Below are 72,089 nucleotides of genomic sequence, written 5' to 3' on the forward strand. Positions count from 1 at the left end.
CTAAAGGATTATCTCTCCTGAGCCAGAGGCTGGGTTCGGTACCTCAGGCCTGCACAGATCAGACAACGAGACGCACCCATTGAGGACACACACTGAGGAGGACAGTCTACATGACAAATGGGATAAATACTCTGTTCCTCTCATGCTGGAAAGCCTCAGCTGTAATCTCCTGCTTTTTTTTTTTTCACCATTTTTTTTCCCCTCTACTTCCTACTTCTTTTCTCCATCTACATACTTAACTTTGATGTGAGCTAGAGTAGGTATTTGGAAAATCTAGCTTGGGATTCCAGATACCTCTCACCTCAAGACCATCACATGCAAAATAAATTGGTCTTTTGCAGCTAAAATCCTGTGATACAGTCCTCATCTGAAATGGTCTAGCTTTAGCTTCCAAATATTAGATCCTACATATCATCCTCTGCTAAACTGAGAGCTACCAGAAATATTTTCCCCAATTATATATTTGTTAGTAGAAAGCAAGTTCTCTCTAAACCAAGACTTAAATGAAGTAAGTCTTAAATCCCTCACCCAAAAGTCCTTCCTAGCTCTCAAATAATTTTTCCTTTCTACATGTATTCCAAGTGTCCAACAGACTTTTTAATGCATGGACGTCAAAGACCCAGACAAGTTATTTGTGGAATGATTTTGCTAATGCTGCTTGTAACTTTAATGTCTCTTCCCTACACCCACATGACGTTCCTTGCTTAAATGTACAACAATCACTCTACTTCACCAAGCTGCAGAATCACAGTGGAAATGCATACGCAATTGCTCATTTAGACTGCCCCTCAGTCCCTTCCAGTGTTACTTCACACAGCACTCTATCTGGGAATTTTGACCAACATACAGACCCTGCATTTCACTGTGTTATCTCCTCCGCCCTAAGTAAACTCTATAGGACAGGATGACACCTGTCCAGTACCATCTTGATCCTTGTCAAATGCAAGCAAACTTAACTGAATAAAAATATTCTAGAGAGGTATTTTTCAAAAACTTCCTATTGTCACCTTTGACTATAACAGGTAAGTTTTGAGACAGAAGAATGACTTAAGTCCTTCATTGCAACGCTTACACATGTAACTGAAAAGCTCTAGTCCAACATTCAGAAGACCACAAAACACAACTAGCTCTTTTTTGTCAAGCCATTGTGAGTGGAACATGCAGCTGCTTAGTACACAGGAAAACTCTCCAGATCTTGCAGCAGAGGTGTAGCACACCTTTGTTTTGTGTAGATACAATTAAACTGGTCGCAAAATCCTACTGCCAATGCAATAAAACAAAGCGCAAAAGCAGGATTTGTTACCTCTGTGCTGAGATTATCTAGTCCAACCTCCTGTGGTCTCTGTGAAGGTACTTGTCAGGGGCCGGTGCTAATCAGCGCCTTATTTGCTCAACCAGTTTCACCTTCCATTGTAAATGTACAGGTTTCAGGCAGCTGTTCCATCATTTGCACCACAAATATCTGGTATCACCCACAACACTCCCATCACAACTACAGTCTACTCCCACTGGCTACCAAGTTGCTGATGAGAAGGTGAGACATAAAAGTAAATTAGGACATCCACTTGCAGATATCCTTACAGACTGCGCAGCCTCTATTGCACAGTGTCAAAGATAGTCTCCTCCTCTTTTCCTACCTAGGATTTTTTTCCTAACCAGGTGCCCAAAGAGCCCATCTTGGCCTTCACGCCAGGCACGTCCTGCTCTGTGTGCACTGTACCAGCTCTGGGCAGGTTCAGTAAGGTCTGGGCAGATGCTCAAGCAGTGAAGATCCTTGTGTGTCTTCAGGTCTCAGCACCTTGATGTCAGAAATTCCTTATCATGAACCAGCTCGTAGAAAAAACATGGACAACACAGATGTTCCACCTCAGCACTGGAAAAAGAGCATTTCAGCCCCAGCTCTTCCTGAAGGGCTCTCCAGAGCCAGCCCTCTGGGAGTGCTCAGTAAAAGCCTGCCCGCAAACCATACGAACCGCTTTCATTTCTCATTTTGAACTGCCACAGGTGTTTTTTTCCTCAAGTTAAGATATGGAGGGTCCAAGACGCTCTGGTACCACTGTATCTAACTACCTTTACCTCAGATTTCACTGGGCCATATATATAGACAAGGCCAAAGTGCCTCCTGTCTTCCAGAAATAATTCAGTTATTTCATACTGAGTCAGATGACACAGTAATGGGCTCAGAGACAGTAAGTATTAAGTCTCATGTTTGCACACAGAGGTGTCCTTTGGGGATACATTTCTGCTCATACGCAAAAAGCAGAAACCTGGTGCTTCACCTCCATGGGAACCAGCAGGCTACCTTCGGATGGCTCCATCAACTTATTCCTACGTCTTGCTCCCAGTCTAGCTTCCAGGGTTCCTTCTGCATTGCTCTAAATGTATGTAATGAGCTGAGGTTTTAAATATCTCAACGCCTTTTCTTTTCCCACCCCCTTCCCAAAATTTCAGAGAACTCATTCCCACCTGCCCCATCACAGAGCTTTTTGCTTCTTGATGTAGAAGCTGTGCATCTCAAGAGGGTCAACACAAGATCTGCAGACCTAACACAACTTGTACTTCATTTCAGCATTCAGTCACCTTCATACCTTTATCTGTGCTAGCAAAGATGGGTGAACTCTCAAGGTTTACCCAGGGAGCCGGAGGCAGGCAGGAAAGCAGGACCCTCCACCCCTTTCTAGGGGCTGCAGAAACTAGTCCAGAAACAGTCACACCACCACAATACCTACCTGTTGTTATACAAAAAAATAAAAGGACAGAAGCTTTCCACATGGAAAAATGAGAGCTGGGATTCACTTAGAAAGATGTAAATAAAAAGCACTAACAGAAAACCCACATGCTGCCTGCTGCTAACACCTGTCAGCACCACTGTGATAACATTTGTTTCACACGTGTCCTGGCTTGGCAGGCACCCGATTTACATTTTCACACTTCGTATCCGCTTTCTACACACTTGTTCTCTAGCATATTGTTCATACATCAGATACCACTGTCATCTTATTTTTCAGCGCTAAGTGACATAACTAGGTTATTGCACAGGACAAAACTCTTGCTCTGAAGTATACCTGCATCAAAACACAATAACCTTGAGGTAACATGAATTAATGACATGGCAATTTTATTTTTAAAAGCCATTAACCTGTTAATAACTATGAGCCTATTTAATTTCCAGATTTCTCCCTACTGCACTGTAATAATGAACTCTGCCTGTTTAATTAAAAATGGTAACAAGTAACTATGACTCCACTTGTCTCAACAGAATTGCACTCATTTCTAGCAGTCCTAGATTTGGCCCAGAAGCCACCAAACTCACTTGTCCCATTTTCTGAGGTGCCAAGGTAGGACAGACCTGTTCCAGAACCCTCTCTTTTAATACATTTTAATACATTAATACATTTAATACAGCTCCTTACAGTGAGCTGGCCTCCAATTACAAGAAGTGGGCAAAAACTATTCTTCCAAGGCATGCGTTTACTCACCCTGAAGGATGCAGTGGTAATAAGAATGCTTTGCATCATTTGCAGCTACATAGGCAAGAATGATGGACTGAGGAGCAGGCAGTGATGATTCTGGCTAGTCTCTTAACTGAAGTTAACCTTGCTTTTCTGTAACCACAATAGATTTATTGCTAAAGGAGTGCTGATAAACATTAAATGGACTTTGGCTTAATTGCAGACACCAAAAAGAATTATTTAATTGCATTACAGCAGAGTCATTAAGCCAGATAATAACATATATAATACAGGACCACACTCCTCAGAAATAATGATCTAAACAGACAAAAGGTAAAGGGAAACAGAGCGTCTGAGAAGCAAAATGATCTATCCATGGTAAGTCCATTGCAGAGTTTGTAACAGCACCTACGTATTTTGGCTTTCAGTTCCTGTTCTACCATGTGAGTTCATGCTTTTCTCCAGAACTTTACTCCAGAACTGTATGTTCTACACTACAGACAGGTAGGGATGTGAACATTTTCCAGAGGCATCTGTCCAGTATTGAAAAAAGGGCATTCCCAGGTAACATTTAAGCCATACGTACAAACTAAGTTACTATGATTGATAAGCAAGACAGGAAGCATTAGCAACTGTTTATTACTCAACAGTCCCTTTCTTAACAAGTAGCTTTTAACAAAGAAGGCTCCATATCTGCATACAGGGTAGTCAGCCGAGCAGCGCAGAGACACAGCGGATCACAACAGCAGCAGCTATACACCTGGAGTGTAAGAACCCTGACAATCCCCATACATAAGAGATGCGGAAAAGATTATTGACTAACATCCAGATGGACTCCCAAAGAATGATGTACGCGGGCAACTTGGAAAGGTCTTCAATTGCACGAGTTTCTGCAAATCAGCTAGTTACTGGGCACTCGGATGCATCAGCAGGCAGAAAACAACTCCTTGGCTCCACAGTGTAGCCTGATCTGAGCTTTAGAGAAGGTTACAAGCCACCAGCTCTGGGGAGAGGTTATCACTAACCACTGAAAACAATGCGCATGCACCAGCAGGACGGACCTTCCTGTCAGGGCTAGCAGGGAAATTTTTCTTGTGTGTTTCTGCCCTGTGAATCAGGTTATTCTCATATGAAACAAGTCTGGAAGTTCAGAGAGCTGGCACCCCTACGAACTCACATCTCCAGCATGGGGAACAGCACAGAAGGTTTAGACTTTTGTCTGGAGTGTGTCGTAGCTGTTTATAAGAGATAGTTACTCTTTCAGCTTTCCTGTCTGAGGTCATAGCTGAGGCATTTTTGTAGAGCAAGAAGAATAACCTCATCTATGAGAGAAACCATTGTGCCATTTTCACAAGTGATTGTCTGTGCTTGCTGCAGGTATCTTTAAGAGTGTGCAGTTACACCTCAATCATTAGCCCACTTGTTTTGTTACAGCAACAGAGCTGTAGGAATGAAAGCGTTGGTATGGCCAAGAGAAAGAGAAGGTGACAAGCACATAGCGGGACACACAAGAGGGAAAAGAGGATTCACCTCGATTGAGAAGCGCGCAGAAAGCCTGGGTCCATCAGAGCCTGTTCCCCTCTAGAGGCACAGAACCAGGCGCGCAGAACAGAAATGGGATGATACTTCACAGGCCTCGCTATAGGGAAGAAATCTTACATGTGCCCTGCTAGGATGGTGCCTATTAGCAGGTTAAACACAGCTGGTAAGTTAGTACCTTACTTCTTCCTCTATGACGCTGAGACCCACAGACACTCACTTGGATATAACTGATAGTAAAGCTTGCAACTTTCAAAAGTCTGTTAATTATTAGCAAAATCCTCTGGTAACACTAGGGAAGTTCTGAAAATATCTTGCCTGGAGAGATAATGGAGTTATTTGAGAATACAAAAGGCAAATGACTACAAAGCATGATATAACCATGTATCAGCCCACCATAAGGTGGGAAGGATGGCCTGTCAGACTCCAAAATTCTCTTGGAGCCCTGTTTTCCAATGAGTCTGTGTTATAGGATACGGACCTCTTTCCACAACAAACACACAGGTCTTTTCTACACACCACCACGCATATCTCACAACCCAGCCTTCAGACAAACAAAAAGATTGTCCTGACTCAGTCACTGAGTTGGCATGACAGAGCACTTATTTGCCAAGCCATGTGACAAAGTTTAGCCCTCGGTTACAAAGCATCTCCTGACAACTCAAGAAGTTCTCTGTTTTGGGTTAATCAGCTAATTCCCAAAGGAAATGGGACTGCAACAGTCACAACGTAGGAGTAATTTTTTGTGCATGTAGGCTCACGTCCTGTGTAACTTACAAATTTATTAGCAGATTTCAAACAAAGTTGACAGAGGAATGGGCAATTCAAAAATAATTAAGATAAAACAGGCAGCTGTATAGAGGACACTATCTTCAGCATCTGGCTGAGGGAACGGCTTTTGTCAGATATCAAAGAACATAGTTGGAAGACTACTCTTATAAATTTTGCAACTGTAAAAAAGTCAAAGTTGCATAAATCATGAAGCAGAAATCTATAGAAACACATTTGTTACTTCAGTTGCTCATTTTGTCCTGAAGGAAGAGAGAAGTTCAAAGCTTTTCTTGATAGTATACTATTCCCACATTGATTTATCAGTGGTACACAAATCCTATTACCGTACCACAGCACACGTGACGTGTGGGACTAAATGCTTCCCTAAGTGAATGGTAAGCAACAAATACAGCCTTTTGCTTAAGCAGCTAAGAGGTTACTTTGGTACAAACACTAGGACAGATAAAAGTTATTTAAGCATTCTTGGCACCAGCTTCCTTTCTCCCTTGAATTCTTCTTTTAACTCAGTTTTCACTTTAACTTTGCCCTTCACCTTCATGGAATTTCATTGAATTAATAAAGGAAAGTGTTTTCTTTGTGGTAACAAAACATGTTGGCTTTGCTTGCTCTGAGATGTGGGTGTGACAATAACAGAAGAGCTTGCTGCCAGCATGACAGTTGATATCACTGTCAGTATAATTAGAATCGTATTCCATAAATGTGTGACCCTGGGATCATATAAAGGCATCTAATTATAACAGAGGGCTGTGTGTTTTGTAGAATAATAAAGTTCTACAAGCAAGAGGAAAACAGGAGCATTTCATAAAGGGCTGGGTAAAGGTTATTTCACTGATTTTTCACCTAATACTGTGCATTTTCAGTGCTGAAAGTGCCATGTACCCTTCAGACTGGAATTATGCACCTCAAGCTTGGCTGAAAACATGTCAGAGACCTGCTGTCCTTCTGCCTGACTGATGTGCTCAGGGTGTTGTGATGAAACAAGCAATCTGTCCCTTGAAGCACAAGGGGGAGGTTATCATTCTACAGTCTTATTTATATAATATTTTTAATTTAATTTCAGGGTTATAAAAAGACATTGGGGAAAGGCTTTCAGGTCTCAAACTAGAGTCTAGGGATCTGATGCACACTTTACTGTCGTTCTTCTAGTGGCAGCGGTAAAGCTTATAGATGATGCTGAAAAGCAAAAATATTATGCTTTCTCCTGGTACTTACACATCTCCATTCTCCTCTAAGTCACAACCCCAGGCCTGCAAAGTCACCCTGGAGAATCTCCTGTGAGAAAACAGTGCCTGCCTTGGTGGGTCCTGACTGAGCACAAAGACATTGCCTTTGCAGAATCTGTGTTCCATACTTAATGAGATGAAACTGGACAGACAGTAATGCCGGACACTAAAGAAAACAAAAATGCTTTTTTCACCCAGGTTTATCCCAGCCTGATAAAGGATGTGAACTGTGATGTGTTTCCACTGGACACATTTGAATCAAACATCTGTCAGCTTTCCTTTTTCAAACACCTGATGAATCCAACATGGCCACATATTGCACACTCCTTTGCTAATTAAACTCCTGTAAGATTATCCCATGAATTAGATGGTTTGTGGAAAAAAGCTGCGCTTTGATGCAGATAGAGAGAGGACTGAGCACGGATAGGTAGCTGTTTCACACACTGGCTCAGCTGAGACTTTAAAAATACTTAGTGTTCTTTGTTGTTTACCGAAATGTTAATTTCCTTTTGCCTATCTGCACTGTTATTGTGGAAAGTAGATTGCAAAGAACAGTAGGATTTTTTGCCATTTTTATTGCTTATCTGAAAACTGAGCTGAGGTATCTAATTATTACGTAAGAATATTTTTAGAACCTTTAGAAGGAAGCATAGGGCATCAGCTCTGTTTTCCTTTGAAATTACCCATACTTATAAAAATTTGTGATAGTATGGTAATCATCTCTGCAACCCAACCTATGGCTAGACCATGCTATGTTACAAATGCAGCCATATAAGCAAGATTGGTCTTATCAAACTTGAATAGAAAACCTCACCTATAAATCCAGACATCCATACCTCTGGGAACTCTTTCCATTACTAGCTCTTTAGCACAGGATTGAATAGATGCTGGCTTTCAGGTAAAATAGTGTTTTGCACTAACAAAAACATACTCAAAGCACCTGGTTATTGGGATGAAAAGGATACAGAATTGCAGAGTGAATCAGGCTACAGGGATTTTTGCTGCGGGTACCAAAATTAACACCAAATGACATAAAAAGACTACCCTGCACTGAAAGGCATTTATGTCACCTTACCTGACTGGGGTCTAGCATCAGGGAGGAGAAGCATGTTTGAGGGCCAAGTCAGAGCAGAAACCTGCTCCACAGAATCCGAACTACAGTCACCTAGGGAGAAGAGTTCACAAGGTTAGGTGGATGTCCATGAGTAACATTTGGTGAGTCTGTCCAAAGATGCTCATGCTTCTGAACACACCAATCAGACCTGAAACAGTAGAGTCACAATGGTACCATGTAGTTGCCTTGTTAATCCAACTGCTACCTGTACAAACAAGAGACAGAGCCTATCTGAGTGAGGGCTTTCAGTCTGACTAGACAAAAGGAAACGAAGGAGAGAAAGGTGAATGGATCCTTGAAAGCCTTACAGCAAGTAGCAATCAAACCACGATTGAAGCCCACACGAGAGCCCTCTCTTCAGTGAGAGAGAGTTCAAAAGAGAAACAATATATCATAAGCAGCTAACACTAGCAAAGCGCACCACTAGGTCAAGCAACCTATCAATGCTGCATTAGGGCACTCTGTAGTAAAACTCCTTTTCTGGCATGCCAAGTGTCAGCGTTGCAGAAACACCTGCCCTGGACAACAACAGCCCAGCACAGGGAACAGCCATGCTGAGGAAGTAGCTAAGTGCAACCCTGTTACTGCCACAGCTGATACGACTAGGCACATACTGAAGGGCAGTAGGGGTCATGAGCAGATCTACAAGCACAAAGAAGAGCAAGATTTAAAACTGCTTTTACTGATTTTTAGGCCCATGCTTTTTACCTGGTGTCTGTGCCCAGTTTCATTTGCTGTGGCTAAGCTGCTACAAAGTGACTCAGTTGTGTGTCTGAGCCTTAACTTCAACCTGTCTTCAACCCTGAGGCAACAATGATACTACTTCCACTGTAAATGCCAAGGAAGTGGTAAACACCACTTTGAACCTAGATTTTCTGAAATTAAACATTTTCCATTGCTCATGTGACAGACACTAACAAAAACTTGAATATTTTAATTTAGAAAAACCAGCATAGATAGAACCTAGAATAGCATGTATCCTTTTCTATGTGCACATACAATTTCTTTGGCTCCATCTATGAAGGTAGAATAAAAAGAAAATCCCTCATGACACACAGGCTTTACTTTTCTGACTAGCATTAGACACATAAGCCTCTCTCCAGTTCTCCATTACAGCCAGGGACAAATGGCAAACAGGATCAATCCAAGAAAAAAAAAAAAAAAACAAAAAAAACCACACAGCCATTATTCTGCTTTAACCAGACACTTTTAAGAAATGCTTAATCTTCTTGTAGTTTGTACAGAATGGAGGTTTATTTAAATAACAGTGGAGCAACAGTTAGAAGCTGATCAGGAAAGAAAGCTTGATATTTTTAAAGACGAAATAAATTACAAATTCTACAGCAGTTATAGTTCAATGTCTCAACACCAGTACAATATATAAAGCTTCCTGTCAAATGAGTTCTTTCCAGCATGAGTTTTTGATCTGACATCGCTAATTATGATATTTTAGCCTCAGTGTAAGACAGTTTTTGTAGAACATTATCTTGCTATTAAAAGACTTTAAAACAAAAATATACCTCAACCTAATTATCTTAACACTGTACAAACTCCAGTGTAAGTATTGACCTTTTTGCTTCCTTCAGAAATTACAATCAACATCCATCCTGCAGATTAATCGCCTAAATTAATGCCTCCTTGTCAAAGTTCCATGCTTTTTCATTTATGTGTTGTAGCTAACTGAAATTCTTCCCAATCTGCTATGCAGATAATTATCTAAAACAGACTTTACTGCCAGAGTACACATGGTCCCTCTGTTATATGATAAACTGTACCATCATTATTTGTATTATAATAGTGTTTAAATGTCCCAAAAGATGCTCTGCTTTTCATCTGCTGGGTGCTATACAAACATATATTTATCTTAGCACTTCAGTATCAATAAAGCCATGTTCACATTTAAGTGCTCTGTTGCTTGGAACTAAGCACACGTGCAGACCCATACACACAAAGTATTGGATGAAAAGCAGAACAGTCAGTCCTTATCGTCTGGAGGCAGGAGGGGCATAAAAATAAAACCATTTTATCCAAGACAGTGTAAAATTTCAGAAGGAGCAAAAACTGAACTTGGAATCTTCTGATCCAGGGCTGCAACTTCACAACTAGCTCACTTTCAAGCCTTTATATTACGTACATACCACAATCCAGACTAAGAAAACCTTAAATTGAGTTGCGACAACACAGCTAGCATTTCTTAATTACACAGTCAAAAAAGGAAGAGAAAAATACAGTCCTAGTTTCCAGAATACACTCGAAATACTTCCTCTCTAAAGAGAGGTGAAAAGATGGAGAAGACAGGCAACCTGCAGATAACAACAACATGATAAGAATCTGCTGTCTTTGTACATACTGTTTCCTGTATGTAATTACAGTCAAGAGAAAGGCAGGTAACTGACAGAATCATCCCTTTCACATCAGTGGTGGTCACAGTGCAGCAAACCAAGATTCTGAAAGAAGCTCCCATGGGTGTACTGAAGCAACTACTTGAAACAGCTGTTTCTACACCTTCCTGAAGAAACACACAGGTGAATTACAAAAGTACAAGGAACAATATTCCTGCAAAACAAAAGAGCTTGAATTGTAAGGACTTTGAGAAAAATTGCACAATCCTTTCAGGTATGAAGTCACTCAAAAAATTAAATGGAAAAGTTCACCTGGAATAAATGTTACTGCCCCGTTCACACAAAGCAGCAGGATTTGTTTCTACTGGAGTGGGATTCTGGAGGGAAGGGAAACTTAAATAAGAAAATACTAATCTGGTCTTTTGGGGGAGTTTAAAGTGGTATAAGTCGGAGATGGAAAGCGATCAGGACTGAAAGAGATGCTGATGAGTTATTGAAGGGAACCACATTCTATTATATGTACTAAGCCAGGCCGCATCTTTATGTTCATGAAGCAGTCCACATCAACTAACACTCAATTCATCAACATTTCTGGCTTCTTCAATCAGCTTAGGAAATTTTTGTCAATATTTATCTGAATTTCCCACTATTGTCCAGTAAAACTACAGCCCCAAGAGATGGGTCTACTAAGGAGAAAAAGCAGAGATTTCATCATTACTCCCATCGTCACTGCAAGTTGTAAACACACCCTTTCATGCAAGAGAAGGCTTTCTTCATTACCATCTGACTTCTCTCCACCCCCTTTCCTGGCTTCTGTACCACCTACCAGTCTACAAGTCATGTGATATCACTGCATAGAACATTACAGTTTGTGGTGATTTATAATCAAAGGAAATCTTGAAAATTATTTGTTCGTTGATGGGCAGAGCAGAGGAGTAATTTTTGTCAAGAAATTCTTAAGTAATTGGACTGTTGTAGTCAAACCATGTCCTCACTTACTTAGGCCAGTTTATCTGTCAATAAATGATCAATAATGAAGTTATTCGCCATTTGTCCAGAGTTAGATTGGCCACAGCTATTTTAAGTACTTCATGTTCAAATATTGCCATATTATGAAGTAGTGCTATAAGATAAAAGTTACTGATACATACTCCTAACATACAGCCAACCTGAAGGACTTTTTGTGTGGAGATTCATATAATTAACAACAGATTGTTCTCGTATTTTTATTTCAGTAAACCACAGTGCCATTGCCAATTCATAAAGCAACTTCAAGATCTGTTTATGCTGAAAGACATTAAGACATAAGGGCAAGAAAATATTCACTTAAGTTTAAGGTCAATGATATGCCATGTGAAATATATACTAAATGCATGAACTGTAGATGTACAACATTAAATATTCCAGGAAGCTTTACTGGTTATGCTTGTTTAGCTTTTATATATGTGTGTGTATATATATATATATATCTACATACACACACTCACGCACATGTACTTCCCAAAAAATAAATTTCAGATCCCTGGCAGTATTATCATAAAACCATTCAGATATTGCATTGTGCCTCATTCTTTGGCCTGATTGCTATCACATGAATTTTGAAAGAAACAGGCTCCTGTTTCTAATTAGTAAGGACATAAAAGTGTTTATGTAGGAGGAGAACCTAGAGAGCTTATTTTGCTGAGTCCTGTTCAGAGCCAACATGGTTCTGTCATGTGTATGTTAACAGTGACACAGCCAAGTTTGGTTACAGTTTGGTAAAGCATCTGCAAGTCATTTGCATACTTTCAAATGCCACAGTGATAAATACATACAGCTCTGTGACAATCTGAGGGTTATGTCTGAAAATAAATGAAGAGAAAGCATTCAAAAAGGAGTAAGACTACTTATGAAGGAAACCATCATGGAATTGCTTAGACTGAATTTGGGGAAGGGTGGGAATGGAGACAAGAGGAAGAAGTTTAAAACATATTTCTAAGGACTTGAGTGGAACTTATTTTTTGCTGTCCTTATCCTAAACAAAATTACTCCTGCCATGTGCTTACTGGCGATACATTTATTTTATATTGTATAGGCATAGCTGCCTGTCCGTGGAAATACATTCAGACAGATGGCAAGTAGAAATGAGTTTGCTGATCACACAGCTGCCATAACTCCCCAAGGGAAAGCTCATTTTGGGCAGATACTCATCCCAGCACAGATCTTGTCTACTCATGACCAAACTTCTGACTTGAGCCTGAGCTAAGGGCTTATTCCCTCCCACACACTCGACAGGACTCCTCTTCTCAGGTGTTGATTTTAATCACAAGAATTAGCCTTACTAGCAATCCCAAATCAATCACTTCAGAGTAGGTATTATATAGACTTACCCAAGGGAGTCCTTTTTGTCTGTTTTGCTTTGAAGTTAAGAATCTCTCACTCTTACTTTGGATCTCCTTTAAGGAGGAAGAAAAATGTCCAAAGCTGGATCTGCATTCACACTCTCACTACGGCCAACTCCAGTGAATAGTCCTGGTGGTAGAATTGCAGTTTAAGGGCTTTTGGAAAAAAACTTAGGGTGCTGGTGACCTCTAACCTGCTTCATCCATTCATACAAGCTCTAGGAAGGGACTAAAAGGACGTGGTGTAAGTTAAATGTGTTTGGACAAGCAGTCTGCATTATGCACTTCTTGGCTATTGCTGTCAGCCTCTTTATAATATTTTGTTTTAATGAGCAGAAAAATTGCTCTAAATATTCAGTGCATATAAAAAGCCAGTAACAGCCCCCTTTGAAACACAGAAAAAAGTGTATACTTGGAACAAAAATTTTAATTTTTTTTATACAGGTTATATTGGTATTTCTGACTTTCACATCAATGGGGAACATAAGCTGACTCCTCGTTAGTGACGCCTCTTGTCAGGAGTCAGGTGATCTCTGTACAGTTTCTACTTAGTCAAAAGTTATCAACATATTTTTACATCTGGATTTACACAGCCTACTTTCTTCAGCTCAAAGCATTTCCCATCAACTCCAAACAAGAAATATTGCAGTCAACCATGATGGGCAGCAAACGTACCTTCAAACCAGCCTCAAACCTGCTCTAATTTACAGTGGAAGAAGTAGAGATGAGGGAAAGCTAGTTAAAAATCCTGACTGGCTTGAGGATTATGTGAGCAAAAATAGCTGTGACTTCTTGCCACAGAATCTTCAGCCTGGAGGCCTGGCTATAAAGTCCCAGGACAACCATGATAAAAACACGAACGCAGTGCAATCCATCTATCAAGGGACTGGAGAAGAGAAGGCATTCTTTTTGTTTTGTCTGCTCTCTCATCTCCTTAATGGCCATATTTTACTATAATTTGAATGCCACAGTGAGTGTGAATGTACGTCCAGCTTTGGACGTTTTTCTCTCACTCCTTAGAAGAGATCTAAATTTATCTGAGCAGTTTGCTGAAATGCTGCTGGGAAAAAGAATGTCTGAAAGAAAAAAGAGCAAAATCAACAGCAATAAAGAAGGTCAAACCTGCACCAGATGAGCAAGGATACATGATCTGAGTTAATGTCTTCCTCGTTGTTCTGCATATTAAAAAACTGATCAGTAACAAACAGCAAACATCAGCTATGTAGCTCAAGCCATGTCATTTCCATAGTTTGTATTTTTAAGACTGGAGTATTTACAGTTTCTGTGCAAACTACAAGTATGCTTCCATGATGGTAGAAGAATTACAGCCCATAAATTGGGTAATATCACCTTCTGCTCAAGTGCCCTCATGGTGGATTAACCTAAACCATTTTACTTTGCATTTGTGATGGACTAGGTACACACCAGTTTAGTTTATATTTCTGATATGCAGGGGCCTTGCACAACCTAAATTCACATTCAGAGAATTTTACTTACTACCAGTGCAGCAAAAGCACTTCATAGGATCACAGTGAAAGGTGCAGGGAGAAATCAGTGCCCATACACGTTGCTTTGGCAAGAAGAGGACACATCACAGTATAGACCTTACTCTCATTTTTCCTAGCTTATTCATGTATGACTTCATTGCTTCCCATGGTGCTACTTGTGATCTTTGCAGGTATAAGCAGGAGTAGAAAAAGGTGCAAATTGCCTGGAAACAGTCTTGAGAGGAAGAGTAAAAAAAAAAGAAAAGGAAATGTGGAATTTCTTCAAGTAAGACAAATTGCTTGCTGTACTAAAGACAACCAAAGCCACATTGAACACTTTTAATTATTCTACATAAATACCAGTTGAGATCACCACTGCGAGGACGTACGATCCATCTGGAAAGAGGTGGCCATAAGTGGAAGTGGCATGTCAATGGGACACTGTCCTTAAAACATGACATGTGACACGAAGAAATTTGCAAACAGCTGGCTTTGTACATACTTGTAGGCACATGTGAGCAGACAAGCCTACACAATGTCAGAGCAGTACTGTCAAACCACTCATTCTGCAAGACAAAGTTTTGGGCATGTGGCCATGTGACTGAATACAGGATGAGTCAATCATAAACCTAGAGATGCTCAATGAACAAACCAAAGAGTTTACATATTAGTGAACATTCATAAACACATCCAAAAATCATCTATAACCGTTTTATCTTTGTAGGACTTCTGATAAAATCCAGCACCTTTATAGAAATACTTGTTATTATGTTCATTCCTCTTCCCTGTAATTGCAGGTTTGGTAGGAATCCTAAATGCCTTGGCTGAAAAAGGCACAGAGACTGAAATGGCAAAAACTGATCACCATCATCAGCTTTGCCTGGTACAGAGAGTATTAGAGCAAAATACAGGCTTCAGTTGTAAAAAAGCTTGACAAGCAAGTTATTTCCTGCCTTTAAAAGTATATTTCAGGGATCCAAAATATAGAGACTAATGATAAGCATTCAAAAAGCTTCCAGAAAGACATATAACACAGGCAAAATTACAGTTTTGTCCAGTATAGAAAGTTATGCCGGGGGTGTGGGGGCGGCAGGAAGTCACCCATGTTGACATTCCAAAGTCAGGATATTGGCTTTGTCTGAAACTGGCTACTTAGTGTGAATCTACGACTTTACTACTATCTTTGTCTATTTTTACGTGCTGTGCAGTCTACTGAGATTCAGGTAAGTACATACTTTTGTCTGGCAACTCCAATGAGGACAGGATTGGGAGACAAAAAGAAAAAATACAGGAGCTTGATCTTTTGAACTACTCTTTGGTGCACATCAATGTCCCAATTATACCCAACCTATTCACACAATGACCCACAAACATCTGTGCTTCCATAAAGGTGCACAAATATATCTCAGGAAGACAGACTCACTCACTCTTGTACTATTGTCAAGGTGCAGCAAGCAGTGAAAAGAAGGTCGTGTCAGGCAAGTATCAGCCAAGCAACATTTATGCTCAAGTTAGGCACCTCCTAAAGATCTGAAACCATCTCCTGTTAGTATTAAACTAGCTGTGGGTTGGTCCTATAAGGTTAGAAGATGTAGCCTTAGGCAATGCCAGGGTCTACATGTGATTCTTCAGATCAAAACTTCCAGCTCCAGCTCAATATTCTAAGCCATCCCCTCAGTGTCCTGAATGTCTCTGGGACCAAGATAATTAGTTCTGGGAGCACATTTGCCAAATTACTTAGCACAGATTGTGCCATAGCTGCTCTCTGCACAAAGTTTTGACACCAACACTGGGATATATCTACACAGCACTGTCCAGTGCTCTACAGCATGACTGGAGCCAGACAGGCTTCCTGCAGCTGCCACAACCATGCCAGCCAGCCTGCCTAACTTGCACCGATGTTTATGAGTACAGGCACTACAAACAGGATGGTCAAAACCATATCCAGAATACCTGTACTTTCCCCTTTCTAGCCCACCTTCATAGCGTGCTCCACCATCAGTCTTGAGCTCCCATTACTAACCCCTGCTTTGTTTAACTGCTTATAACAGAGATCAGAAAGGAAAAATTCCCTGAAGGGAGGATTAGTAATTTGGTGAAATCCCACAGGGACTCAAAAAAATCTGCGATAAAATAAAGCATGCCCTGGAGTTTTCAAAAGACTAGCAGGGTTTGAGAGAAAACAGGTACTCCCAAGCTGTCACTATTCTTCTTTGCAGGGATCCAGCTCTGGAGAAAAATGCAATTATTTGATTTGTGAATCTGATCCAGTTTTTTTTTTAGCTAGGCTGCTATCCAACATAATGTATTAAAGAACTTCCTTGATTCAAATTATTTCCCCCAAATTATTTTAGCTTTCTCAAAGTGGACCCTCTCCACTGACCAAATTTGTTATTTTGTTTATTCACCATTTCCAAATTAATGAAATGGTACTTGTTTAAGGGGTGGAGTGGCATGATTCTTCACAACAGTGAATTTACTTTTCATACTTTGATCAAATTCTGCAAGCAGAGTGTGGAACTTAGTTTAGTTCTCAGCTCACTATTATGCAGTCATCAGTAAATCAATCAATCATTGATGTGAATCTGAAGACATCAGAATTTTACTTTTAAAATGCTGTTCCCAGCTGCAGTGGATTCAATTTTTAATGCATTACAGGCGATTGCACTGGAAGTATGGCAGAATTCAGCCAGAAGGTTTTCAGTATGCTATTTCAGACAGAGCCTCTCACACCTCTCTCTCCCCCCGCCTCTTCTCAGATTAGGCATATTTCCTGGATGATCATTAGGCACATACAACTAGTCTCAGCCACCATCTATCAAGAACTGAAAAGACTTAAGCTAGTTGATATGCATAGATCACTTCATAAATCAGACCAGTCTCAAAGGCATTGCTTGTTGAGCAGCTATAGAAAACATATCCTGAGGAGTTACAGTGTTACTTTAAAGCTAATATTGTATTTACAAAACTGAACTAATGAAACTAACACCTTCACTCAGTCTATCAACCAAACACAATATCAAAGTACTGAAAACTGGCATATCAATTCTCAACATATCAACTTTTCACAACAAAAGAACAAAGGTCTCAAGCCATTAGCCACTTCACAGGAGCTACACAATGAAGTTCCAGATGACATCATTTCAAGACCAAGCCCAAGATCCTTGAATACAGAAGCACAAGTCCCTACTGCCTTTATCCAATAATCAGTGGCTTGGACATACAAAGCTGTTTAGATATCTACTGAGATTTTCAAGAGCACCTAGCCAGGTTTGGTACTTGAAATTAGGTAAAAAAAAAAAAGGGGAATTTTAGGTACCTGCCCTGTTTAAGCACATCTGAAAAATTTGCTAAGCAAGTATCAGCTTCATTCAGTGACCAAGTACTGTGTAAGGTCCAATTTCAGGTCTCACAGCTAAAAGCTGAACTGAGTATTTATACATGTTCCTGTCCCAAGAAGGTGGCAGACAGCCACACTGTACTTTCTAGTGTGGTCCAGCCCTGTAGAGTCTCAGCACATACTGTTTGGTGCAGAGGAACCCTGTCTCTTGTTCTTTACTGATTTTCACAGTATGCAACATGGACAGAGATCATACTGAAGAAAACATACCAGGCAACCCACACTGTTGAGAGAAGGTTCCTAAAAGCTCTAGTGTCCCTAGCAAAACAAAAAATGTCATTCACCCACAAAATTAAGTGCAATATACATCCACATCTTAGTATTTACCCTAGAAACCTCAAAGATGTGATCAGAGCACCCTTTCAGGAAATGGTCTTGCCAAACAGACTGCTCCTGGTAACTTCAAAAGGCTTACTTCGTGCAAGCTCTGCCCAGTTCTGGGACAGCAGATTACATAAGGACATGCTACATGTTTGTAGCAACACAGCTTTAAAGGACACCAATTTAATGTATCGGGGATTTATGTACCTCCAAAAAAGCAGAATGTACCATTAAAAGCAGAAAGAACGAATGCTGGTCCGAAACACTTGTTTTTTTCCCCGAAGTCTAGACCTGCAACTCAGCTACCATTTCACTGAGGAGGGTAATATTATGTTTGCACTGCAAGTTTTGTCAAGAAGACATAAGTGATGGTTATGCAATACAGTGTGAGAGACTGTTGTAATCTACCTGATGCCTTTAAAATTACTTCCTCTGCAGCCAACCTCCAAGATAGAAATAAACACTGTTACCACAACCATGAAGAGAAAATGCATCAGCAATAGTTATAGAGGCCTGAAGGTCCCTTTGAAGGTCCCAAACTCCTCACGATACAGCTGCCATTACCAGCTCTGCCCCGTGCCCAGCACTGCTTGCTAAGCCAGAACTGCTTTTCAGACTCTGAATGGTGGTGACCACAAGGTACTGCCAACAGACAGCCTAGCTTCTCTGTGCTGCTTACACTGTGCAGACAAGCAGCGTAAGACAAGGGAATTAGAGCTTCATGAACTGTATGCTTTCATATTGAACAGGCAAAGGAAGAGCTTGCTTTGCACTTATGGTAACAGGAAAATTTTGATGTTATTAAGTTACTAGGGTTAATTATGCCTTCAGTAATAAGCCACTGTCTAACGTCTTATAAAACAGAAAAAAAAGAACAAGAGAGCCCTCCTCTTCAGAATAACACTGCATGATTTTATATTTTTAGATTAAAGAGGCATATTGATATAAAATACATAAACACAATCAGAAGAAACTTGTTTGCTTGTACCTCTAAACCGTTCTCTGTGTTTGAAAACGGAGGACTCCTTCCTTGTTTTGAGCACATTTCCTCTGCATTTCATGGGGGCTCCTGGCTGCTTGAGAAGGTTCCCTTTATAGAATGCTGAACAATCAGTTTGGAGAAGTTTTGATTGATAATAGCTTACATATGGCATTACAGAAAAGGAGTCTATTTTAAGTATCTTTTTTCTCCAAGAAGGGATTTTAAAGAGGCACCATGTGCTCCAAACTTGCTGGCAACACACAGAGCCTCCTTGCAAAGCCTGCCTCTGGAACTGCTCTCTGGCTTGTGTTGGAACCGTAGTAGTCCACCATAATCCTTACTAACATTCAAGAGAGTGGTGGAAGTACATTTCATTTCCCACACTTGCACAGTTTTGAGAATATGGCAGGACTGGTGTGTAACATGCAATTCTAAAGAGGATTCCTAGAAAACATTTCTACACTGTTGTCAGGTATACAGATCCAGAGCAATGGATGTATTTCTTCCATATAAACCCAGAGAAAGGGAAAAGACATGTGGTCATCATTCAAGCCTACTCTCCTCCCTAGTGTTTGAGTTTTTAAAATTTATTTATAATACCTTATTACAAAGCAATATGAGTTTTAGTTAGAGAGACATTGTGAAATGTATTTGACCAAATAGCAGGTAAAAGAAAGTGCATGAAAACTTTTTATTAAGATGAGTCTTCAGGTCTTTCTCGCTTTTCATCAAGATCTAATCCCAAAACGTAATGTTAAAAGCATCACACTGACACGCGTTGGCTTTCAGATAAGAAGTTCATGTTTCTGACCATAATCAAGGATTCCAGGAAATATTCTTTCAGCAAATAATAGGCAGGAAGGACATAGTGACCTTGCAACATTTCAACCGGCATTGACAGCTGTCTGCCAACTTAAATTTTGCCTACGATTTCTACAACTACACAGTATTTCCTTTCCTAAACAGTTGCATTGCTTTATGAAACTGTTTCTAGTATTATTTAGAAGGGTGAAATGATTCCTAGTGATTACAAAAATTTCCAAGATCAAAGTAAGATTATCCTTATCAAATTTTGTCAGAAGAGTATTAGTTTGTAGCCATTTATAAACACTTTTGTAAATGTCTACAGCTATGACAAGTCACTTGGAACAGAACAAAAAACATGCAGAAGGGTTAGGGTTTTTTTGCTTATGAATTCTCTCTGAATTAAATATGTTTTCTATAAATATATTATCAACATTGTTCATGTACAAAACAGTTTGTTCATGGTAACAAGATCACTAACAATTATCTGTCATCTGTGACAGGTCACTTGATAAACCAGATGATAGTGTTTCTGTTTTCTGGGTATCTGCAACTTCATGTAACAGAAGCAACATAAAGGACTTCAAAGTGGCTGGTGTGGGAAGGGAACAATGAAACAACTTACCCTCCTTTAACCATAAACCAGGTTCTTAATTTTCACATACTGATGGGCAGAGATATGCATACAAAGAGTTAAACTTCAAAATATTATCCAAGTTACATTTTTCCTCTATATAAGCATATGCTGATAAGCGAGCAAATACTACAAAAAAGTTAAGTCATCTGCTTTACTTACCCCACAAGACTTTTGACATTGTGATCAAACATCAGAGGTTCATAAGACGATTCTTCACTGTGATGGAAAAAGATGGTTGTTATCAAAACAAACTATGTTACCTATTTTGGGCTTGCATACTTTTTCCTAGCATCAGCATGAATTAAATACAGGCTAATGCCATAAATACACACCGCCAAAGTTACCTCTAAAGTACAGCAAAGATTATTTTGGTCTCAATTAAAACCACCTGAATTTTAATGCAAAATAATGAAAAAGTCATGTGCACATCCATTCATCCAGAGTTCAATATTTTTGAAATTTCAAGTCAAAGACAGTATTGGTGCCTTCTGCCTGATTCAAAGAAATGTTTTATTAAGAAAGTTAACTTCACTGAGCTCATAATGCAAGTAAGCAATCAAACGAACAAAACAACTTATCATTGGACAATTCATAATGTTAGCATCATTGTTCACATCTATAACTAGAGACAATTGTGCTCTTCAGTCTTTTAAGTGATGGGTGACTGTACAGCATTCATAGCAATGGCTTGTACTGGGAACATCAAAAGCATTAGTTTAGGCAAACACCGTGGCAGAAGGACAGACTTCAGCTTTACGTCACAATCCTATGCAGTTAATCATGACATCATGAAGGGCAAATACATTTGTCTCACTGTCAAATCTTGTAATTTTAGAGGTATTTTACATTGTGATATATTTTCATCCTTGTGAGAGCTCTTCCTTGCCCCTCAGTAAAACTTCCCCTTTCCCTTCTGAGTAAGAATGCAAGTAGAATCTTTTAGACACCTGGCACAAAGGTATTTTGCAGATCCAGGGAATATCAAAGAGCCCGCCCACAAACTCATTTTCCCTGATACTTCCAGCTCCAGGAACAATGTTTACTAGAAAGTCAATTCATTTCCCTGGAAGAAGACATGGAGTGGATAAATGCTACCACCAGGGAGCATTTCATATTCTTCATAAACAGTCAATTCAAGTTAGTGCATGTGGACTCACAGAACATAACTATGATGCTAAGGAAAAACATATGCTTTCCATACAGAAACAATAAAGACTTTCCCAAACTGTCTTTCAAGATTCTCTTTATTCTTCAGCCTGAGCCAATGCAGTCTAATTACAGGGAGTCATTTGGGAGAATCATGCAAAAATGTCTGCCTCAACTGGTGCTGCATTGTTGCAGCATTTTGAAGCAGTTTCCTTTTCAATGAGCTATGGTCATTACATCCTGCGCTTCACTTGTTTTTTCCAGGAAAGGTTCCCTAACCCAGACAGTTTGTCCGAAACACTTGCTCCATTCCTTGCCTCTGCTGCCTCACCACGTGAAATACAATCGCTTCAGGGAGGAGAGATACACCACATCTGTTCTAACCCCCTTTATTACAAACTAGACAAGCTGGGGGCCTGGCTGGTAGAGGTCAGAAGATACTCTGGGTCTTGCATAGCTTGAAACTTTGCATCTCAAAACCTAGGAATGCAACTGACTGATAGTTTCAAACCAACACTTCCATCCACTGTTTCTCTGAAATATCCTTCCCATAAGCATCTTAAATGGATAACGCCAAGATTAGTGTCCAGAAAAAACTGTGGCCATCTTGTAGAAAAAAAGTTTTTATTTTTTTTAAAGGAATAAAGATAAGAGAGTAAGATGGCTTTTGAAGAAAGACACTAAACAGATATACCAACTAGAAGTTCAATTGTAACTAAAACAGCGACACATGGACCTCCACACAGGGATGTTTACTTACTCAGGCAGCCAGCAGCATAGCCTTATGGTCATCAAGATAACCCCCTTCCAGATCTTCTAACAGTCACGTTAACCAATAACATGCTTAACTATTTGATCCCAGTTACCTTAAGTTATCCTAGATAAACATTCTTCAGTTTGAGGCCTGCCTCTTTCAGTCAAATCTCCAGAAGCAGTAACAAATTCCAGACAACAGGCAGGCTGAGGGTTAGGAATTTATTCTTAAAAATTCCCTATATTACTTCAGAATCCTTGTTAATTCCTCCAACCTTCCACAGATATATGGAAGTATGTATACACAGGAGTAGTGGTGAACCATACAGATTTTATTTTAGGGCAGGAAATAAACTGGTCAAGAGAATTTTCTGCTTCATTGAAAAAAGTGATCCAGTTTCATTGTGTAGCCTACTTTTTTTGTCTAGCGAGAAGTAAATTCTCTAATGATTACAAAAATTGCCTGTAATATTCTAGATAGGGGAACACAAACTGGGTAATTTAAATACAAAGGCATCCTTTTTTTCATTTGCACATATGTTAAACATTTTGAGGAACAGTTTGCCATACAAGAACATCCTCCTCCACTCTGAGCTTCCTACCAGAAAAAAGTAATGGTCGGGTGCTGATCTTGCTTATACCCAAGGGACTATTATGAATTCTGGCCTTATGGAAGATGTAGTTTTAGTAAGGAGTGGGGAGTTTTGTTAATAGTTATACATATAAAATATATATTGAAGGGGAATACTGAGAGACTGTCAGTGTTCCCAGTACATTCAAATTCTCCTGGGTTGGGAGGATTAGAAATGCTTTACCTTCCTAGATAGGACTGTAGAAAGCACACAGGGTAAACTCCTTATAGTAATTTAAAGTCTCCCTTAACCAGAAAAGATGGAAAAGTTTAAGCCTCAGGAGACAGCAGCTAGTAGAGTTGCATCTAGATGGCTCTGACTTACTAAGTACAGTTTGGACAAGAACGCCACCTCCTCCATAAAGTAAGGTATATGCCACTTATGAAAAGGAAAAGAGAATCTGAGATGCCAACACACAGATGAAAAGATCTAAAGTCCTTTTTATTTTCATGGGCAGGGCTGGTCAACTAGCTCATGCTTGTTTATCATCTCCACCTGCAAACATAAGTGCTGTTATTGATGCCTGTGATCACGCCTCACATGGATCCTAAACCACCATTTCCTACAAGCATGTGAACCGGGGACAGTCTCAGTGGCACTGGAAGATACACACTCCTTGCCTTCAATGTCACAGAGAAAAGCTTCAAAAAAAGATGCCTTTAATGAGCATACAAACCCAGAAAGCCAGAATAAAACAAACCAAAAGCAGTCAGATCTCACAGTTGTTTGTTTTACAAATATTAAGCCACTACCATCCCTTTTGACTGCTTGTGGTCAGCAATATTGGATCAGAACAATAATGACAGAAAAACTAAGGGGGAAGATTAGTATGTAATACCAGGACACCAGCAACTATACAGATGATGGTCTGACGTAACAAGATTCATTTGGGGACAGCGTGCTGCCCAAGCACTGGTTCAACTGCAGAGACTAGGCTCCACAAGGGAGAACTGCTGCTGAAAGAAGACACAATCCTGCAACCCAGCATTGCAGGGCTGATCACATGCAGAGGCAGAATATAAATGATTTCTCACACTTCCACAAAGCTCATGACTGCTGGACCAGGCTGATATCTGAGCAAAGAACCCCAAGACTTCTGAGCAGTCTGTAGTCCTTTGGGAGCCCAGTCTAGGACAGGGTTTTTTTTTTTTTTAAATTCAAACCAGCAAAGAAGTAACAGAGGGAATAGGTAGCCAAGGGGGGGAAGGAGAGGAGTAAACCTTTCTTTGCCAACAATTACATTGTTTGCAGTGAGGAGCACTTGGGAGCATTGTGCTGACTGCTGCCACATAAGGATCCTGGGGAGAAGCAGCGCATGCTGCAGCAGTACTATTAACTCATGAGGGTGAGCATGGTGAGTTTTTAACCACTGGCTATTTTCTCTTTTCTGAGAGGCGTAGCTGTTAACCAGAGAGCTACATGAAGCAGGAATGACCTTCTACTTCCCTTTTCTAGTGTTTTGGGAACAGTTAATGAGAAGTCTGGGTCAGAAGTTATAAGTAAGATGAAGCTTTAAGGTAAGGTAACAAATAGAAGAGAGAGCTTGCAAGAGAATGAGACCTGCGTTTCATCTACTCTGGAAATTAGTACAGTACACAATTTGATTGCTGAATCAAAATACTCTGTGTTGCACTGTAATTCAAGCTCTGCTTACTTTTAACAATGTCCTGCACATGCCTTTTACAGCCCTCCCCACCCCACCTCACCCCCATCTTGACTGCCAGGAAGGTCTGACACTGGCCCTCTGCATATCCCAGAGGACTGTTAAATACGGAAGAGAATTATAATGTAGAAAAATAAGCCACTGATACTTAAGTCTTAAATCAATACTAGAACAGGAAGCTTTAGTCTGGTATATAGGTCAGGGAAGTATCTGAAGCACAAACACTGGGCAATTTGATTCCTGGAGAGGGCTATCTCAGAGAGCTCTGCTGCTCTGAGGAAAGCAGCATACAGCTGCTCTGGGCAGCCAGGCTGTCCCCCACGTAACACCGTAGAGATGACTTTACCGCTCCAAGACCATGCTAGGGTAGAACAGGTCTGGTTTCATGCAAAGCTGGGCTTTGGACTGCACTCAGTGAAGAAGGTCATTGCTCCTGCTCTGTGACAAAGCAACAGGCACAGTAATATTCAAGAACATGTTCCAAGTAGTTCTTAAGAAAACTTATCAAAGTGGGAAACTGAGGCTCAGATTCATAAAATGAATCTAAACCTGGAATTATAAAGTCTACAATGTGACAGGCACTCTGGTCATAGTTCTGAAAAAAAAACAAAAACCCAAACAACCAACAAACCAAAATTCCTAGAAATCCATAAAACTTAAAAAGCAAGAGTAAAACTATGCAATCCATGATACTTCTATGGTATATTTGGGAGGACTGGGGCTAGTACGCTCAGCAGCACCTCGTATTATTGAGTACCCAGGCTCCTCAGTGAATCGCAGCCTATTCTGAAGCACCCTGAAATCAAAAGGAGTCATTTATAAGACTGAATGGATTGAGTCATGTCTTATGTGAGCTGACTTCAGCAGTGCAACTGCCTAATACCATTTGCTAAGTCATTGAAAAACCCTAGGTACTCAGGCCTTTGGAAAATAGAGCCATTATGCCTCAAACAAGCAAAATGCATGCTTTAAAAGAACACGCTAACGAAGAACAAATACTGAGGTAGACTGACCTGACAGAAACCACACTAGGCTGAGACTGGAGAACTGCATTCTCTCGTCGACTCAGCAAGTAAACCTGGATATTCAAGACCTCCTCCACCCGCGCCCCCCCCCCCCCCGCCCCATTTCCATCTGTAAATGAACATATTAAATAAAATGCTCTGAAAACTGCATGCAAAACAGGTTTTTCATTTCTCAGTGACTTAGAAAGACCAGGTACAATAGCTGGCTTAGAAAGCACACATACATTAACATTTCTGTATGTATACAACACCTTTTTAGGAATGATATATACCTCAGGTTGCTGTACCTCATCCTCATTACAAATACACTGAGGGGTTAGTGCATGACATGCACTGTTAAACCACTGGTTGCAAGCTGGTTAAACAGCCATATACCCAGGAAAATATGAAGCGGTGTAGCAAGCATAAAGGACAGTTATTCTTTAGGAATTCCATTACACCTGAGAACTAAGCATGAGGGTGAGCAAAATGGGAACAGTATTTTTAACACCAGAATTATTTTGCCAGCCTGACCCCTCTCAAGTCTTTATGCCTTATGCCACATGGGGACATCCTTTCATGCCTTTTATTTAAAAACTGCCTAAGGATGCCCACACACAGCTTACAATGCATGGTTTAAGAATTTTGGCAGACCCACTCCAGTATAACATTAATCATGCAGTAGCTTCCACACTGAACAAATTCCGTGCAGCACAGTATGCTCTTGCCTGGGAAGACAAAACAAAATGGGAAGAATTACAAATCCATATCTCTCCTCAGCACCCTCTTCCTACAGACAATACTCCTGTATTCACAAAGTGACTTTTCTTCCACATTTACTTGGTATTGCTCTTGTCTGCATTGGTGGAAATCACCATTAAGAATACTAGGATGGAATAAGGCATTGAGAATAACAGGATGGAAATTATAAAAAGCTGTTTGAACAAGTGATAATAACCATGCTACATTTAAGTCCCCTGAACACATACAGTGTTCCCTATTTAGGATCTTTGATCTGCATTTAAGGCCAGACATTCAAATATCCACTGAAAATACAATCTTTCTGGACAATTTCTAGGGGGAAGAATAAAACAGAAGAGGAGAAAGTGTAGAAAACACAGAAGCTAAAACTCAAAACCAGAGGTGTTTCACAAGCTAAGGAGCATAAAAATTAGTCTAAGTTAAGCTGCTACAGCAGTCTGTAGAACTAACGTAGAAGTGTTTAATTCATATCAGAGAATCTTGAATGAGAAAAGGCATGTGAATAAAATATGACTCAATAAAATAATTAAAATCCTGTCATTTCAGCATGAATTATGTGCAACTTCAGCCCTGTGAATATGAAGCAGGAAGCACCTCAGGCATTTAGGGCCCTGATGACAGAAGTTACAAATTTACTCAGTGATTTACTGTCTGAAACATCATGTTGATGCAGCATTTGGAAAAAAAACCAAGAAAAACCCCACAATAACCCAAACAAAACCCACAAAGACCACATATCTAGACATGGTCTTCATTAATAATCAGGACTATCAGTTTAAGAATACCTGAAATGACAGCATCAAGCTACTTCCCTCAGATACCTGTATCTTCCAAATAGCTGCGGAGTCAGTAAAGGCACACTGCAATAGTGCTGTCAAGACTGTCACAAAGAAATGCAACAGAAATGTGGGCAAGGAAAATGAAAGTATGTGGAAGTGCATATGTGGATTTCAAACCAGTCTTGTTCAGGACTAACTTGGGAACATGGAGAGCTGACACACTTGGGAGAGGGATGTATATCTTGATAAAAGCTCCAAAATAGTTCCCAAATCATTCAGGAAGAAAGCAACAATGGTACAACAATTACATATGGTGCTATTCACAAAGAAAACAGGAAATATAGTCCACTAGGGAGAAATATAGAAGACTACTAAAACAGGCAGCCTGTTGTGAATGCAAACAAGAAATTAAAAGGGATGAGAAAGCAATTCAAAACTCCCCCACAACAGCTCTTACAAACCACAAAGTCCAGACCTGCTAAGAAGCAAGCAAGCAACACCATATATCTAATTGAATCCTTTTAAAATCCTCTTTGCTTTGTAGCCCATAGAATCACAGAATCACAGAATCAGTACGGTTGGAAAAGACCTGTAAGATCATCGAGTCCAACCTGGGAAAAAAAAAAAAAAAAAAGAAAAAAAACACACAACATCAAAAAACCCACAAAAGAAAAAAAAAAACAAAAAAACCCACAAAACCCACGCCACACAACAACAATAACAAGCCACAACCCACCCAACACCACACAGCACCATGTCCATCAAGCTACATCCCACAATGCCACATCCACACGCTCCTTGAATACCTCCAGGGAGGGTGACTCTACCACCTCCCATTCTACACCCAGATGATACCAGGAGGGTTCTTTAAGTAGATGTCTAGTGAAAGTTCAAGAAAAATTTTAGCAATAAGGAAAGATCATGTAAATATAAGTTACACAGGCATTGTCTTAATAAAGCAGCACAGAAGCTAAAGCAAAGAACTAGGTCTTTTGTACTCAAACAATGGGCTGGATTAGTGCTTGAATGGACACAGACATTTTACATTATCAAAAACTGTATTGAGAGTTATCAATTTACATATGAAGAATATGACTAGAGACCTATGCAGGAGGGTGCATGCACTGTGACATGGTACTCTGGTCAATTTTCAGAATCACTTGCATCCAGACAGGCTTTGACTTCCAATGACACAGCTATGCCTGTCCCAGCAAAGACATGCAGACACGCAGCAAGATAAAAGCTCATGATAAGAGCTTTGATGGTTGGACTTGATGATCTTACAGGTCTTTTCCAACCTTAGTGATTCTGTGAAAACTCGGGAACAGGAAAGTAACACTGGCCTTCCTCTGGCATTTTCTGAATGTCTAAACCAGCAAGCCGTTTTGGTTTTTTTGAAGTAGCTTTGGACATAATCTTTGAAACAGATTTATTTAATTTTTCTGGGCACAGGATGGAAGAAATCATCACTTAATCCACCATAAAGAAAGCAAAAGGAATAAGAGAGAAGGGAAGAGCATACTGAATATAGTAGAAAGACTAGGAACACACAGGGTTAAAAACAAAGGGAAAGAGACTATGGTGGTAATGCATCATTGGACAAAAAAACCCCAATGAAACAACGAAAGAAATCCTTACTGGTCACACACAGGGTCAGAAATAATGCTAGGGAGAAATCTCAAGTACTCTTAGCTACCATGCTTAACGGGAGAAATGAGATCCTGCAAACCAAGCTTGAGAATACATAAATAGAAGTATGAAAGCAGAGGATATTATTTCAACACCAGATAAATACAGCAGGCTTATCTGCAGCAGTGCACTCCGCTCTGGTTAGGCTATTAGAGACACTGAGATGTTTGAGAAAAGACAATCAAATGATTCTGAGACTCCAATGAGATTAATACTTGTTCACAGATGCATCACCAGCTAACCTCTTGAATTAGCCACTGTACAAAAGCTAGATCTGCAAGAAGGTTATGAAAGAAGAGGGTTGTGTGAAAGTAAATAAGTAGAAAAGCAAGAAGGCCATTTGACTGCAGAATGAATATATCAGTCTCACAAGAAGGCATTGACGGCTGCTAAAGACAAATAACCTGGGGTCTTGCAAACAAAGGGTTCAGCAGATGTGTCTTCACATTTTAAAGTCTTCAGAAGACTTCCCTCACAACTGAGGCAAGTCACTGTAAATCCTCTAGACCTAGTTTCTTTCTGATAACATAGAGATTACCTTACTTTTGACACACAATCAAGACAAATTCTATTGCCTATTTAGGTTGCCAATATGCTAGTAAAAAGGAGAATTTCTTGTAGGATTCTGAGGTGATGTCCTGACAAGAGAATTTCTGAGAAAAATTAATACTCACCTACCTTTTAGCAGGGATTAGCAGCTAGAGAACAACATCTACTCAGAACACTGACCTTCTCACAATGTTTTTATTTTGCTCAGTTTTTCTAAACTTACTTCCATTTCAGGGCTGTTACAGTTTCTGCTCTAAAGAGTCAGAATACATGCAGCTTCCTCTTCATAAGAATCTTGCATTACCATTAACCTTTGACCCCCTTCCTCTCTCTACTTCTGCTATTATAACTTCATAGATTTCGCCAGGAGCCATTAGAGCACTTCAGCAGATCTCCAGTATAATGCAGGCACTAATTTTCACCTAGCTACCCCTGCCGAAATCCATATCCTTCAGTGAAATGAAAGCAAGACATTAAATTGTACACTGCAGGAGACCCTGCAGCACAAGCTGTACACAGGAACACTGTACAGGCAGAAAACTGTGCAAAATACGCTGGAAGTATATATGAATATACCCCAAACTATTATTTATATTTATCAGTTTTCATCTTATAAAATGATATACACACACAAAAAATAACACCACAAGTAATGACCCTGTTTGGCTGTACTGCAGGTAAGAAGCTTGAAGGTCGTCAAACAGCATAACACCACCAGCAAGCACAAAAACTGACACTTTGATAGACCCGTAGGTTTTAACAAGGCTACCCACATATTCAAATTGTACCACTGAAGCTTCAGTCTCCAGACTTAGCAGCTGGTACTTAAGTTATGGATGCTGCACTTGCCAAGTGAAAGTTCAGAAGAGAGGGATTATCAAGGCATTTCCCTCCCTCCCCTTTTCATTCCTGATTGTTAGGGATGCGCCAGCTGCTAATTAGTGTAAGGCAGAGACAGCCTGTAGCTGGCTCTGATTTACTACAGCTTTACCTGGGCAGCCTCTCCCATGCCTCCCCAATCAGACCATGAAATTTCTGCAAACTTAAGGTTGGACTTCAGTTCTGATCTTGGAAACTCAGCTCCTTCCCTCATACACAAATCAGAGTAAAAGTATAGCATGTTATGTAAAAAGGTTACTGTCAACTGCAAAATATAATTTAGAGGAACATTCAAGTCACCACCTATTTCCCTATATGTGCCAAATCTCCCATGTCCTTGAGGCAAAGGGCTGCATCCTTGGTGAAAATGCCATCTCCTCTGCCAGGTGCAACAGTAGCAAATCAGCGATAGATTTCCAATGCCAAAAAAAACAGATTTGTTCATGTGGACAATCTTGCCCTAACAGCCTGACACTACTGTGATCTGACCTTGCTCACACATGCACCTTGCTTTGCTTGTCCTGCTCCTTTCCCTCATAGATCCTGAGCAGTACAGTACCAAGCTCACTATCAAAAGTCTTGTTCTGTGACAGCAGAGGAGTGAGGAAATGGCACAGAAGAGAAACTACATAAACTACAACGTGTCTAATTTTAGCTTGCCTCTATTTCTTACAGAGTGACTTCAAAGGCAGCAAAAAAGTTGTACTCAGTCTGCTCCCATTAAAATCCATGACAGTTTCCCCATCAACTTCAATAGGAGAACCTTATATTAGGAAAAGCATACATCACTGAATTGAGACAAAATACAGGTAAGAGACAAAGCTGTGTCAAAGTAGGTGTTTTCAATAGTCCTGTAGATATACATACTCAGTCTCCATCCTATTTGGCAGTACTGCAGAAACCCAAAAGAACAGCACCTCAGCAACAGAAAAAAAAAGGTAAAAGACAAGGAGGGAAACCCCTATGACTTACCACGGTCAGTACTCACTGTGCAGCTCCAATTGGCCCACCTGCCTTTCCCTTAGAAGACCAAAAGCACAGCTACATAGGCAATACTTGCTTTTTCAACAGCTGAATACCTCTTCCTGTGCCCACACACAGTCCAATGCTTAGAGACCAACTGTCACACCCACATGCGAGAAAGAGATAAAACTGAAAACACTTCCCACTACATACACTTGTATCCCACCTCATATAAGCTGGGAGCCATCATGTGACTACTGCCTGTGGGGGGAAATGTCAAAGGCCCCCACCTGCAGCCAATGAGGCACATGGGGCAGAAAACAAGTTTAGCCACACCACACAACTAAAAGGAGAGGCACAGGACTTGTGAAGTTTTGAAGCAGTATGATCACCATTGTGACAAACAATATGACTTTTACAACAAACAGCTTTCCAGCCATGAGACCTGAGAATAAATAACTAAATATAACCTGAAGTGAAGGTAAGGTCAAGAGTGAACATGCCTTAAAAACTAGAGAAAGTTGAATGCAGCCCCCAAATTAATCAGACAATGCTGGGACAGGAGGGAAAGGAACCAAAATCAACATGGTAAACATACTTTAAAATGTGAATACAAAACTAAGGTTTGCTACCGACAGACACTAAGGTGCCTGTGTGAATTCACATGTAGAACTCAACTTTCCCATATTAAGAACACTGTTAAATTGCCAGTTTAAAATGGGTAGGCACTGCAGAGAGAACACAAGACATTATCGTTGACTCTATGAAAGCCAGTAAGAATATCAAGACCTTTTAATAAGACAAGTCTGAATGATTTAAATAGCACTTAAATAAGAATCAATGCCTCTACCATTTTATTCTTTATTCCTCTTACACTCATTAATGTCAGTCACTTCCCAGCTACAATAGCTTTGTGGCCAAGGCCACCTACTGGTGAGTGCAAATTAATGGGGTTTTTGTTGGCCAGATTTAATTAGTGCTTGTCAAGATTTAGACACATGCATTGAAGCTGTGCCAAGCAGCTGTTTACAGCTGAGCAATGTCAGTAATTAGTAAACATGACCACAGTTTTGGATGAACAAATAAATAAATAAAGGCTTCCCAAACTCCACATGAACCTCAAGAAATACGATTTCACCCAGGGGAGAAGAATGTGGTACTTTGAATCTCCACCCCCAGGTTAAGCATAGTCCAGACACCTTGTGACCTCACTGTTCTGTGTAACATGAATCAGAAATGTCAGCATTACTAACAGAGATATGAATTTTACCCTAAAAATCACTACCAGACCTGGTAACATTGTTTTCAAGAATTACTGGGGTCTGAATGAAGAAGTTTGCAGGCTAAAATTGCAAATATTTTAGATCGGTATGTATGGGAATTTACAGGCTGTACACCGTAATTACAACTGTACTTGCCCTTCTGACTTAAAACAACAAAAATGGAAGTCAGGCAAGGAGAGGGAAGGGAAATAAGGCACACCCAAATCCTTACATACTGTGATTTCTAAGGTGATGTCTGAGACAAATCAGCAAGATAATCTGGTAGCACTAGCATGCTGTGACACAGAGATCCCCACATCGTTCTAGTGTTCAGCATCATTACTCCTAAATCATTAAGATGTTCTTCCTTTAGCTCTTTTTAAAAATTCGGTAACACAAGTTAGTATTTTTTAGAGTAAGGTGGTGTGCTGGTTTTGGCTGGGATAGAGTTAATTTTCTTCATAGTAGCTGGTATGGGGCTATCTTTTGGATTTGTGCTGAGAACAGTGTTGATACACAGGGATGTTTTAGCTATTGCTGAGCAGTGCTTACACAGAGTCAAGGCCTTTTCTGCTTCTCACACCACTCCACCAGTGAGTAGGCTGGGGGTGCACAAGAAGCTGGGAGGGGACACAGCCGGGACAGCTGACCCCAACTGACCAAAGAGATATTCCATAGCATATGATGTCATGCCCAGTATATAAACCACAAGGAAAGCTGGCCAGGGGACTGCTGCTTGGGCTGGGCATCAATTGGAGGGTGGTAAACAATTTCATTTGCATCACTTGTCTGTCTTGTTTGTTTGTTGTTGTTTTTATTTTTCTTTTCATTACATTTTTTATTATCATTATTATTTTATTTCATTTCATTTATTAAACTGTTCTTATCTCAACCCACGAGCTTTCTCACTTTTACTTTTCTGATTCTCTCCCCCATCCCGCTGGGGCAGGGCAGGAGTGAGCGAGTGGCTGTGTGGTGCTTAGTTGCCAGCTGGGTTTAAACCATGACAGGTGTTTGAACGGTACCACTGGAAATCCCCAAATTCTCCTCCATCTTTGCCTTTAATTCTTAGACTAAGATGAAGCAAACTTAACCCCTTACTCACCCTTTTTGCCATGAGAATTTGGGACAACCCTTCTAGTATATAGAAATGTATTCAGCAGGAGCTAGCTTGGAGACACTAAATACATTTATCTTAGATAATAGGAGGTTTGGGTAGATATGTTTGGGTGGTAACGTCAAAACTCTTTAAGTTCCTGTTTTGCCTGAACAAGTGACATGGAAGAAAAGTATTTCCACAAGAGAAAATGTGGATGCCCTAAGATGACAAATGCCTTTCACTGACATTTGCTTCAGTCTGATTAATTCCTATGACAATCACATTTATAACAGAGAATTTATGGATGGCAGGTAAAAAAGAGGCAATGCTTCCTGTAAACTTCAATGCCCTCTTCTTGAAGATGTACATTTGTCCATTCCTTCCAAGTTGGGTTTGGGGTTGTTTTGTGGGTTTTTTTTTGGGTGGGGTGGTGGTGTTTTTTTCTGAAGACAATATTAGACTGTAAATCGAGTTTAATTACACCAGTTTTATTCGCTGTGGAAGCAAACCACTTTCCAGTACTGTAAGCTTAGTAATTTATGTGCCTTTCAGATTTATTTTTGCTGCAAGAAGGCCATGGGTAGTTCTGCATCTGATGGAGATATCTCAGCTCCAGGGTAATTTTAAAAATGAAGATTAGAGGAGAAAAAACCCCAAACATCCAACAGCCACCCCCAGCAACCCACAAGACAAACACAACTTCGAAAGAATAAAATGGCACATGTAAATTTCCAATCACATATTTTTTTTTTTTTCAGCAAAACTGTTAGCATCCATTTGGAGTGTGTTCTTATCAAGTCACAATTTTATAGTGAACAAAAAATTTTTCATTATTAGTCATACAGAAGGGTCTACTCTGCCTTTGCTTCCAAAAATGGAGCCTTTGCTTCCAAAAACGGAGCACTCACTAGTAAAAGGGCAATCCCTCATCAGTCATAACAGCCTTTTTGATATATCCAATCAAACAAAAATGATACTAATAAACAAAATTAAAAATTAAGATATACCAGCATTTCTAGATAGACCTCTGTTACTTTAGCTTGAAAGCAGACACTCCTGAATATAAAGATGGCTTCATGGGCTTTTGCCTTCTTTTGCTCCATAATAATGACTTCTCTTCTTAAGTGCATCTGCACACTTCACTAGTGTTCTGCTTGTTTCTCCTGTTACTATGTTAAATATGGCTGATGGCAGCTTCTTGCAGCACATCATTCAGTGGCCAAACTGGACATGCTACTATTTAGCATCACTCCAGCAAACAGCCCACAGAATAATAAACATTTTTCGCTTTGCCTCAAACTTATCCAGACTGACTGCATACAAAATGGCGATATATAATTTTAAATACAGAATTTTGTTTCTCTGCTGAAGACAAGGCTGTCATCACCGAACTTTGTCCAGAGGACAAATCACAAATTCTCCATTATAAGCCCAGGCTGCTGCCACTAAGGCAGAGCAAAATACCATTATTATTTTGCCAAGATTTGATATAAAAACATGTTCATTAAAGCTTTAAACAGTCTTCTCATTAAATCACTGCATCAAAAGAGCTGAACTACGGAAATTTCAATTCATACTTTTCAATCACAACTACTGTGAATCACAGTAATTATATATATTTTACACTTTCAAAACACTGCACGGATCTCTACAACATGCCTGGGTAGAAAGTTAGCTTTATCTTTAAAGCTGAGAAAGAGGACAAAAAAACTGTTATGATGATCTCCTGTTGACCTGCATATAAAAATCGCAGGCTACTTACACCAGGGATCTCATGTTCCAGAAACAGAGATAATCTGAGAATTGGGAAATTGTTAAGTTGCAACATCTAATTTTAATTATTTGCTCATTTCTTCAACAAGCATTTCAAACAGAGGAGTTCATTTAGTTTCACTGTCAGGTCCTCTTTTAAATTCATGTTTTCGACTGATTTTTCTTTCATAAACCTCTAAACTTGGAATTGCTTGTATGTTATTGAATTGAAAGGAATGTTGTTTTTATTTTTCAAAATATATATATCTTTGATCCATTTTCCCAGTGCAATGCTAAAAGATTTTTCTTACTCCAAACCTGTACCAAATACTGATAATGGCTCTAGCTTTCTTAATCTCAAATATATTCAAAAGCAAGATTACCTCAAAATGAACTGCTGAGGCTAGACAATCTAAGAAGTCCATCTACCTCTATTTCATCTTCCATATTATTCAGTTATATATTGTACAGTCCCTAGGGAAAAAAGAAACATATGAAAATAACTCAGAAGAGCCACCATCCATGAAAGTGTTGTTTATCTTCAAGTAGTATCATTTCTTCTCAGAATGTAAGAAGTCGACATACCCGTAAGATCAGCCTGTGTGAAACTGTGCTGTGTAAACGGCTTGGATGAGCATTAGTACTAATTAAACTTGTACTAGCCTGTTCCAGCAAAAAGGCTTTATTGCAATCCTATAGTATAGTGTGAGTTTCAGAAACAGTTTGGGGAGATCAAACATACAAAATTCATCCCTCTTTTGGAGGAGAAGGCAGGAAGGGAAAGAAGAGACCAAAAAAAAGCCTGATATTTGTTACATCAGAACATTTACAAAGGTACATAAAAAAACTGTAGAAGGCATTTATTCTAATAGTCTTGGATGTTCAATCCGTGTAATTGTCCAGTCTGGTTTTGCTCCTTCTGTAAATTCCCTTTGGAACCTGGAAAAGGAAAGACAGTAAGTGAAGAATTTAAAACTTACTTGATCCTTGAAGAGCTACTAACACCAACAGGAAATCATGAAGAAGTATTTTACTTTGAAGTGATTCCTGTAAAAGCTCCTTAGACTCTGACACTTACGCCCCAAAACGGAAGATCAAAATTAATTCTATAGTAAGAATCAAAGTGCACTGACTTCAGAGTGTTTTGGTTCAGATCCCACAGACAGGATCAAGCAGCAACAGTAAAGACCCTGATATCAAGAAAGCACTCAGTTTTCATAGCAGTAACTATGAATACAGCTTTGTGGCAGACCTTCATCTCTAAATAAAGGGTTTCATTTAATGGGATTAACTGCATTGTAAAGGGAAATCACATGTTATGCATTCTGCCTGAAAATTTTTCATTTTTACTTAACTGTACTTTAAAAAGTAATATATTTTCAGAAGTAGATCAAAGATCAAGCTAACAGTAGTACTGAATCTCCCTGAAAGAAAATTCTGCAGTTGTTGAAAGAAAAATGAAAACATCCGTTCCTATTTTCAAAGAATCTTCCTCTTCCTTTTGTAGTCATGAATGCCTCTCTCCCTGAGCATGTCAGTTTTGACTGCTTGTCATCTAAAGATAAGTCTGAGCTTCAAGATGGATATTCATGCCCCCAAGTAACCTGCATGTTGTGGACAAGAGCAGTATAACCTCTTTGCTTTGCAATTACATGCAAAGCCACTCCTGGAAACTGTCTTCTCCAGACACCCAAATACTTAACGCTAGGCTTCCAAGGCCTGTAGCATCTTTGTCCATTTGAGTTTAGGTTAGCACTGTAAATAGCAGAAGGAATGCATACTTGCAAAGATCTCTCTTGCTGGGGATTAGGAACAGATATTCAGGGCTTTAATGGGAGGCTCTTGAGGTTAATGGAGCCTCAGAAGCCTCCAACTCTAAAAAAGATGCTGAATTCGGCTAAGGTATGGTTCCACAAAAATCCATCCAGGCAAAAAGCACTGGTGTCCTCAGAGTGCTTCCTTTGTTTCCGAGCTCCTGATCATCTAGGCTCCATAGTCTCTCCATTTCAAATGCGGGTGTAGAAGTCATTGATTATATTGCATTTCTCTCACAAAAATCCTCACTTTTTCCAACTTCTGAGAATGTTATTTTCAGTAAATTTTGCCAACTGTGCAGATATTTCTGCACTGCTCTGAGATCAGTACACTAAAACAGACATTACAAGCATTTCTATGGAAATCCATCTACCTAAGGTGTGCTTTGAGGGCTTGGATGAGAGTGGCATGAATTATCTGAACACCATTTGATGCCTGCTTTGTTCTGCCTTTCTGCAGAAAGCATTTGGCTAAAAAATTTCCTCTTTCATGAGCTACTTTTTCAGCTCATTGCTGTTCTGACTTCTGTGCAGGAAGTGACAAGTCAACAGCACCGCGCTTGGCTGCTTGGTTTGACTGCACTGCTGTTAGCTGTACTGCAAGAAATGGGAAACAAGGACTGATAATTGGCCTATTTCCTGAAAGCTGCAGCAGTATAGGAAAGGATCAGAAACATCATTCAATGACCCAACTATTGCTCTTCCTGACAGAGAAAGAATTTCCATTAATCTCAACTCAGAAGCAAGGTAATAACATAATGACTTTAAGGGGTCATTTGGCCCTAGAATAAAAACTGGAAAGCTGGATGAGAACTAACTGAGATTAGAATCAAGGTAAATTAAAACATACCAAGTTCTGCACTGGCACAGTGTGAATGCTTTCAGTTCCCAAACTGCTTTCCACACAGCTAGCCCATGTACGTGAAGGAAAGAAAAAAAAAAAAAAAAAGGACAAGTAAACTTACTCATAGTTTGCTGTTAAAAGATGTCTTTTTTCTTTCGTGCCTTCATCTCCAAACACAATCTGGAAAACTTTGGTTTCACCTGGTACTTCATCAGGTAGGTTAGCACCATTCAAATACCAGAAACGCATCAGAATACTAACAAACTTCCTCCCTGTTGGAAATAAATCAAAGCATAAGGTAGATCTCATTTTTCTCATTGGTCAAATACTCCTATTTGCTATCTAGCATATATTCTAGTGAAACCCTGGAAGGGCAGCTGACTTCAGCCATAAAGAATGCATGATAGAATAATGAACAATAAAGATATTTAAAGCCATATTCATGCTGTTTAGCAACAATAAAAATACATTCTGTAGAAAGGTATGTATTTTATCATGAGTGTTGCATGACATCGTACATAATCAAACCATATGAAGAAAAGATGGTTACCCCAAGGTCCAAAGCTGACTACTGATACTACAAAAGTATGTAGAGTAGTTGAACCTCAGGAGCAAACTAAGAGGAAAAAAAAATTCCCTATCCCCCAAAACAGGAATAAAGCTCACTGGGTCTGACAACTTGAAATGCTCACTGGAAGACTCATGGTTAGACTACAAACCATCTCGACTGTGTCTGACAGTGAACTGAGCACATATTGCTGGTATTTAACCAAAACAAAAACTTGTTTGAGCTCATCATCACTAGCTTAAAAAAAAAAATAATCAAGTCGTCCTAGAACAAAGTATATTCCACAAAAGCAGAATAGAGATGAAGACAGCAAATTTTATTTCATTATCCAGCCTTCACTACTCTTTTTGGAAGATATATTTCCATTCCTGAAGCAACAGCTTTCTGCAAATAGTAAAATAATTGTTTTTGAGTGGTTTGAGATTGCTAAGGACTAATAGTATAAAAATCTGAAATTACAAAAGAAGAGGAATGAGCAAGACCTAAACAGAAGTCAAAACAGTACCGTGACTTATTAACAATAATCTCTCAGGTTCCAGTTTAAAAGGAAACCAGGGAATTATATATAGATGAACTATAAACAGAAGAGCAAGGAATGAGAAACAGTACTCAAAACCACATCTGTAAGGAGAATGCCTGCTTAATAGCAAAACCAGGAAATAAGACTGCCCACTGCTGAAATGTTTTAGAATTCTAAACATACCATCATCATCATAGTAAATGCGAACATCTCCTTCTGTTGTGTACATGATTGCATCAATGTCAGCTGCTAAAGCATCCCTGTGGTTGTCAGGGAGCAAAGAAATCTTTTCCTTCAGCACCTGAAGTACCTAAATTCAGAAAAACTGTCAGTTTTTCATTAGGAAATTTAAGTTACAGTCTTTTCTACTGCAGTTAATAAATGAGCTGTATCACCAAAACGTTTGTATAACATATACAACAGTGGAAGTGAAAAAGCACTGGGAAGTTTGGGCACTCTCAAACCCTAATTCAGTGATATTAAAGATCCATTTGATGTTCAAACCAATGAAAACAAAGTATTTTAAAAAACTTTTAGAAAAGGTACCCTCAAATCAGAAGTTGCAAAGCAAGACACGTAAGCCTAGAAAACACCAGTTAAGCTTGTTTCCACAATCATACTTACACTCTGCCTTCTCACTGATGATTTCTCACTATGTGTATATTCCTTAGCTTTTGATTCAATAATTTCTTAGTTATCTTTCACAAATTTCTTTGAAAATTGGTTCCATTACCCTTAAGTTTATCTTTGTCATTTTGTGATCCACATTCCCATTAGAAAAAGTTTAAACACATGCAAATCAGAAAAGACTGAAAAATCATTGCTCTGGGACTTAAGTTCCATACCCCATTCACATCCATAGTATTTGAGTGTCCTAAGACCGACACAGCTGTGTTAAGTAGAAAAAGGGTGTGGTGCATGAACTGAACAGAGGCATCACCTCAAACACCACATGAGAAAGGCACGTCACAAGGAAGGATGAAGCTGTGCAGCACTTATTTTTAACTCATACTCAGTTTTTAGCCTAACCTGAATTGCCATTTTTGAATAACAAACAAATCCAGAGGTCACATGGAAGCAAGAAGCGATCTTCACTATAAGACGTTGGTTTCTCGTACATTTTGCCGGTATAAAATTCACTGGCCAAAGCAACAACAAAGTAGTGTGGTACCACAGCCTCATCCACTACATGCTCTGGTTACATGAGGTCTCTGGATCAATGTTATCCCAATCGCCTGAAGAATTTAAGATGAGCAGAGGAAGAGGAGATGCTCTTTCAAAACAACTATAAGAAACAAACTCACATTTTATTGCTATCTCTGCTCAGAGAGAGGAGGCAAGATTGTCCAGTGGGGATGCACTAGAACTGCACCAAAATTTTTGCTGCAAAGGCATGGGTGGCAATAGGGCAGGCCAAGCTGACATCCAGTTACAAGGCAGACATAGACCTCAAGTATCTCCTCCACTTGACTCTGATGCATCTGCTACCTCCGTCCCCTGGGAAGGCCAAGACAACTTCAGCAATTAAAAATTCATAAAAACACAGAACACACAGCACTGATGTTTAACTAGCCAGGTCAGCCATATCCCTGAGACCATGACACAAGACTGAGGCCTTCCAGCCAAACCTAGTAATTAGCTGTATGATCTGCTTGCAGGTGGGAATGTATTAGTGCAGCAGGGATGAGCACAAACCAGTTCCTTTCTTCATCGGAATTCTGGTGCACAGACCAAAAGTGTCAACTACCTGCCTACACCGACAGCAGTACGCAATTCCGCCTGCCATCCAGAACCCACCGCCTTTCAATCCTTTCTGGTACACAGCAATCTTTTTGGCAATTGGTCCTTATGCTCAATGGCAAGATTTTTTTTTTTTTTTAAATTTTTTTTAAATACAGTAACTTTAAATTAAGTTTCACGCCTTGAAATTAAACATAAAAAAGCTGCAGGACAGAAACTGCCCTTCTGCATTATGCTGTTTTTCCCAGACTAAAACAAACTGGCAGTATTTGTAGATAATGACAGGCTGAACGCATGTTGCTTCATAATGGAAAATCAATTGCTAGAATAAGAGATGGAAAGCTTTTACCTCTGCTGATACAAGTTCATCCAGCAGGTCAAGTTTACGCTGAGACAGCAGCTTTGAAACAACAGAAAAGGCCTACAAAAAAAAAAAAGGAGAGAGAGAGATGAACAAATAACACTAGGTTGGCTTATTTTTCAGACAAATCCATCACTATGCAAGAAGCTACCCAAATATTCCATGATCTAAGATTTCAATGTTTGCAGAGTATATCACCACTGAAATGGAAGCCCTCCAGCGTTAGAAGAGTGATTTCATGAACTGATAAAAACATAAGGTTTCTTTTCAGTCTCTCATCTGAAGCATCAAAAAGCACCTTTTGATAACAGGCAAATGAACGCACAGCTTAATTAAAAAAGCATTACAGTAATGTATATAACTTGTTTTTACTCTCTTTTTGATAATTCAAACAGTCTATGTCTTTCCCTGTAAATAGTTTGTTCCCCTTCCCCTTTTCCCAGTTCAAATCCTGGTTTCAGTCAAAACAGAAGCTCCAGTTTATAAAATTTCTTTATAAATCTGGTTTAGTCTCTAAACTTCAGGAAACTCAACTCCCCTTTTCCCCTCAATTTTGCAGGCATAGTTACATACAATAATGCCTCTACATATTTAAATAGCGTACTTGTGAAATGCTGACAGCGTGTTTAGGACTCCACAGCAAGTAAAACCAAACAAAAATAACAGGGCAAGGTAAAACAGGTGGTTCTGCACGCACCAACTAATTTGGTGTAGGGTTTTTTTATCTCTCTTGAATTGATCTTAAACATTTTAATATTCTGTCCCCTACCACCTGGTGTGTTGTTTTGGGTCGGGGTTTCTTTTGTTTAAATTAAATATAATAACTTAAGTTTCACAGCAGATAACTGAAATTTTTACATGATCAGCTCCGAGATCACTGCCTCTTTGACACATTCTGCTGAGAAAGCTTATTGGGTTCATAAATTCGGAGAAACAAATACGTGCACCTGCTCTACGTCTGCCTAAGCGTTGCCATTTTAGGAAAACCAGCTAAGCGGAGATACGTTTCCCCTTAAAGTCTCTAAAACACCTGGAAGCACCTTTCTTCATAGTGCTTAGGGGGACGGCTAAACCAGCTCCTTTTAATTCTGGAATACGGGAAGAGAAAACAAGAAAAGTCTGAAGAAGAGCGCACCTCCGATTATTCTCACTTCCTCCAGAAGTGAGGCACTTGGAGCCAAAAGCGGGGAACTCCATCTGTTTCACGCACGAGTTTCGGAGAACCGAGAGAACGGAGGCGCTTACGACGTCCACGGGTGGAGTTAAACCCGGGCACCGGCAGCCCCCTCGGCAGGCTCAGCGGGGCCGCCCCGAGGTGCCGCCGGCGGGCCGAGGCGCAGCCAGCACGGCTCGGGCACCCCTCCCCTCGGGCAGGCAGACAGGCCCTTCCCGCCTGCCTGAGGCACCGCCCCGGGCCGGCTGACCGAGCCCCGCCGCCCGTTCGGCGCTCACCTGCTTGGCCCCCCGCGTGAACTCCTCGATGCTGAACTCCTGGTCGAAGTAGAGGCGGATGAGGAGGTAGTAGAAGCGGGTGCGGAGCCAGGCGAAGGGGCTGGTGATCCTCACCACCACCACCACCCGCCGCTGCGGACCCTCGGCCTCGGGCCCCTGCCCGGCGGTGCTGGCGAACCCCGCGGAGGGCCGGAGCGGGCGGAGCCCGGCCAGCGGCAGCGGCAGGGCCAAGGCGGCGGCGGGCGGCGGCGGCGGGACCCAAGCCGCCCCCGGCGCCGCGAGCGCGCGCGCGAGCCAGCGGCCGCGGCCAGGAGCCGCGCGCAGCGCCATGATGCCCAGTGTGGGTCCCGCCCCCCGCCCCGCCCTGTCCTGTCCGGTCAGGGCGCCCGCTCCGCGGGAAACAGAGGCGCCGCCGCCGGTTCCCCCAGGGCGCGGCGTCCTCCGGAGGCAGTGGAGGTCCGGGTGACCGGCGGTTCTGGATCGCGCTGGCTCAGAGGAGCGCGCAGTCTTCCCCAGGACCCCCACTCCCGGCGAAGGGAGAAATCCGCTGGTTCCCCGGCCCTTGCCTCGCGGGAGGACGCAGGGAACGTTTCTGCGCGAGATCTTCTTTCCGGGGGGCAGTGGAGGGAGGCGGACGCGGGTCACCGGCGCGGAAGCGGCCATGGAGCGGCGGCAGCAGGCGGTGGTGCCGGTGGCGCGGCTGGCCGGGGTCACGCGGGAGCAGTTCCTGCAAGACATCTACCCCCGGGTACGGCTCCGCTGCTCTCGCCTCGGCGCGCCCGAGCGGCCCGGAGCCGCTCCGCAGCCGCGCGGGGGAGGGTGGGGTGCCGCGGCCGCGGTGGGCCCGGGGCAGCTGCCCGAGCTGGCCTCGCGCAGGCTGGGTGTTGTGAGCGGGGGCCTCACTGGAGCGGGCTGGGTCCCTGCGGGGAGACAAGGGAAGACAGAAGATTGCCTGTGACACCTCCTCGCCTGGCAGAGCCAGCGCTGACAAACCGCAGGGTTTGGGTTTATGTGTTTCATAAAAGGTATCGTGATCCGTTAAATTGAATGCGAGCTTCGCAGCAAGGAGCTTCTACAGACAAATCTTTCCTGAGCTGCTGAAAAGCTCTGGCAGCTGATCTCTCTGTCAGTTCGTTTTCTTTGACAGTGGTTAAAAGAAGTGTGATTGCTGTTTTTGTTGCTTTGTCATCGCTGCATCCTTTTTTCTGCAAGGTCCCGATTCAAAGCACAAGTGTCTTTCTACGGCTTTTTTTTGTGTGCGCTGGGTCAAACCTGTTTGTGGTTGTCAGCCTCAAGGAGCCTTAATAGAAGTGGAAAGAACTTCTTTAGTGAGAACATATAGCACCACCAAAGCTCACAGTCTATACTTTAACTGTACAGTCTTTTGTCTGTTTTCTGCTAAGCTCTGGCTAGAACAACTAAAGCTATTCCTTAGCCTGGCTAGATTCCTCAATGGCCCCAGCACAAAGTGAGTGTTAAAATTGTCCTTGCCTCTCTGTATTCTTCCTTATCCTGCTAGGAAAGAGGATATGGTAAACAGAGAAACAGTCCCACGATTTACTGCATTTTGTTGCAACATTCAGCATTCTGATTTACTTTGTTTATTTGTGAACAGATCAATTGTGACTTCGTGTAGTGGGTCTCAGTATTCAACTGACTTGTTTGTGTACTTCATTTGAAAAACAAATTCTGATTTTTTTCCACTGGATGCTACGATCATTTCACTGTTGAATTTTCTTTTGTTCCTTAGAGAAAGCCAGTAGTGCTGAAAGGAATGGAACTGGGCACTTGCACAACCAAATGGACAGTGGATTACTTGAGCCAAGCCGAAGGATCTAAAGAAGTAAAGATTCATGTTTCTGCGGTGCCACAGATGGATTTCCTCAGTAAGAACTTTGTGTATAGGTACTTCATTCCAAGGCCTCTTGTATTTTAAAGGCATGTGCTTGTAACGTTCAGACATACGGTGCATCTGTTTGAAGCTGAGGGTGAGAATATGAAGCTACTTTGTGAAAACCTTAAATTGCGTATCAAAGTGCTGTCCTTGATTTCCCCCTCTTCTTTTCATTGCATAAATATCTCAACACCCTGAATAAATACTTACAAGGTGAAAGGAGGGGCCAAACAGGGCCTTAAAAGGATGGCATGAAGTGTTATAAAAGTATTTTGACAGAACACTCTTACAGGAAATTTGAGCCTGGCATTTGCTGGTATTAATAAAAAAAAAAAAACAAACCACCAAAACACCCTTGATACTAGATGATATGCTATTTCGTTCTAATTATACGGTGCGTTTTCAATGTTATTGAATAGTGCTAGTTTCTGACTCGCCATGTGTCTAAACCTCTTTGAATGCTGGCATGCGGCAGGCATGCTGTTCCACTCTGGAAGGATGTTACTAATTAAACCCAAGCTCCTTTCAAAGTTAGCATGTGCAGTTCTCAGAATGTTCAAACTACTGGATACCACATGTTTCACCAGCTCTTTAATCTTGATGTGGGTCACATAAACTCTTGATCTCCTCTGAAGTTCCTCTCGTGTAGCTGCCAAACATTTTGTCAGAGTTCATCTGATCTCAGTCATTGTGGTGTTCTTCAAGGGAAAATGCCTTTACTTTAGTTGTCGTTTGTTTTCCCTAAGTGGGAACAAGATGTGTTCAGTCTGTTAAACTTTTAAGAAGGCAGAAGCATATGCTGTAAGTGTAAACAAGCTACAAGTTTCTGTGAGTGGAGCCTGTTGTTCAAGGGGAAAAACACCTTATAATCATGCTATATTCTGCTCACTGCATAATGAACTTTTGACTCTTTGAAATTAGGTCGTACTTGAATGACTTTGCCTTATCTCCGCATTTCCTTTTCCCTGCTCTGTTTTGTTTCTCTTTATAATACCTCTTACTGTGAGTTCACGTACAGTTGATCTGGCCTGCTAGTTTTAGCAGGTTTGTAGACAGCCATATGGAGGTGCTCTGATGGTGCTTCATTATAGCAGGTGTTACGACTTTCACCTACTTCACTTGAAATTCAGGAAGCTTTGACGCTTTCCACAGCAAGCCCCGCATTCTAATATGAAGGGAGAATAAGTAGATCTAAAAGAATAGAAACACTGAGGACTTAACATGCAGTTCCTTGATTTTAAACTGATGCACGTGAGTAGTACTGCAGTCCTGTTTTAAGTTGCATGCTCCTACCTGTGTTGGTTCTGGAACTCATTCAGCCACATTACGATGTGCTGCAGAAATCTGAATGTTTTTCTGCTGTTTTAGCTTTGCTAGCAGGTTCACCATGAGGTTAAATGAGTGCCAGTGCTAGCATAAGGGAGGACATGGGATGATTAGGGTAGACAGCAAGGGCAGACCTGTGGCAGCACCAGCATGCATCAGTTGTCCTGGAGCTGTGCTGTCACTTTCTTCAGTAGAAAATGTAAGTGGGCATGATCTAACAGTTCAGCTGAAGTCAGAGAGTTGGTTTTTGTTTGTTTGTTTTTCCATTGACTTCAGTGGTTGTTGTATTTGACTATTACAAACAAGCCTAAAATGTTTAGAGAAGTGGTCCAAGTACTGTCAGATGCAGGTCACATTCTGGTAGAAGGGATAACAGCATCAGAAAAAATTTTGCTTGAGGATAGTTTCTTCTTAACCCTGGGTAGTTAGTGGTTGCTCTGAAATTTGATGTTTACATGCAATATATTAGTTATCCAGTGACTCTCAATGTGAGATGGTGAGTTGAATGAACATAACATTGAATTCATAACATAATATTAATAACAATGAGTACATGTCCTATTACTGCTTGTGCTTGGTTTGTCATTCAGCTATCAACTGATGCCAAAATCTGTAATCGTCATGAAAAGTTCCCATTATTTAAATAAACATGTAACACATTCATTGACTTCAGAGGGACAGGCTGTAATGCCCAGTGATTCTTTTTGAATCTTCTGAAGCTGTGTTTAATAAATTCAAGGAAAACTGTGAAGAAACACTTGAAAATACCAAGATTCCTGTGTTTTGTTCAGCTGAGGTAGCACATATTTAAAAAAAATGAGATAACTGCAATAAATTTTATAGATCTACAAATGAAGGCAGGTATCTGTGTTCATGCACAAATTCATAGCAGAAAATGCATAGATATAAACATATGTATATCACCTGCAGTAGTTTTATTGATGCTGAGCTTTTTTCTATAAAAATGTACAGTAAATAAGCCTAAAATGACACACTGTTAAATAAATAGTTAAATAAATAGTCTAAGCAAGTATTGTCAGGTCTTGGCCACAGTTTGAGTCTAATTTGACTGTGAAGAAGTTTCTTGCACTGTGACTCAAACCATTCAGACCTCTTAAGCTCAATAGGGGATCTTATTGAAGTGTATAAATAGCTGATGGATGGAGTAAAGAAGATGGAGCCGGATTCTTCTTAGTGGTCCATGGTGACAGGACAAGAGGCAATGGGCACAAGTTGAAATACAGGAAATTCTGTTAAACTAGTTAAAAAAAACCCACCCTCTTTTACAGTGAAGGTGGTCAAACAATGGAACAGGTTGCCCAGAGAGGTTATGGAGTCTCCATCCTTGGAGATATGCAAAACCCAACTGGACGCTGTCTTGGGCAATCTGCTGTAGTTGACCCTACTCTTGGCAAAGGGGTTGCACTGGAGGATCTCCAGAGGTGCCTTCCAGCCTCAGCAATTACATGATTCTGTTTGGATATACATTGGAACAATTTACTAAAGCAGAAAGGTTAGTAAGTGTAGGATTTCTGTCTCAGTAGAACTCTTCAAACACCCACTGCAAACACTGATTAATCACCATGTTAAAAAAAAAAAAAAAGCAGCATATTGCATCTTCAGTTATACTAGATATGGTAAGATAGTTTATAATTTTAAACCTGGCATTTAGACCATGTGTTGTTACATTGATTCATTGTATAAATTTAAATATTTATATTTCAGAACTCTGCCTTTTGATGTATTTGTACGAAGAGCAGCTGAAGTAAAACACAAGGAGTACTTTCTTTCTGAGGTAACTTCCTTAGTGTCACATTTCTTCTGTCGGTTATTTTGCCAGTATATGGAGAGGAAAATGATGAATTGTAATTTAAAGTCTTAGTCCAGCAAAGCACTTGATCTTAGATTTAACTGTTTTGTGTGGCTTGGAGCCAAGGGAAAAAATGTGGGGAGAAGTAATTTTTCTCGGAAGTTTTTTTGTATGTGTACAGTGTGGTTAACTTCAGTCATTCTGTTTCTGTTGACAAAAACTGCTTACATGAGCAAAAATTCCAGCATAAAATTTAGAAATCAAACCTTGCTTTAGAATAATAACTGTATCATTTATGTGTTTTTCAAGAAAATGTCATGAAGATATTTTAGAGTTTGATTACATCTGCTATCAAAATACAAATACAGATTTATTGTAATTTCTGAGTAGCAAATGTGTGGCTATCTTTACGTATCAGTGTTCAAACTAGGGATTTTTCAGACAACTCTGATTAGGAAGCAAACGGTTTTGAATGCAGACATGCTTTTCACCTTTTATGCTACGTAGGATGCTGTAAGTTTCAAAGACAATTGAAATAGCTTCCTGCATCAGCGTTCTGAAGAACTTGAATTGTAATCTGCATTTGCTTTGAATCCATTCAGTAACAGGAATGCTGAAGCAGTTGAGAAGTCTCCCCCACTTTACTCTTCTACTGTCAATTAGTGTATTTTTCCCATTTCTTGAGATGAACAGCAGGGAGCAGTAGAGTAAAGGCAGTATAACAAAGTAGTTGAATTTGTAAATGCCATTTATTTGTACCATATTTTAATTAAGCCCTGCATTAGATTAATGAGGAAATACAGGCTCTTTAAGTGCGTTTGTAATTCTTATTAAAAAACCCCAATACAATTCACTTTTTGTGTTCTCTTCAGGATGAAAAGTACTATTTGCGATCAGTGGGTGAAGATGCTAGGAAGGTGAGTTACTTGAGATTACAGTTCTAATATAGTGAAGTCGCAGTTTAGGAATATTTTTAAAAGCCTGTTGTCATCTGCTGGCTGTGTAGTACAGGCATACAACTTGTTTATGGTCACTTGGCCTGTGAATCTAACTGGATTTAGGTCAGAATATTTAACCCTAAGTGTCTAAAATAGTTGCTGTTATATGAGAGCTTAGCTGATCACTGAAGAGTACATTCCTCACCTCCCATTCTTTAGCTTTTGTTGTAAACTAATATAAAAGGATTTCTGATGATCTCTTATTCAGTGTGATTTCTAGCAGACATGGTTCAAAGCAGCTCTCTGGCTGTTCTTACTAATATCATTGACCTAGTCAACACTGAAAGGGTGACCACCAAAAAGCATTGCTATTTTCAGCTGTTCGCCAATGCTAAAGTTCTAGCCCTGTGTTTCATAGGATGGGAAATGATAGTGAAGTGCTGCCTTACTTTAATGTGCAAATATGGTTCTGTAAAGAGTTACGTCCTTTTTGTTTCAGGATATTGCAGATGTCAGAAAGCAGTTTCCTATTTTGGCAGAAGATATTCAGATTCCAGAGTATTTTGAGAAGGAACAGTTTTTCTCTAGCGTCTTCCGCATCAGCTCAGCTGGATTACAGTTATGGACACATTATGATGTAGGTAATACATGTGTTTAGCATAAAATGTTGCAGATGGCGTTATGGAGTTGAGATATTAAGGTGCAAATCTCTGACAAAGATCAGTTAATGACAAACTTCACATATTTTGAAATAGTGAAATTAATCACATTCAGTGGTACAGTGAATTTTAAATAGATGTATTGTGTGGGCATAATATCTTACTGTTTTTATGTCTGATTCCATACTTGTAAGATTAAATGATGTTTGATTTCTTTCCCTTATTTTTTTTTTTACTGTGTTTCAGTTAAAAATCTGAAACACAGTAACTTTCAACGTTTGTGTCTTCAAGGTTACCTTCATTTTTTTTTATTATTCTAATGGCCAAATTGTTGGTAATTGTACAATAATTTTGGCAGTCTGTTGCTGCAATGCAGTAGATTCCAAATAAGATTATCTTCTAACATTGTGCAATGTAATTCTGAATAAATGTATTTATAAGAAAAATAGGTTTTTGCATTATAAATAGGAAAAAGTATCCTTTATCAATAGAAAGTCAGCAAAATGAGGTAGGAGTAACACTGAAAAAGAAAAGGAATCCCAAATAAATTTTGCTGGTTTATATGTCTAAAGTATGGTGTGTCTTTGTGTTTTAAGATAGAAGAACTTGATTCCTATTTAAGGAAAAACACAAAGATGTTGGAAAGCAATATTGTGTTTCCAGATACACCTTTTGTCAAGAATGGGCAGCTAAGGGGATAAAGGAACTCACATTCTTGAGTTTTTTAGATTAATAATGTGGAAGCTCTTTTAGCTAATTCTTAACATATGAAGGTTTTAATAATTCCCTCTTTTAAGCTGATGATATTTTAGATTAGTTGCGGGCTATGTATTCATTCTTAACTGTTGGCTGACATCTCTCTTACTATGCTTATTCCAGGTAATGGATAACTTCTTAATCCAAGTAACAGGGAAAAAACGAGTTGTTTTGTTTAGTCCTCAAGATGCATCGTATTTATATTTGTCAGGTATGCATGTCATATATATCTAGTTTAGAGTTTGGTGATTGTAGTTGCCTTTCTAGCTCACAAGTGTTGCTGTAGAAAAAAATCACTAACGGACAGCTTGATGTAAAAGAAGCAATTTGGTCCCTTAACTCTGATCCTGTTCTCTTTAGTCAAAGCTAAGCATTTTAGTGGGGCAGGTTGGGAAATTTGCAAAGGAGCACAGCAGCTTTGCCTGGTTCTGTTTTCAGCAGCTAACTGTGGAGGAGTAGAGTTTTCTGTCTGGATTCAAAATGGTGTTTTACATGTCAGGGAAAGTGTCTTTTAGCATTAATAAGCTTGCAGTTACAGGAGAAATACAGACAACAGGAGAACATGTCTCTTCAGTAAATGAGGAGCGCCATCAGGATTGCTTGGTTTTTAGTAGAGTTACAGAACAATAAACCAGTATTAAATTTGACTGAAGAACTGCCATTTCCAGCAATGTGATAATACTTTGTTACTGTTGGAAGAGTATGAACCTTTGTTCATTACTTCTGAACACTTTCCTAGGTACTAAGTCAGAGGTGCTGGATGTGGATAACCCAGACTTAGAGAAGTATCCCCTTTTTGTGAAAGCCAAGCGCTATCAATGTTTTCTGGAAGCAGGAGATGTATTATTTATTCCAGGTAAATAAACAAATAGTTCCTGACCATGTTGTGTTTTTAAACAGTTTTGTTTGCAGTTTCTCATTTCTAGGGATGGTAAGAGGTTAAAGCATTTCTGTGTTTTAAGTAGGAGCATCTAAAGACATTGGCAAAACTTGCCTACTTTTTCCAACTGTACTAATTAGCCTAATAAAAGGTATTATTTTATCTACCTACAGATCTTACCTTCCCTCAAAATTACACTGTATGCTTCTGAATTTGTGTCTTAATAGATCGGCACTATAGAATCAACTTGTGAAATCTGAAATTACTTCAGTGACCTGAGTTTTCTAATGACAGAATTTGAGTGAAGTACCATTTCTGTTCTTCTGTAGCTTTGGCACTTAAGAACTGTGAGGCATGTGATTTGATGAGAATTATGGATGGTAGAGTGATTGGACCTTCTAGAAATCTATAATCACCTTTGGGGAATGGGAAGACAAGTCCTAATCATTTTTCTGCACAGGCAGAAAATATAAAGCTGCTTCCTGGGCTCAGATGACAATTCTGGTGATCAGGGAAAGGCATTTGAATTACTCCTATTGAACTACTCCTACTTGTTATTATTTTTTTATTTTAATCCATCATGAGCTTGTGGCAGATACTTACTCTGTTGTTTTTCATATTATCTGGGCAATATAAACAGGCCAGTAAACAAGAAGGCAGGAGGTTTTTAGGAAGTTTTAAAATAGATTCTTAGCTTTGGACTCATTACTTATTTTTGAACTTACCATTTGTGTTTCTTTCTAAAGAAACTTTCGGTTACACTTAGTGAAAGGTATGTCACACTGTTGCTATGTCTGCATACATAATTTCTGTTTTGTTCTATGCAGTACAGATACTAGTTTATCTTTGCCAGTAGGCGTGCTGGTCCAAATGTAAGACATGCTCAGCGCTCTTAAGAATGACTGAGGAGTATAGGGATTTTTGAGCCCCGAGAATGGTGCTAGCTTTGTCAGCATTCTGGAATGCACACCACTGAAAAAATGAGATGTTCTTTGAGAAATGTGTGTGGTTATTATGAAGAAGGTAGAAGCAGCCCCTCTTCCTAACCTGAAAGAAACTTCTTGTTCGTTTCTCAGAATAAGCTTTTCTATGTCTTCAGCACATACAAGCAACTAAGCTGCAACAAGCATGGCATTCAGTCTTTGTCTTATAATTGAAATAGGGTAAATATACCATATTAAACTTACTTTTAAAATGATGATGCAAAAATGTCTTTGCTCCCTTACCACAGCCATGATGATTCAATTGAAAAGCCTCATGACTTTACTATGAAAAGATAAGCAACTTGAATGGGTGACCTGGCTGATGCTGGTGGTTTACATTAATGCTTGGACAACCTGTGCAAGGTTAGGGACTAGATCTATGAAAATAGGTATCTGCATTCAGAGTAGAGATGAGTGAGGTGAACAGGGAAGACGTCTTATTTTCATCTTATGCATGCTAATAGTTTGCTTACATTTGAGTATCTCTTTATACTTCACCAATTGTTACTTTTGTGTGAAGTTATGGATCAACATAAATGTCTTGAAGAACTTCTTAAATTTGGTACAATGCAATATATTCAGGGATGAATATTTATAAACAAACAAAAAATACAGTAGTTGAGGCTTTTCCTCAACTAGATTTAGTTTGGGCAATTCTGACACTTGTTATGAGTCACGTGGAAGTTTCAGATAGTAATTTTCATTTTAGACATTCCTCTTTCTACAGCTTTGTGGTTCCACAATGTAATTTCTGAGGAATTCGGAGTGGCACTGAATGTCTTTTGGAAGCACCTTCCTGCCGAGTCCTATGATAAGAGTGACACTTACGGAAATAAAGATCCCACAGCAGCCTCTAGAGCTATACAGATCTTGGACAGGGCCTTGAAAACACTTGAAGAACTACCTGAGGAATACAGGGATTTTTATGCTCGGAGAATGGTGTTACGCATCCAAGAGAAAGCCTATAGGAATGATTATGGATAAAATAACACATTGTAATTCAGCAAGCTCCTATGAAATTAGAAAATCGTATATTAATATGGAAACTGTCCATGTATACATACATACACTTTCTGTAAGACTAATAAAAACTATGTTGATAAACTTTGTTATAGATTAATGTTTATCTTGTAGACTATTTTCTTGTTTTTCTTCATGTGCAGTGAGTGCACAGTCTGCTTGATCTGGAGGTGGTCTCTCTTCTACAATGAGGCAGTGCCTGCACTTACAACTCTACCTTTTTGATGAACAAAAGTTTTGGTATCTGGGCTGGGCTGGCAGCATGTATGCTTAGAAGTAACTGCACATCTTCCTGAATGCTACCTCATTTACTAAAGTTTAGGAAAGCCATAGTGGTTTCTGAGGAGGTCCAAGAAAGCCATTGGTGGTGGTTGTAACAGTCATGGTTTCTTTTTAAGTAATAGCCTGGTATTAAGTGTAGGGAGTTTCTTCTCCCTCTTGTGGTGAAACTGAGAGTGGGCATGGGAAAAAAGCAAAAGCTAATCATGCAAGGTTAAGCATAGAATTGTGCAGCAGCTTGACCGCAAGGTAAATAATCTACCCCTTTCCCAGCTGAGTAAGATATTGTGCAGTAAACCTTGTTTGTCACTGCCCCAGTGCAGTCTGGCAGCATTGCTGTTTTTGCATCTGTGAAACACTTGCAACTAATGTGCCCACAAATCCATCCAGCTATAGTCCTAGAATCTGAAATAAAGTTCATAGTTCTGGAGTAGATGTGGAATCTATTGGGAGTAGTGTTTGAGATGCGTTATGTTACCATATGAAAGGGGTTGCATTGCACCTTTTGGGATGGAGCCTGTTGTAGAAGCGTTGTAGATGGCTACTTTTCAGCAGATTGCAGTGTTTACAAAAGCCTTGTGAAATACATGGGCATCTCACAGAAAGAATAGGTTGTCATTGTCTGAAATCCCTCTGATGTTATTAGTTGTGCTGTTTGGGGAATGCAGCATTTACCTGACTTAGGTCAGTCTGTTACTTCTAGCGGTGTTTTTTGAGAACTGTAACTTCCCAAAAGCTCTTAGACTAAATAGATATGTAGTGTTAATAAAGTGCTGGAAAAAAACTTTCTCCAGAAGAGAAGGAGATTGCAACACTGTGCAGATTATTCTTCTAAACCTGTTCTTCTTGGCAGTCCAGCACAGTGAAAATAGTCCACTACTATGTGAATGGGCGCCCGGCCATCTTAATGAATAGGCATGAATGGAACCAGCCAAGCGATTCTGATGGGCATCATTGTACGTTCTATGGGTAGAATTTAAATTTGGGATCACAAATAGGTCTCCCAAAATTTTTGTTTGAAAATGAACAAGGATTGCTTGTGCATACTGCTGAAACGGAATCTCTGTGTCCATTAGGCTAAGGAAGCCTTTTGGCTTTGTTGGACTGGTAATATCGAGGGCCCCATCTGAATTGCAGAGGTGTACAGAGCATATTCTTTGTGAGTTAGGACTAAATGGAAAGGCTCAGAGAGCCTGCAGGGCTAAACAAAGCCGTGTTCCAGCATTGTGCCTGCACAGCTATCTCTTTTAACTCTAACCACCGGCCATTTCTCAATATGCTAATACAGAGAAGTACTCTGATGATCCCTCATTCTGCCATTTCTTGATTCTCCGTTCCCAAAAGAGAGGTGCTAGCTTGGTGTTCGCAGGCCCCCTCAACACTCAAGTGTAAATAAGGAAAGCTTCATGGAGCAGCAATTGGTGTATGAGTGATCTGCTTATGTCTCAGCTTGTGAGAAGTGCCTGCTGTGCTCTGGAAGGAGGCTGCGAGCCATAGGGGGCTCTTGGGGAGAGGAGAAAGTAAAAGGAAGAAAATCCTCTGGGTCACATGCATTCACTGCTGAGCCACCTAATCGTGATACTAAGATTTTCAATAATACTTCCTTCATAGTATTTATGTAAAAAGCATAAATCTGTTGAGCCACAAGTGTTCAGAATGCCATTTTGAGTATTTTTCAATTCCCCTTTTTATTTTATAAGGGAGGCTATTAAACTATTAATCTAAACACCTTAGGCCAAATGAAACCCTTGCATCCCTCAGTTGCAGTTATTAGTGCTGAGGTAGCCCAGCAGGAAAGCTGCAATAATACACTTATTTAGGCTAGCGTGAAGTTTGGATTGGAAAGTGTGTATCTAGCTGGGAAGAGAGGGTCAGGCTGAATTAAATGTGAGCCAAGTGCTATAGCAAGTGCAGCCAGCTATTTCCGCCTCACGCTACCAGCTTTAAAACAAAGCCTTTATTTTACTTTTATATGCCAGCAAACGAGGTTATCTCACCCTGATCAGCTGGTGGATAACCCAGCCCTGCTCATGCTTCTCTTCCAGTGTTCTGTGAGAAGTCTCTGCAATGATAGTGGTATTGGTTTTTTTCACTCCCCATGACTCCTTTGGTTTACGCTTCTCTAAGACTGTCAGTAAACCCCACCAGATGTGATGTAAGTGCGTATTCAAGAAAGATCAACAAAAACTATTCTGTGTAGATCAGTGGGAAGACCAGCACAGTAATTGTTCTGTCAGTACCACCCTTTTTTCACTTTGAACCGGTTTCTTCAATTTCTTGTTTAATAACTTCTATAAAACAGTTGTTCTGAAATGCTATAAAAGAAACCAAGCAGTTTAAAAATGTATTTTCTTAATTTGAGCATAATGTGACTAGTGATAAAAATCTTGATGTTACTGTGTCAAAAAAAAAAAATTACTTGGTGCTTTCTAACCACCATGCTACATAGTGAGAAACAAGCAGCAAAGAGATGAATGAATGGTGAAAGCATTGAAGGAATCACTTCCAGCTAACATAGTGAGAGAATACATGTAGGCACACTTAAAAATCCATTACTGAAATAACACAAAGAATTGGAGCTACTGACATTTTGTGGAAGTTTGGTCTTAGTTTGACCTAAAGTAAAATGGGATCATGCCACAATAGAACAGATGAAGTTGTGATAACAGGTATTTGAAAAATAAACAGTGATCATCTTAAGCATTCAAAAGAGCCACTTCAAACAGTGTATTCAACAGAGGAGTTAGGTGATACAGACTGCCCAGGGCTGAAAGACGAGCTAAAATACTTACAGACAGTATCTGAAATTACCAGTTTAAACTTGGCCTACCCCAAACTTTGAATTACTCTAAAAATTTGGTGACTGAGGCTTTTAAAATGTAAGTTCATTGCAAATCAACGTATGGAAAGAATTATTTATTCTTGGTCATATGAAATATAAAGGGTGACAAATAATTTCAGGAGATAAATGTTTTATACATTTTTCTTAATGTGGTTGCTGTGGAAAAATGAAATGAAAAAAACTGATGTCAAAATATTCTCTTGTCAAACTATTAAACAGGTCACTAAAAATCTGCCTATCCATGTAAGGTCTGAAGATTTGCTGTACCTAACTTAAGAATGTGTTTCTCTCCAGGAGGTCTCAACAGGGTCTAGGTTCTCAATACAAGTATCAAGTCATATGCCAAATGTGAAAGGGTTTGACTTGATCATGAAGAGTCAGAAATATATTTGCAATCCTTTTTAAATATGCAGAATGAAACCATTTGCCTCATTCACGCTGTTAGACCCACAACAGGACTACTAACTTGACTAAGATGAGGATGATTTTACCACAGCAGAGGTTGTATTACATATGGTGTGATTCCAATATGCGTTACTTCACAGCTTCAAAAAAATTCCTGTACAGACTTGATTCTTTTTTTCCTCTAATCAAAATGTATCTTCCCAAACCTGAGACATTTAGATGTTTCTATGCAGACAATACAAGTGTTGAACATGTTCTGAGACAGTAACTTTTACAAGGGTTTCTCTGTAAGTTAGTATCACTCCATAACCAAAGATTCTGCTGTTACTAGAAGGACAGATGAAATTTTAAATTTTTTTGGACAGTTACCTAAGTTTGCGGTAAAGTTGCATGTTAAGATTTCCTATTTTGGTTTGGGTCAGACTCTAGGAGTGGGGATAGATTCTGAGCTCTGTATGTGGTAATGCCTGAGAGCAATGATTTCTTTTAAGTGGCGATTCCTGAGAGCAAGAAGAGCAGATTACTTCCTTTCCAATTGTTCAAATCTGTTCCTAGTCAACATTTCTAAGAGCAAATTGAAAACATTAAAAGAACTGCTCAACCATGTAAAACCGCAGCTCCACATGCGATGCTATGTTCGTACAAAAATGCTCAGAAGCTATTGCTTGCAATAATGACACAGATTACAGTAATGGACAATTTCTGCTGTGAAAACATTTATACTTCAGCTGTCAAGCAGTACATGAATTGCTTAAAACTTCCATCACGCAAAATCACTGTATTTCTCATGATGGGGAATGAGAAAGAGGAGCTATGCAGACAGCCTGTAAGGGATGCAATAGCTTTTATCTGACACCCAGGCTTAGGAGTACTGCTCAGAGGGTAAACTCTGGTGTGGGAGATGTGAAGAGCCTTGTTTTGCACTTCAGCACTGGTATGTCTCTTGGCTGTTTTGTGTGTCTTGCAGCAGTGCTTTCTTTAGAAACAACTCAGCTCTGAAGTGCCAAGTTTAACAAAGGAAACTAACAATCATGACTGGAAGCGCTCTCTGAAAGCTTACTAAAAGAAGGGAAAACTATTGTGAACCTTGAAGTAATGGTATTCCGCTCCTTTTCAAGTACATGACATGTTTATACACATGAGGAAAAACCAGGTAAGAATGTATTTTTCCCTTTTGTTCTACCAGATGCTTTTCTGGTCATTTGCTTAAGTAGAATTCGGCACTTCTTGGTTCGTTTGGAAACACATAATGAAGCCCTAATGACAGGAAATGATGACAAAGCCATAACTACTTTATAACCCACACTACACTATATGAAAAATGACTGCCTGAATCAGTTTTCCATGGTTTCCATGGTGATGTGGAACAGCTAATCCTGTGCAAGTGGTTTTTTGTCAGCAGGAAGAGTGAATTATGCTGTTAATACTGATAGAATGAATTTGGTCAGGAACGATATGTCTGGCATTGGGAGAAGCAGTGCCTGTCTCTGCCACATAGGTGTTCTACAATCTTGGACTACCTGCTTAATGACTTCATGTTACTTTATTCGAGTTAAAAACAGTCACCTTGCATCTGAACAGAGTTAAGAGATCACTAAGACCAACAGAAAGCCAGCCTTGGTCTTAGGGTCTCCCTCAGCAATATTTAAATGTGTCTAAATTTCCATCAGGTTTTGAGCATCAGAAGTAAACATTTTTTTTTCTTTATCATCCTTAAAAAAGATTAAATGAGATTTCAATATAAGATTAAAAATATTTTGAAGAAGTAACTCCAAAGGTGATTTGAAGAGACTGTCTCTTGTGGATTGCAGTCTGAGATATCCACCTTTGTTTTTGCATTGCACAGGGACACCAGACACACAATTCATGTTTGTGGATTCTGCTAGGCAGTGATGTACCTAAAAATGTGGCTCACAACAGAGAACACCCATTCCAAAATTTTTACAATTCTTTAACTTCTCTCTTGTATTAACAAATAAGACTCCACGTAACTTAAAATAAGCATTCAAGGTAAATGGATGGGTATACTTCAACCTCAGTGCTTCAACTTCCAGAGAACAAATATTGTTTATCTGCAGAGATGGTGAAGTAACTGTCAGCTTAGGAAAGACAGCATTGTAAAAAGCACCATAGGACAGAGGAAAAAACAGGTGATGTTTTCTCTCTGCAAATAGCTCAAAAAGAACCTGTTGGGAAAACCTGAGCGCATGATCATGCACAATCACTTTTTATCTGTGAATATCCACAGTTGTAACATCCTAACTCCTGAACTGACTTTGCAGTCTTATTTAAAATAATTTCTATGACTATTTAAATACATAGCACTCCTGTTAGTTATCTCTATCAGCAATAATGCTAATTTAGTAAGATAGAACAGCTCACCGTAACATGCTTGTGCTACCATAAGGGAGGCAGCAGGATGTTATCAATGGGAGGACAGAAAAGACTGCTCCTTTCAGCAACATGTTAAAACTTGGACCCTTAATCACCTTTCAAAATTAGGGGCTGATACTGATTTATGCAGTAGCATTTACAGAGATGTAATTAAATTAGTCCTAGATAGGAAGAAAGTTACCAAAGCTTCTAATATTTAAGATGCACACAAAATAAAATCATTGAAGTCATATAGAATCTGGCCAATTTCACAGAATCAAGCCCTGTTTTAAAGGAATTTAGCAGGTACAGCTTAAAACATTTTAGCATTTCTCAAAATCTGAAGAATGTCTTGTCTATTGTACAAGAAACAAGCATGTAATATAAAGAATACCAGCTATTACACACTAGGTTGTTCTAAGGACTGTGTAATGTTGCTCACTCCATTCAAAAACAGAAATGTCTTGCACTAAACCACTGTAAGGAAGCATAAAAATCACTTAACTTTAGGCATTTACATGTAAGCTTATTAAAAACTGCCTTTACAGTTAACATCGGAAAACATGCATGTACAAACTATGACCCATTTCATCCTAACAGAAACGTTCACACCCTTGGGTACTTCATGCCAGCTTTCTCATGTATGCGAGATGCCAGTAAGCTGTTTTAGAATTACAGATTATTACTAGACAAATACAAAGCCTGCCTTGAAGAAAAGCTATGAAATGAATCTGATTTTTTTAAACTAGGTCTCCATAAACACCTGATAAAGCTTAATCCACAAAACTTAGCTGCACATTCCTTGTTTAATGGTTTTATGTTCACATCAAAGTGGTTTCACCCATTAGAAATACTTATTTTCTACATTGTTTGCAAAATTCATTTTTAGCATGCATTGTAGTGAGTGACAGAGGCACGTTCCAACAGAGTACTACAACTGTTTAGAGAATGAAAAACAACCCGTTTTCCCTCCACAACATGAAGTCTCAAAACAAGATTAGTTTTACAACAGTGCTTATTCTTCAAATGAATACAGCAACATTTGAGCCTATTTTATTTAACAGTTATTTTAAGCAGCCTCCATCAAACAGGTTAATATCATTTTCATAGGACAGCCATCCAGAAACTTCTGCAGACAATGTCAGTATTTTATTAACTGTTTCCAAAAGCTTGCAACAACCTACTCCTGCTGTTTTGGCTGGCACAGAATTGTTTAGAAATTGGTCTGTGATTTGCACTGTTACTGGATAGAGCAAGTTTCAGCATACTCAGGTTAGCCTGGTCAGTCTGAAACTGAAATGAGAGGGAGCAAGATCAGTGGGGTGTTTGCGGTTTTTTGTTGCTTTTTTTTATTTATTTTATAAGTGGATAATCGAAGACATTTCAAGCAATTTGTAGGCGTTCTATTAAAACCACTTTGTTAGGTGACCCATATTTCCTTTACAGAAAAAAGTCCTCGGATATGCTACAAGTCTTGTCAAAAGGACCAAAAAAGGGAAATAGCCTTCCTTGGAACACATAAACAAGTTGTTATAAGCCCATTAAGAAGGTAATCAATAAATAGGGTTGAACAAAGTCTCCAAGAAAGAGTTGTAAAAAAAAGCTGATGGAACTAGATTTCAGAGTCTTTTCTAAAACGTGGGAATTAGTTTGCATGTTGCACTTTTCTCCATCAATTAAAATAGATTATTTCCCCTTTTGATCAACTAGGTACATTAGTCTAATTATTATTAGTGGCAGAGTTCATATTCACGTTGTAAGGGGCACACTGTATGCATAATCCTACTACCCTTAATATTTTGACTATTAAGAAAATTTTCTTAAGAGTTCAACACACTTTTCTCATTTGTCAGTGATCACTAACATATGCACAACCGCTGCAAGAGTTGCGAAAATACTGTCTCCAGTGAACCTTGTAAGTTTTAATGATGCCAATAGAAGAAAGATGGCCCAGACCTTGCCTTCCACAGTGTAAGAGTAATGGGAAGGAAGAAGCAGGGGGAAGATGTTTCTAAGCCATCAAACATAGGAACAAAGTTGAATACAATGCCTTTTTTCAGAACTGAGCCACATTTGTTTGTATAATCTTCAGTGTTTTGCTAACTTGCTTTTGTATTCCTATACTTCCAGGAAATCCAAAACCATTTAAAGCTACTGGTCATTGTTAATAACTGCAGTTGTCTTTAAGAGTGATTCTAAGATTTATTTGTAGATGAATGGAAAAAGTTACTTACAACAGTAAAAAAGTTCCACTGATACCCTCATTTGTCCATCTTCCAGTAATTCTTTCTGAACAACATTCAGGTTTGGGGCCTGAACTAGATTACATCTTTTTTACCTGATTTGTCTCGTTTTGTATTTAATTAGAGGGGGTTTTTTTCTGTTAGAAAAATTAGGCGCTGAAAAGAGATTTTTGGGTGGCTCTAGAAGCAACTGCTGCAATACATTTAAAGGAGATAATACTGAAGCATTTTGAAACAGTTACAGTCAGTAAAAATTTTTATGCAACTTGTAATACATTATGTACTTCTGGCTCGATTTAGATCAACATCAATGCAACAATTATCAAGAAGAACCTTGCCAGTCCAAGGCATGGATAAAGACACCTCGTGACTTGAAAAATACAGATATTACTACTGGTCCTTATAGAAGTTAGTCAAAGCAATAGCAAGGTATGTTGAAACAGCAAGAAGCTACACCCTCACCAACATTCTTGGTCACTTAACATAGCTATGTAAAAATTTTCAAGCCCACAGATGAAATGGTTACTCACTAGCAGATACTACACAATGAATTAATGAAACTTTATAGTGACAGAAAAGGCAAGGCACACATAAGGAAGAAAAATGGATTGGCACTATTATTCCAAAGGTAAATATTTGTGCCTTTGTTTCAATTAGGAGAAATGTTACAAAACTGGAACATTTAGTTAACTAATTAAAACAATTTTCACCAAAATATATAACTAAGATTGTTCTAGCAATCATTTTCCTTAAGCCAAAAAACTAACGTCATGTCTGTTATTGACAAAGAGCAAAGTTTTTAGCCCTGGAAGCTACTAAATTGAAGTATCCAGACACATGAAAGTCTTGAGTACTTTAAACTCCCACTGAAGGCAGTATATGACGTTAGAGATCCAGGACTAAAAATTTTGCCAACAGGTGGAGAATAAATGTTCACATTTAACAAAAAAACATGTATAAGATAGTTCTTCATAACACTTTTTTCCAGGTATCAAATGACAACATCTGTTGTAGGTATGGGGTCCCAATCCTCCTTTTTAAGCTACTGAAATTTATATATAATATCTATCAGCAACACAGGACTGATTTAGTATTCTCTTCAGAAAGCATCTGCTCAAAGTTGTAAATCTAGATGACAACATTTTCAGTGTCAAAAGTGCTTTTACAATGACTATACTATTCAGACACATACAGTCTCAAAATACTTCATGAACTCTGAAATGGTTATCTAAGGAGGGAACGTCATCAGCAAAATGTAGTTGATCATTTATTTCCACACCAAATTCTTCAAGTAGCTGTACAAATTTCTCATGCTCTCTCCCAATCCATGACCTCATTGTGTCAAACACTTGGTAAGGTGTAACATGAGCATGAACTTCAATTCCTGTCTGTGCAAGTTCTTTCAGCACTTCAGGGTAAGTAACCCAAGTATTGCTTCCTCCCGAGTGACCACCATCCAACCAGTATATTGCTTTTATGTTTTTTAAGAAGGCATCTGTATTCTTGTCTTTTTTGGCTTCCTTCAGCTCATAAAGCAGCTGGTTCAAAACCACACAGCCTTTACTGAAGCCAATCAAAGTAAACGACACCGCACCTACAGCAGATGGTATTATGAAGTTCATAGCAGAATTATTAGAGCATTCACAACCTCTCTCTCTTTCTGTGGATGAGCAGCCGTTCGTTGTAGGAACAGACTGCGGCTGTGATTTACAAGCAGCTATTTTTGCATCCTTGCTGACACCATGCACACTTTTCTGGGACAGCAGAATATTCTGAGAGAGTCTGAATGCATTAACCAGCAATGCATGGAGATGCTTGAAAGCTCCAAAGTCAGTGCTGTGCTCTGGTGCTCCAAACATGTTGCTTGCCACAAAGTTGTCATAACAACTGAATTTGTGCAGATGCATTCGAGAACACTTTACAACCCAAATAAAGCTATTAGGGAACCGGCGAGCAAGTATGGTAGCAACATTTTCAAAACTCCAGTGCTCCCACTGAAAGTTTTCTGGGTGGCAAGACATGATGTCATGATAGTTCTGAAAAATTAAAAAAAAAAATAGAAAAGACGCATTACTACATTGTGAAAATACTTCAGCTTTGTCTAGTGTACTTATATTTGTAAGAAAGGACCATAACTAACAGAGGAACATGCATTAAAGAGGCGCTCACTTGCTAGCCTTCCAGAACAAGAAACACACTAAAGAAACTGGCATATTTAGATTTACTTATTCTACTTTAATATTTTTACCACACATTTTTAATATTCCCAAAATTAATTAAAAAAAAAAGGCACATGGAAGTATTCATAATTTTGTTGACTTCACTCCAAGAGAAGATTTAAGCATTATTCAACTTAGCATGACACAGAATACAAAATTTTACTGCATTATCTCCATCTAGAGAAATACTGATTACCTTATTACTGACAAACAATAGACTTAAAACTTCATAACAAGTTTTCTATTTTTTATACAGAAAAAAAAATCCCTTTCATTCAGCTGTAAGGAGTCTTTCTTCCCCTTCTTCACAACCATATGGGGCATAGATGGAAAAAAAATTAAACCCCAAGTCACGAATGATCCTCACCTCTGAATTCATAATGGCAGAGAATACTAGTTTATTTTATTAAGGAATAATAAAGCCATTCCCAGGAATTATAATCAAAAAGGTTTTCTTAGGCCACTGCAATCCTTAAAATGAAAATCCACAAAGTTCTGCATGTTTACCTTACAGAAAAGGGAAGCCTCTTCCCAGAACAAAAAGACACTACCCCTGCTTTTGAGAAGTAATGACTTCTGAGATTAGCTGACTACCCAGAGTACCAAAGTATGTAATGTTACAGAGGTCGACCACATGCTTAGGGACAGCACTTCAGAGTCTCTCTTTTCAATTTGTTGTCAACTCAGAGACAACACGTGCCTTCTTCAGGACACGCTGAGAAAGCATCAGCGCCTGTGAAATACCCGCAGGACGCTGTCTGGGGCGTTTCTACACCTGCACAGAGACGCGGTGCTAAGCCTGCCGAGGAAAACTTGCCATCTTAGCATTTCATCGCCTTCTCTCCACCGAGACTCTTTGATACGATTCCAGATATTGCCGTCACCGCCAGGAATGTCAGCCTCAGGCAGTACTATAGAAGAAGACTCCCCCTCCATTGCTGCTCCATTTCAGGTTTCAAGAACGGCCCGCTCCCGCCACGTCTACCCGACGGTAACGGGCAGAGAGCGCGCAAGAGACGCTTCCCCCAGGGAAGAGCCCGACTGGCCGCGGCGGGAGCCCCGCAGCCCGGCAGTGCCGCTTCCGCCGCGGGAGCTGAGGCCGCCACCCCCGCCCCACCCCTCACCCCGGAGAGCCCGCGCCGCCAGCGGCTCCCTCCAGCGCCGCTTCCCCGCTCCCGCCCTCCCGGCCCCCTCAGCCGCCCGGGCCGCTCCCTCCCGCCATTGCTTATCGCCCTCGGCCGCCCGCAGCCCCTCCGCCCCGCCGTACCTGCACGTCCCCCGGGAAGTAGACAACGTGATGCTGCGGCGGGGCCGGGCCGCGCGGGGCCGGCGGCGGCAGCAGCAGCAGCAGCTCGTTGGAGCGGTGCGGCTCCGCGCCCGGCACCTCAGGCAGCCGCAGCCACGGCGGGCTCAGCCGCACTGAGGAGAAGCCCGCGCCGCTACCACCGCCGCCGCCCGCGGGCCCCGCGGCGCAGGCGGCCGGCGCCCCGCAGAGGCTCATGCTCCTGCCCAGGCAGAGGGCAGCAGGGCCGACAAGCCCCCGCAGCAGCGAGGCGGCGGCCGGCGGGCAGCGCCTGCTCATGGAGCGCCGGCCCCGCGCCCCGGCGGCCGTCTCCGGCCCAGCCTCCCGCCCGCGGCCCGGCCACGCACCGCGCCTGCGCGCCGCCCCCGCCCCGCCTATCGGCACCGCCCGCGGCCCCCTCGAGAGACCCGGCAGGGGGCGTCGCACGTGCGTGCCGCGGGGCCGCGGCCGAGCGCCGGGGGCGGGGCAACGTGCATCTAACGGCTGCCAGCTTCAGCGATGACGTCACCGAGGCCTTTAAAACGAGCGTGGCGGGAAGCGGGGAGCCGTCAGGCGGCCGTCGCGCGCGGGGCAGCGCCCTTCCTCAGGGCGTCCCTCAGCCCCTGAGGCGCTGGGCCCTCGGGACGCTTCTCAAAGCCTCCTCGCGCCTTCGCTCGCCGCGGTTTTCGGCACCAGCGCTCCGTCAGCTGGGCTCAGGTGCCGGCTTGTTCCTGGGTACCACCAGGCTCTTCTCTCCTCAGGCTGTGTGGTGCTCCAGGTGAGCCTGTGCAGCTGCCGGCCCCTCGGCCTCACCCTGCCCTTGCTAAAACAAAGTTGAGGTGGTGGTGCCCAGCTGGTGTTCTGTCTGTGTTGTCTTAGCTTGAAAATAGCATTGGGCTGGTAAATCCTGAGGAAAGGTGGGCTCGTGGGTGCCTCTGAATTTGGTAGTGGACTGTAGAAGGCCTCCTGCAGTGCAGTAAAACCCCAGAGTGTGTTGCTGTAACACAGTTACAGCACTGAGGTATCTTACACTCCACAGAGCAGTTAATTTCAAAACAAGAGAGTTATGTGGATTCACTTATTTCCTAAAGGTATTGGTTGTATTAAAAAAACCCAGCTTAGCTGTGCTGACTTTACTTTGGTTATGCTAGTGTTACTACATTGGAGGAAAAGCTTTCACTGTACCATTGTGAGAAGCTGCATTTTACATGGCAAATAAAGCAAGGAAGTAGAGCCTTTCCTTTATTCCTAAGCTTTTCTGGTTGGTTTGTCTAGAATTTTTCTACTTTGTGTATTCATACCTTTGTTCTATTTTCATAGTCTAGTTAAAAATGCTTGTATGCAAACCTGGGGAACTACCAGATCTGACTCTTACTAGTTGAGTCAGTTGTGCAAGAAAGCAGAGTTAATTGAACACTGACTGCATGATCAAGTAACTTGCATCAAACTATTGACTGGTTTCTTCTTGCTGAAAAATTTAACAAATGAAAATATGGTGATATTAAGGTTATTTGTCAGTGTAGCAAGCTAGTAACAAGCAGAGTACTTTAGAGTGGCTTATTTTCTAAGTATAAATTCTAGCCAGCATGTCTTTGTGCAGCCTGCTCATGGAGATTCAGTTTGAGCAATGGTTCATGGTCTACTTGGCACACTTGTATCTTTTGTGGGTATGTCTTTGGGCTCATGCCAGAGCAAGCTCAACAGTTCCTCCCATATTCTAAAGCTCACCCAAAGGCTCTTCCCGAAAGCAGACCTGCACCTTGTCATTGAGGGTCCACATACAAGCTCAGAAGAACATTGTGTTATGATGTATACTCTGAGATTTAATTGTTTATTATGTAAGCAATATGTGTTTTTCTTTGCTTGCAGAAATCAGAACCATGTTGATGCCTGGCCCTCTTGGTGAAGAGGGCAAAAGATTTTAAAGGATATTTTTTCACTTTATGTGTTTCTAGCCTGTTTTGGTGACTCTGTGTTTTATAGCTGTTGTTTATTTTAAATTCCTTATTTTTAAACTTAACATTACTATTTCTTGTATGAAAATTATCTTTTATATGGTTAGAGCTTTTTTCTCAAAACCTGAAAGAAAAAAAATCCAACGTTTTGCTCACCAGAAGATGGTGCTGTGTGGTGTGGTTTGAAGAACCTGTATCAGAACAGCCATCTGATTAGAATTCCTTTCATGTCTTGGGAGCCTGATATTGCAGCAATCCTTTCTTATGTTTAGCAGCTGATTAATATAGGCAGGATTTCTAATACCTTTCATTAGAGCTAGTGGTCAGTTCCAAAGTCTGTCTTTGGAACTGGAATCCCTCTGGGAATTCCTGCCTGTGCTCCCAGGAGTTTAAAAGTCTGAGCAATTTAGAACCATGGCGTGACTGAGGCTGGAAGGTGCTTCTGGAGATAGTCGAGACCAACCCACCTGCTCAAAACAGGGTCAGCTGGAGCAGGTTGCTCAGGACCATGTCTAACTGAGCTATTGAATATCCTGTTCCAGTGTTCGATCACCCTCACAGGAAGAAAGGTGTTCTGTTGATAGTTAAAACACTTTCCTGTATTTCAACTTGTGCCCATTGCTTCATGTCCTGTCACTGGACACTGCTGAGAAGAGTCTGTCTCTGTCTCCTTTACTCACCTGATCAGGTGTTTATACACATTGATAACATCCCCCTAAGCTTTCTCTTCTCTAGGCTGAACAGTCCCAGCTTTCAACTTCTCCTTGTAGAACAGATGTTCCTGTCTCTTAATCATGATGGCAGCTTTTCTTTGGACTTGCTCTGGTATGGCCATGTCTCTCTTGTAGTGGAAAGTGCAGAACTGGACACAGCACTACAGCACTGGTGATGCCACATCTGAGTAGAGGGGAAGCACCACCTCCCTTGACCTGCTAGTGAAGCTTTTTCTAACACAGCCCAGGATACTGTTGGCCTGCTTTGCTACAAGGACACATTGCATGTTGTCCTGTATATTTATCATTTACACTGCATATTTATCATTTTCCTGTAGCATACATCATCTAGAAGTCTCAATGTTTATCAGTTCACACAGCCACCAGGATAACAGGCTCCAAATACCCACTTCAAAGAGCCCCAGAACAAGTTGGGTATAAGAACTTAAACACTTTCTGATGCTATGTTTGAAAAAAGGTAAAAATGGATGCCTGAATTAGTTCCTAAAATTAAGCACATAAACCAGTAGTTTGATTTCTCCGAAAATATTTAATTGAGCTGTTTAATATGCCACCTGTATGTATTAGAAATCCAATCTGAAGGTCCAAATCTATCTGTCACATACTCAGAAAGATACTTAGCTTGACCATGTGGAGGAGCAGTAGTGAAGTTAGATAATGACATCAAGTAAATGTTTGCAAGTGTGGGACCCTATTTCACCCTTGCTTTTGCACAGGCTGTGGTGTGGCATTGCCTGCAGGAAGGTGGGACTGCACTTGAGTTAGTGGGGCTCTGTATGGAAGGAAGATTCATTTAGGAAAAAAGTTGGGGTCGAAGTCCCTAAAAGTCTTGTGAGGCACCTGCATTTGTTGGGAGTGCAACTTATTGTGCCTGGGGCCAGCTAGAAATATTCCGGTGTTCCCTTTGGAATGTCCCCAGGCAAATCCTCATTCTCCTTCTGGTTTGAGTTTTTGGGGTATAGTTGTAGAATGTTTTCTAGATTTTTCTCTGTGAGCACACCCTAAGACTAGAATCTTAATGGAAACTTTCATGATGCCTCTGTTAATGAAGGAAAATTATTAAGGAAAAAAATCTGTAGTGCTCTCTCCATACAACTGTTTATTTCAGTTCATGCTGGCAGATTTTCTTAAGCCAATTTTGAGCAGTTCTGGTCCATGCTGACACTAAAACTTTTAATTAGAAATGAAACCTTGTCACTTCTGTTCCCTATTAGGTACTGTGCTAAGGAAATACTAGGTAAGACCTGCTAATGCTAATAAGAAACACAAGTGGTTTGCCTTTCTCATATGAAGCAGATATTTTTAAAAATTGCCTACAAAAGTATAGAAACAACATAATGCCTGTGCTCTGAAAAATCTAGTTACTTGGACCTTGATTGCTAAGGTTTGCTTACGCAGGCAGAGCTTTATGATTAATAATATCTGATGAAGTAGTAAGGATCCATCTGAGAGAAGTGGTTGGGGAAATGGAAGTTTCCATTTTAGTTATTATTTTTGAGAAATGTAAATAATTACTACCAGTAGCATGAAAAATCATATCCTATATGCCCTCATCTGGTTTCTCCAGATGAGAGATTAGCTTGTCCAGAAGGGTTTACAGACATTATTAACATTCTAGTGACAGTTGTCTATGGTAACCAAAGGTGATGCCGGCACTTCCGCCTGGAAATCCTTATACAGTGTGTTCATGATGCAACTGTTAACAGATAATTAAAGGTAATATATAAGGTGGTATATAGGTGTTCATCTTCATCCCAAATGCTACATGGGAGACGATGAAAATTAGTCCATATCTTAGCCAGAATTTAGATATGCACGACTACCAAAATAATGAAATGAGCTCTCTTTTTGTTATAGTAAGTAATGGTATACATAACATGTTGTTCCCACTTAAAATAGAAAGCACCAACCTATTCCTGCTCTCAAGAAGATACAAGAAATCTTCTGTAGCGTACTATAAATTTTAGTGGTAGAGTGATTGCTCTGAATTTGCTTATAATCTTTGTCATGTGTCTTTTGCAATATGTAAGCAGATTCAATAAACAGGTGAATAAATCCTTACAAATATCACCCAATGTAGGCATGAAATATTACATTGTGAGGGCCTTTTTCAGCCTTCACATTTGTCCTGTTCTGTGATGCCTCATTCTTCCATTCTCCTATTTTCTTACTCTTTACAAGTTTTGCTTGCTATGCACTCTATCATTGTGAAAGGAAAGACCTTTTCTTTTTACATTCTCTTCTTCTTACCACATCTGTTCTTTCCCTACAGCAACCCTCACTCTTTTCATATACTGAATCAGTCATGAGCCAACCACTGAGCTGCTAGCCTGTCCTGAATGCCTGCACTGTGCATTTCACTGCTCACTTTTGCTGCTTGCTATAGGTTGGACAGGGAGGTAAAGTGCATAGTGTGTTCTCATGATTCTGCAGGAGTCTACCCATGTATCTCGTGGAGTTTGGCAGAAAGAATGTGTATCATGGTTGATTAGCAGTGATGAAAGACATGCATATCAAAATTAACTCCTCTGGAGAGAGCTAATGGCTTATTCACCACTTCAGTCTCTATGATCTCCCATATAGACCTTTGTGGCTGCCTGCATAGTGGCTAATTAGTTTCATCTATCAGAGGCAACTATATCTGCAGTTTTTAAGTAGAAAGGGTACCACTGCAAAAGTAATCTTTATTACAATCAAAGCACTTTTTCTGCAATCGGCTGTCTTTCATTGTCTATAGCTTGTAATCTAATCCTGTGCTTTCATTTGGAGCGTACACAAACAGCACATAATATAATATAATTCTGGTTGTATGTATTTTCTCAGACCAAGAAAATATGTTGTAGTTTGTTTTAATCACACCATTTAAATTAAAGCATTTTGATAGATGCTTCACCAAACTTCTAGGTGAAGAACAAATTTCTGGTGATGTGATGACATATCTTTAACCAAGTATCTGATACATATGAATTTATACCTGTTCATATGTAGCAACTGTAATATTTGATGGCACTTTAGTGATCTTCAGAAAAATACGCTTTTTGCCCAACTAATGTGCATATATACATATTTGCATATCTGTGTATTTTATATTTGAATTTCCTTTTTAACATTTTTCAGGTGCATATGCATTCAAATTGCATTTTGGCAGAGGATTGGAATAGCTGTGAAAACACCTGTTAAATACTGATAGGAAACTCCTTTGCAGTTGATATGCAGCTGTGTCTTTCACTATTAAGAGAATGTGCCAGGCCTGGCTCATCATTCTTTTGGGTATAGTAACACTTAAAGGACTGAGTTACCTGTCTCTGTGGTGAAGTGTGCACAGAGGAATTCCCAGCGGCTACACAGTGATGAATGGCTAGGTCTTGACTTGTAGTTCTATTAGCTTATTAGTGGCAACAGTTCAAATGAAATTACAGCTATTATGCTCCATTATAGGTACAAAACAATTTACTTCTGCGGAAATTCCTACTGACAGCTCTGCCTGCCAGCATCCATCTTTTGTGTGTGTATGGATATTCAGGAGAGCATAGGGGAGAATAAATTACTCTCTTGGCAATTTACTGAGTTGTATGAAAGTGAGAATAAAAGCTGTTCAGCATGAAAAATAAATCCATGTTCTTTTTTGTCAGCTGTGTGGAGAAGCCACTAAAATTACAGGATATGTGATCTCATTTCTGGTTTTTTCATTGCTGAAAAAAAGGATGTATAAAGAATTCAGAACTACTGCTACTGTTTAAAACAACTTTTTCTCTTGTGCTGTTTTTCTGTGGAAATCGGTTTTGTTTAATCATGCAGTCTGTCTGCCTGTCAGTCCTTTCCAATGTCCCTATTGGCCTCTTCAAATGAAGAGTAGGAGTTCAGAGCACATAATCTGGGAGTATTGGGAAAACTGCTGAATTAATAGATTATGATGACTCAAACAAATGTCCCTACTGAAGGGAAGTTGGGGAAAATTCAGCCTTTGTACAGTCTGTTCGAAAGCAATAGGCTGAAAATTCAGTATGTGTTGGCTCTGCATACTAGAGCCAGCATGTGCTGTCTCTGTTCACAGAGGACATGGTGGGTAGGAAGGGCTGGAATTTCTTTAATAGAAAAGTTAAGAACAAAGGGGATGAGTCCATAAAAAAAGCTTTGGTAGTTCTGCTGTTCATGGAACACATAGTTAAATGACAATAAATGTTTCTGTGCTTTGCAGTTTGTCTTAAGTATAGAAGAAAAACTTGTGGCTTAAGGAAGCTCTATGCTGTCTGGTATAAATCAATATAAATTGGGAAATCTATTTGGAATTTAAAAGAACACACAGTGGCCCAGGAAATTGAATAGAAGGGGATTTTCTTGCTTAAAAAAACAGACCAAAGCTCAGCCCCCTAACCATTTCTGCAGTCTGAGGTTTGTCTGGCAGTGAAATTATGAAATTTTGGCTTGTGCGTGCTTGTATCTCAATTTCTTTTCTCTCTCATTCTTTTCCTTAGAATATTCTGGCTTTGTGGGTGGGTACTGCAATGTATTCAACATGAGACTAACTTCTGCCATCCCATTTATTAACTTTGATTGCTGCATGCACAAGAATGAGGTCAGAATTTGGCCTCAGACAGTATCTTTGCACCATGGGTTTCAGGAATTTATACCACATCCTCTGCTCTAGTATTTTTTTTCCAAAAGTGGTTTGAGACACTGCTTGCATGGTACATTACACAAATAGGAAGGAAATAGGTCCTCAACTTGAAATTAATTATTTGTCAGAGAACAATATTTGCTTAGGTGGAGCACTGCAAAAGCTCAG

The 72,089-nt window shown here is 40.2% G+C and overlaps 3 protein-coding genes across 3 annotated transcripts; 1 reads left to right on the top strand and 2 right to left on the bottom strand.

Moving 5' to 3' along the window:
* Positions 1-35,580: 35,580 nt before the first annotated feature.
* Positions 35,581-43,035, bottom strand: MAIP1 (matrix AAA peptidase interacting protein 1). Its single transcript, XM_059820625.1, has 5 exons — positions 42,706-43,035; positions 41,242-41,313; positions 39,336-39,462; positions 38,186-38,336; positions 35,581-36,345 (listed from the first exon to the last, which is right to left on the bottom strand). Exons 1-5 carry the CDS (start codon positions 43,033-43,035, stop codon positions 36,267-36,269), a joined length of 759 nt encoding a protein of 252 aa, XP_059676608.1. The 3' UTR covers positions 35,581-36,266.
* A 331-nt stretch (positions 43,036-43,366) lies between these two features.
* TYW5 (tRNA-yW synthesizing protein 5) lies at positions 43,367-52,993 on the top strand. The gene is made up of 8 exons (XM_059820648.1): positions 43,367-43,453; positions 44,456-44,610; positions 47,651-47,720; positions 48,608-48,652; positions 49,173-49,310; positions 50,212-50,299; positions 50,828-50,944; positions 52,679-52,993. Exons 1-8 carry the CDS (start codon positions 43,367-43,369, stop codon positions 52,933-52,935), a joined length of 957 nt encoding a protein of 318 aa, XP_059676631.1. The 3' UTR covers positions 52,936-52,993.
* A 6,674-nt stretch (positions 52,994-59,667) lies between these two features.
* Positions 59,668-64,914, bottom strand: C8H2orf69 (chromosome 8 C2orf69 homolog). The gene is made up of 2 exons (XM_059820444.1): positions 64,600-64,914; positions 59,668-63,149 (listed from the first exon to the last, which is right to left on the bottom strand). The coding sequence occupies exons 1-2, from the start codon at positions 64,912-64,914 to the stop codon at positions 62,310-62,312; spliced, it is 1,155 nt and encodes a 384-aa protein (XP_059676427.1). The 3' UTR covers positions 59,668-62,309.
* Positions 64,915-72,089: the final 7,175 nt, after the last annotated feature.

Source organism: Gavia stellata, chromosome 8 (assembly GCF_030936135.1).
Source record: "Gavia stellata isolate bGavSte3 chromosome 8, bGavSte3.hap2, whole genome shotgun sequence".
In the NCBI taxonomy this organism is placed as follows: Eukaryota; Metazoa; Chordata; class Aves; order Gaviiformes; family Gaviidae; genus Gavia; species Gavia stellata.

Excerpts from the sequence above, each read along its gene's own strand:
- TYW5 (XM_059820648.1), top strand. The coding sequence starts at position 43,367 with ATGGAGCGGCGGCAGCAGGCGGTGGTGCCGGTGGCGCGGCTGGCCGGG. Across the intron at positions 48,653-49,172 it reads TGGGTGAAGATGCTAGGAAG|GATATTGCAGATGTCAGAAA; the intron begins GTGAGTTACTTG and ends TTTTTGTTTCAG. Across the intron at positions 49,311-50,211 it reads AGTTATGGACACATTATGAT|GTAATGGATAACTTCTTAAT; the intron begins GTAGGTAATACA and ends TGCTTATTCCAG.
- MAIP1 (XM_059820625.1), bottom strand. The coding sequence starts at position 43,035 with ATGGCGCTGCGCGCGGCTCCTGGCCGCGGCCGCTGGCTCGCGCGCGCG. Across the intron at positions 39,463-41,241 it reads ATGAACTTGTATCAGCAGAG|GTACTTCAGGTGCTGAAGGA; the intron begins GTAAAAGCTTTC and ends TTCTGAATTTAG. Across the intron at positions 36,346-38,185 it reads CTTTTAACAGCAAACTATGA|GTTCCAAAGGGAATTTACAG; the intron begins GTAAGTTTACTT and ends TTCCTTTTCCAG.
- C8H2orf69 (XM_059820444.1), bottom strand. The coding sequence starts at position 64,914 with ATGAGCAGGCGCTGCCCGCCGGCCGCCGCCTCGCTGCTGCGGGGGCTT. Across the intron at positions 63,150-64,599 it reads ACTTCCCGGGGGACGTGCAG|AACTATCATGACATCATGTC; the intron begins GTACGGCGGGGC and ends TTAATTTTTCAG.